At 43.8% G+C, this 72,089-nt stretch overlaps 1 long non-coding RNA gene and 6 other non-coding genes across 7 annotated transcripts; 4 read left to right on the top strand and 3 right to left on the bottom strand.

Annotated features, from left to right (window-relative positions):
- Nucleotides 1-8,172: 8,172 nt before the first annotated feature.
- trnam-cau lies at nucleotides 8,173-8,245 on the bottom strand. The gene has a single exon. It is a non-coding gene; the product is annotated as a tRNA-Met (tRNA).
- A 413-nt stretch (nucleotides 8,246-8,658) lies between these two features.
- On the bottom strand, nucleotides 8,659-8,731 carry trnat-agu. Its single transcript has one exon. It is a non-coding gene; the product is annotated as a tRNA-Thr (tRNA).
- A 919-nt stretch (nucleotides 8,732-9,650) lies between these two features.
- Nucleotides 9,651-9,723, top strand: trnak-cuu. The gene has a single exon. It is a non-coding gene; the product is annotated as a tRNA-Lys (tRNA).
- An 8,393-nt stretch (nucleotides 9,724-18,116) lies between these two features.
- On the top strand, nucleotides 18,117-18,230 carry LOC119118972. Its single transcript, XR_005097038.1, has one exon. It is a non-coding gene; the product is annotated as a U5 spliceosomal RNA (small nuclear RNA).
- Nucleotides 18,231-30,421: 12,191 nt separating this feature from the next.
- On the top strand, nucleotides 30,422-41,861 carry LOC119118964. Its single transcript, XR_005097032.1, has 2 exons — nucleotides 30,422-30,488; nucleotides 41,810-41,861. It is a non-coding gene; the product is annotated as an uncharacterized LOC119118964 (long non-coding RNA).
- An 8,367-nt stretch (nucleotides 41,862-50,228) lies between these two features.
- On the bottom strand, nucleotides 50,229-50,301 carry trnar-ucg. Its single transcript has one exon. It is a non-coding gene; the product is annotated as a tRNA-Arg (tRNA).
- Nucleotides 50,302-51,992: 1,691 nt separating this feature from the next.
- trnat-agu lies at nucleotides 51,993-52,065 on the top strand. Its single transcript has one exon. It is a non-coding gene; the product is annotated as a tRNA-Thr (tRNA).
- Nucleotides 52,066-72,089: the final 20,024 nt, after the last annotated feature.

Below are 72,089 nucleotides of genomic sequence, written 5' to 3'. Positions count from 1 at the left end.
AGTAGGATCCAAGGATCCTTTTAGCTCAAGAACGAACCTGGCCATGGTATGGACAGGATCGGCAGTTGCAGCGCGGTTGCCCCGAACAAGCCTGTGTCAGAGAAACATTTCGGTAGACCTAGCCATTTCCGAATGTAGGAGTTGGCTTAGTCTGTCCAGCCCGTTCGCTGCTGATGTTGCTCATCTTCAGTGGCCACATGGCCCTTTGGTACAATGCACCGCAATTTTTGCTTTCCGGGGTAGCTGGCTCTTGTCGATGATTGCAAGGCCTTCTGCGTGTTGTTTCTTCTTTGTTACATTATAAACAAGGCGGTGTCGGACAGCACTAACCTGGTTGCTGGTGGGGAAACCAGCTATGTAGCCTCCGATTCCAAAGTTTTAATATAATTGTCAAGAAAATTCCATGCAGTAGCCCAGGAATTAGGTAGTGTGGCCGAGCGGTCTAAGCGGTTGTTTATTTAAGCTCCAGTCACTCCTGACTTGTGGGTTCAAATCCCACCACAGCCACTTCTGCAGCAATTCAGGTCTGGTCTTTTTGCCGAAATCCTGTCAGTGCAGCCGTAAAGTATCAAGACCCTTCAAAGGTTTTTGCGAAATATCAATCTTTGCCTTTTATTCTAACCTGGAGTACCCATTTAATAGGTAACTACACTGTGTATTTGGACTGAGAATGGTGAAAGAAGGCACATATATCCCTCACAAACTGTTTGGATTGAGGATGGGTGGTCGACTTCCATGCAGCACAACCAACGCGTGGAAAATATTATGCGCACGACATTTCTTCTCAAAAGCATTACTTGAAAGAAGGTCCAAAGCAGACAAACTCCAAATAGCAGAGGATGGTTTCGATCCATCGACCTCTGGGTTATGGGCCCAGCACGCTCCCGCTGCGCCACTCTGCTGCTCAGTGCTAGAAATTCATCAAGTCCTCTAATCCAGTGGTCCCCAACCACCGGGCCGCGGACCGGTACCGGTCCGTGGGTCACTTGGTACCGGGCCGCCAAGCCGCACAGGAAAAAAATAAAAATATATACTATATATATATATATTTTTATTTTTCATTGACGATCAATTCATTCAGGTTAAGACGCTCGTTCCGGTCACGTGACATGTTTCCCCAGTCGAGCCCGCAAAGCTAGCAAAAATGAGTAAGAATTTATTTTGAAAAATATAAAAAATTTGGCGAATCTCTCCCAATTACATCTGTCGGTGCATCTGAAAAATAAGGACTCTTGACACAGGGCGCTCGTCTCGGTCACGTGACGTGTCACCACAGTCAAGCCTGCGAGGCAAGCAAAAATGAGCAAGAAACAGAGAAGTTTGGAAAGCTTCTTCGGAAAGGGAAAAACGTCCAATGAGGACACTGAAGAAGAAGAGGCTACGACTTCTAAGAAAAGGAAAGCTGCATTTAAAAGAACATTTCTGGAGTCCTACTTAAAATATGGATTTATCGCCACAGGTGACTCTGACGCGCCAAGTGCACTCCGCATATGTGGCGAAAGGCTAGCTAACGAGGCAATGAAGCCTTCAAACCTGCTTCGGCACATGGAGACCAAGCATCCTGCATTTAAAGACAAACCTTAACCACTTCGGGTGTCATTGTCTCCGATTACGCCTAGATGGGAACGGCTCATTTCTGAGAAAAGAGCTCGGTGCTCCCACTAATTCAACGTTTTATTTTTATGTGGTTTATATTTGGTTTTATGCCAGTCGTATCATTTTATTTCATCTGTGTCACTCCAAATCATTAAATCCATCGATCAAATTCCTCGTCCTTTGTCAACAACGCCGCGCGTGCGCCGCTGATGTCAGTCTCGTCATTATTCCACAGATTAGTATCGCTGGCCTGTTAGGGTCATTATTGTTTTTTTTCTAGTTTTAGCATGCATAAAGTACTTCATACATTTGTTTTTTGCGTTGAAGCTTTTTGACTTTGTCAGGGACTTCCATTTAAACAAAATTATTATTATTATTTTTTTTTACTAAATTATAAAGTGCTCTGGTGAAAGAAGCTAGTTTTGCCTTGTTCGGGTCATTTCTTAGCGGTTAAAATTTTCGATTATAAAACAATAAAAAATGCCAACAATGAAATCATAAACACACAATCAACCAACAGCCTCTTCGTCCAACCACTTTAGCTTCATTTAGGGGCTTTTTGCGAGCCATTTGAGTGTGGGGGCGGTGCTTTTGAGTGCGGGGGTGGTGACTTGCAGAGTACACATCGCGATTTCCCAGCATGCAACAATGAGGAGAAGAGCGATTGTAAATAAAGCTTTGGATCACACCTTTGCTGCAAATTCACAGGACGCAACAATAAGGAGAAGATTGACTGCAAATGAAGCTTTGGATCACACCTTTGCTGCAAATTCACAGGACGCAACAATGAAGAGAAGATTGAATGTAAATGAAGCTTTGGATCACATCTTTGCTGCAAATGAGGGAGAGGACACACAGGATCTTAGCGAGGGAAATGAGCAGGCCTCTGAGGACGAAGATGATGTGGAGTACCAATTGGAAGAAACAACTGATGAGTCTGAAGAGGAGGTCACTGGTGCTGAAGTTGCTCCTGCTGAATCATTCCAATCCAAATGTGGCAACATACGTTGGAGCACAGTTCCTCCTGATGTGCATGGAAGGACAGCTGCTGCAAACATCATCAAAATGACCCCAGGCGTCACGAGGTTTGCTGTGACAAGAGTAAGTGACATCAAGACGTGCTTTGATCTGTTTTTGCCATTGTCACTAAAAAAAGTCATAATTGCTATGACAAACCTTGAGGGGAAAAAAGTCCAACACGTGGAAAGACATTGATGAGACGTTCCTGGATGCCTACTTTGGTGTTCTACTCCTTGCTGGAGTTTACAGATCCAGCAATGAGGCAACTGAGAGTCTCTGGGATAAATCAACGGGCAGACATATTTTCCGGGCAACAATGTCTCTTCAGACCTTTCAAATGATCTCAGGAGTCCTCCGATTTGACAATCGAGACACCAGAGCAAAATCTGACAAGCTTGCTCCCATCAGGGATGTTTGGGAGAGATGGGTGCAACTCCTTCCACAGATGTTCAACCCAGGGCCAGAGGTGACAGTGGATGAACGTTTTCTCCCTTTCCGAGGAAAATGCCCATTCCGGCAATACATGCCCACCAAGCCAGGCAAATATGGCATAAAAATCTGGGCAGCCTGTGATGCTAAAACAAGCTATGCGTGGAACCTACAGATTTACACAGGCAAATCTGCAAGCGGCATCCCTGAAAAAAAACAAGGAAAACGTGTAGTTCTCGATTTGACTACTGGACTGCAGGGTCACAACATCACTTGTGACAATTTTTTTACCAGCTATGACCTTGGACAAGAACTTCTCAAGAGGAAACTCACCATGGTGGGCACAGTAAGAAAAAATAAACCTGAGCTGCCCGCTGAAATGTTGCTGGTGAAGGACAGGGCTCCACTTTCCTCCAAATTTGTTTTCACAGATACCACCACTGTTGTTTCATATTGTCCAAAAAAAAGACGGAATGTGATACTGATGTCCACTCTTCACAAAGATGCTGCTCTGTCATCAGGAAGAGACAAAAAGCCCATCATCATCCTGGACTACAACAAAAACAAAGGAGGAGTGGACAATCTGAACAAGCTGACTGCCACATACACTTGCCAGCGAATGACCAGGAGATGGCCAATGGTTGTGTTTTACAACATCCTCAATGTGTCTGCATACAATGCATTTGTGTTGTGGACCCATATTGACCAAGGGTGGAATTCAACCAAAAACACCAAGCGGAGAATTTTTATTGAGGAGCTCGGGAATTCCCTTATCCAGCCGCACATCAAGCAACGGGAACGGGTGCCCCGAGACCGAGTTGCTGCAGACTTGGTCAGACAGCTTCAGGGTTCACCAAGCACGCCATCCACATCCACAGCAACCAGAAGAACATCAGCATCACCTTCCCCCTCAGCAACCAGTCCTGCCTCAAGCACTCCATCCACATCCACAGCCACAGAGCCAGTGAGACCACCTCGCTCAAAAAGAAAGAGGTGTCAGGTCTGCCCTAGCAGTATGGACAGAAAAACATACATAGTGTGCATCACCTGCAAGAAAAACATCTGCAAAGAACACGCTAACAGTGTTTGCAACACATGCATCTAAACACACACAAGCACGCGTGCGCACACACACACATACACCTACACACACACACACACACCCACACACACACACACACACACACACACACACACACACACACACACACACACACACACACACACACACACACACACACACACACACACAGGCATGTTCTTTGCCCATAGTATTTGTAGAACAAGTACTTGATTTCTTTTGGTGATTTTCTCGATTGGTTGTTGTTTATTTGACCTTGCAAATCTTTGTTTTATTGTAATTTTTTATTATTTATGACTGTTCTGGTTTTCATATTGTTTAATATTGTATTAAAGTTCTATTGTGTGAAAAAAAAGACTTGTTTTTGCCCTTTTCTTGAAGTAAATATATACAGGTCCAAAATGACCCGAAACACCATAGATGTTACTATATTTGATAAGATTAAAATGAAAATCTTTTTTTTGTTGAACATTTAAGAAATGTGTTTTAATATCTCTCAGTTACACTCAGGTAAAAGAACATCTGATTATTTTGTTGCCTTCTTCTCTTAAGGTTCATTTGACCACTTTTTAGACATTGAAAATTAGGGGTATGGTGTTAAACCAAAGGCCCAGGGGGCCACAAAAAAACATTAAAACCAATCTTTTCATGGATAAGGGAGCCCAACCAGCTAAACAAGAGTTAAGAAAAACATTGGATGATAAAAGATTGTTTTTAGGGTATTTTATGGCTGATTTAATACACGGTCCAAAATGACCCGCTAACACCACAGATGGCAGCAAAAAGCTAACAGACCAGCGAGGATATATTATATAATATATATATATAACAATATTGTTTAGCCTTAACAAAGTACCAGGAAAGACGTGGGTTTGGTAAACGGCTCTTTATTTAACAAAAAAAAGAGTTCAACTAGCCAACAACTACTGAACTGTAACGATAAAAACATATACAAGTTACTACACGAAATAAAATATATCAAATAACTATAACATAAATAGTTCACCGCCACACGGCCCCAAGCACCGGCATCGACTTCCAGGCGTGTGGCGGCGTGGACTTCCATCCCCGGAGGTGGCACTCCCAGCCACGGAGGTGGAAGAGAGCTCCATAGAATAGGACCGGGCGTGCGTAAAAGCCCTGTCCGAGCCCCATCCACCGTCCCCGGACAGCCACCCGACCGAGCGCCGGCCTCCGACCTTCATCCACGGAGGTGAAAGATAGCTCCATAGAGTAGGACCGGGCGCGCGTAAAACCCATAATAGTTTTTCAAACCTTCTGTGTCACTCCAAATCATTAAATCCTTCAAACTCTTCGTCCTACGTGTCACTTACAAGCAAAGCCACTAAAGATGCCGGTAGTACATGGGGCCCTTCGTCATCTTTGTCATTTAAGTAAACAACCGCCGCGCCGCTGACGTCACTTGCAGTTCAAACTACAGTAATCCCTTGCTACATCACGGTTCGTTTATCGCGGTTTCACTTTTTTTTTTTTTTTTTTAAATTTGTGACAAAAAATCACATATAAGTCGCTCCTCAGTACAAGTCGTCCCCCCACCCAAACTATGAAAGAAACCGCAACCTATAGTCCGAAAAATACGGTAATGACAACACACAATACAACACAACACAACAATACTTACCTTTCCTTTAAAATATTTTTCTCTACCTAACACAGACAGATAATGGGAGAATGTGTCACAATGTGAAGGAGATGTATTGGGTAATGCAGAAACAAAACAAAAACTATTATTTATTGTTAGACACATTATCCACTAGGCTACTTTCCTCTTGACATTCATTAAATTGACAATGAAGGGACTTGAACCCCTTAATCTTAACTTCACTTGAATCTAGGCTGTAGATTTACTGTATATGCTCAAAAATCATTGCACTGCTATCACTTGTCAGAATTTCCTGTATGGCTATCTGGCCTAATGGATAAGATTTCAAATCTAAACAGATCTTCATGTCTAGTGTATCATCAAATTGAAAGAGGACAATATAGGTACCGTAATTTTCGGACTATAAGTCGCACCGGAGTATAAGTCGCACCAGCCATAAAATGCCCAAAAATGTGAAAAAAAACATATATAAGTCGCTCCGGAGTATAAGTCGCATTTTGGGGGACAATTTATTCGACAAAATCCAACACCAAGAACAGACATGAACGAGCAACAACAGGCTAAACGATACGGTATGCTAACGTGACAAACACAAACGAGGAGCTGAGAACGGGCCTGACGTAACATTCAGTTATTTAAAAAAAACTATTACATAAATAACACGTTTATAAAACCATCTGTGGCACTCCAATTCATTAAATCCATCGATCGTCCTTTGTCAACAATGCCGTGTGCCGCGCCGCAGTTCAAATTATTCCATAGGCCCATACAACGATATATAAACTATATTTTAAATAACTATCACATAAACAACAATATTATCAAACCATTTGTGTCACTCCAAATCATTAAATCCATCGATCAAATTTCTCGTCTTTTATCGATCGTCCTTTGTCAACAATGCTGTGTGCCGCGCCGCAGTTCAAATTATTCCACAGGCCCATACAACGATATATAAACTATATTTTAAATAACTATCACTAAACAACCATATTATCAAACCATTTGTGTCACTCCAAATCATTAAATCCATCGATCAAATTTCTCGTCCTTTATGTCAAAGTCAAAGTCTGCTTTATTGTCAACCTCTTCACATGCCGAGACACACAAAGAAATCGAAATGACGTTTCCACTATAACCATGGTGACAAGACATAGTACACGACATACATACAAGCAAACAACACAAAATAAAAACAAGAAGGCACAAACAATGAATAATAAGAGTGATGAATAAATAATAAATAAACAAATAACACAATAAATAAATAAATAAGAGGAGCAAAACGGAGCAAGTGTGCATTCAGCAGACAGTCAGAATATAGTGCAAAAGTACAGGACGCTACGCAGAAGGGGGGAGAGAGTTCAGGATCCTAACAGCCTGGAGTACGAAGCTGTTGGTGAGTCTGGTGGTGCGGGAGCGCAGGCTCCTGTACCTCTTCCCAGAGGGCAGAGGATCGAACAAAGAGTGAGCGGGGTGTCATCCTGGTGACAGAGGACATGTCCAGAGGATATGGCGCTTTAAAGTGTTAATTACTTTATTTGATTTTTTCTCTCTATTTTTCATGTTTTGAATATGTTCAAGATAAAGATATCAAAGCATGTGAAGTGATCAACTATACTAAAAATAACATGTGAAGTGGTCAACTATACTTGTAAGTAAGTGATGTGTTAATGATCAAGTAAAAATTTGTGAAAAAAAACATATATAAGTCGCTCCTGAGTATAAGTCGCCCCCCCACCCAAACTATGAAAAAAAACGCGACTTATAGTCCGGAAATTACGGTAAACTGTTTGTGTGCTGTTTGGATCTTTGTTGTGATGACCCCAAATGTCATTGACAAAAGCCAAAAGAAAGAGGCAAATTTTGTACAATTTTTAATTTGTTTCTCTTGACTCCAGTCGAGCAACCTGTGCTTGCTGATATTCACAATCCCTGCTTACTTTGCTGCCCTACCCCTTAAAAGAAGAAAACGTTATTTTAGTCCGAGCAACCTGCTCCCTACTGAAAGTAGGGTTTCCAACTAAGGTTTCGAACTAGGACTAGGGTTTCCAACTAGGGCTAGAGTTAGGGTTAGGGCTAGTTTGGACTAGGTATATAAAAAGTCTGCCCCACCTGAGGACCGAACTCTTGACCTTCAGATTGTGAGACTGACATGCTAGCACCTGCACTAATGAGGTGCATTTGCAGTTTTACAATTCTTTTTTACTGTAAAATTGATCAAACCACCGGCCATTTCAAACAAACTGAACTTCACAGAAAGAAAAAGTGACTTTAAGTCTGAGCATTCTGAAACTAGGGTTTCCAACTCGGGTTAGGGAAGCCAACTAAGGTTTCAAACTGTGGCCAGGGTTTCCAACTGGGGTTTCCAACGAGGATGAGGGTTTCCAAATAGGGCTAGAGTGAGGACTATATAAAAGTATGCCCCGTGTGAGGGTCGAACTCACGACCTTCAGATTATGAGACTGACACGCTACCACCTGCGCCAACGACACTATGCTTTTGCATTTTGTGCAATTGTTTTTACTGTAAAACTGATTCAACCACCGCCCATTTTGATCAAACTTAACTAGGCTAGCGCTAGGCTTTCCAACTAGGACTAGGGTTTCCAGGAAGGGCGAGAGTTAGGGTTGGACTAGATATAAATCATGCACCGTGTGAGGATCGAACTCTCGACTTTCAAATTACGACACTGACGCGCTACCGCCTGCGCCAACGAGACTTTGTGACACCTGTCTTAAAATTCTATTTTACTGTAAAAAAGATTGAACCACCGGCCATTTCCATCAAACTGAACTTCATTGAAAGAAAAAGTTACTTTTGTCTGAGCATTCTCAAACTTGGGTTTCCAACTGGGGATAGGGTTTCCAACAAGGGCTCGAGTTAGGGTTAGGACTAAATAAAACAGAGCCCCGTGTGAGGGTTGAACTCACGACCTTCAGTTTACTAGACTGACGCACTACCGCCTGCGCTAACGAGGCCATGAATAGTTAACAATAGTTTTACTGTAAAATTGATTCAACCGCCGGCCATTTCAACTTCACAGACAGAAAACTTTATTCTATTCTGAGCAACCTACTATCTTCTGAAATTGACAATGATTTTTCTGTGGACTATGGAAAACAGCGCCCCGTATGAGGGTCGAGCTCACAACCTTCAGATTTTGAGACTGATGCACGACCACTTGCACTAACAAGGTAATATGTCAATTGCATTACAATTCTCTTTTACTGTAAATGGATTAATCCACAGGCCATTTATGTCTGGAACAATTGTGAACTTCACTTGCCACAAAAGGCTGCAGTCATCAGAAGTCGTTGCCATGTTTCACTTGGTACAGTCGTTCACATGGCTATGTGGCCTAATGGATAAGGCGTCTCACTTCGGGTCAGAAGATTGAGGGTTCAAGTCCCTTCATGGTCAATTTAATATTATTCATGAGATCAACGACTTTATTTCAGTCTGAAGCAACTCTTGTATACTGTCAGAAAGGGTTTTGGTTTCTGATTTCTTTTTTGTTGTTGTGCTGACTCCCCCCCAATCTCCGTTTTCAGTGCAACAAAGTGACAAAAAACAAAAGAAAAAATGCTTTCTCTATTACACACTAGGGCCAGCGTTTCCAACTAGGGCTAGGGTTTCCAACTAGGGTTCCAACTCCGGGTAGGGTTTCAAACTAGGAATTCCAACTGGGGCAAGGGTTTCCAATTAGGGTTTCCAACTTGGGCTGGGGTTTCCAACTAGAGACAACATTGGACAGCTGCCACTTGTTGGGAACCTTTAAATGTTTAGTCTTATCAACGAATGTGTTTCAGAGGCTAGATTTAAAATGTGGCTGCTGGTTTTCGTGAACCAAACCCATTAAAAAAAAGTGAAAGAATGAAACAATTCTTAATTGGAGAAGCCTGGTTAGCTCAGTTGGTAGAGCATGAGACTCTTAATCTCAGGGTCGTGGGTTCAAGCCCCACGTTGGGCGTCCCTGCTTGTTGGGAGCCGTTGAATTCTTAGTCTTATCAAGGACACACTTACAAATTGGAGTCTTTCACATAGCGATGTGGCCTCATGGATAAGGCGTCTGACTCCGGATCAGATGATTGAGCGTTTGAGTCCCTTCATAGTCAATTTAATGTTTCATGCTTTAGAAATCAAAAACTTGACTTCAGTCTGAACCAACTCTTGATTGATTGATTGATTGAACTTTATTCATCCCACAGCGGGGAAATTCACTTGTCACAGCAGCGCATATGAGTGCAAGAATAATACGAGTGCAAGAATAAAACAAGTGCCAGAGTTACAAAAAAGGGTAAATAACAGACAAGGATAAACACAAGTGCTGCTAGTCGAGACGAAACACATTCATTTTATCAGGTGGCATGCATGTTGTAAAGTCTGACAGCAGACGGAATGAAGGACCTGCGGAACCGTTCCTTCCTACACCGAGGGTGCAAAAGTCTGCCGCTAAAGGAGCTGCTCAGGGAGGGGGTGAGAGGTGTTGTCTATGATGGATTTAAGCTTAATCAACGTCCTCCTCTCACCCACAACCTCAATGGAGTCCAGGGGACAGCCCAGAACAGAGCTCGCTCATCTGACCATCTTATTCAGTCTCCCCCTGTCCCAGTCAGTACTGCCCCCACCCCAGCTGACCACAGCGTAGATGATGGCCGAGGCCACCACAGAGTCATAGAAGGTCCGTAGGAGAGCCCTGCACACACCGAAGGACCTCAGTCTCCTCAGCAGGTGGAGGCGACTCTGGCCCTTTTTGTACAGGGCGTGGGTATGATCAGTCCAGTCCAGTTTGTTGTTAAGGCGAACACCCAGGAATTTGTAGTTCTCCACTACCTCAATGCCCGATCCCTGGATGTTCACCGGATTGAAGATGGGTGCTGTCCTCCCGAAGCTCACAATCAACTCCTTCGTCTTGCTGGTGTTCAGCTGAAGCTGGTTGAGCTCACACCAGCTGACAAAGTCCTTGATGACCAATCTATATTACAGATCGTTCCCCTACGAGACATTTCCAACAATGGCCGTGTCGTCGGAAAACTTCTGGATGTGGCAGTGAGCGGTGTCGTGGGTAAAGTCTGAAGTGAACAGGGTGAAAAGGAAAGGAGAGAGCACCGTACCCTGGGGGACACCAGTGCTGCAGCGCACCACGTCGGACTCACAGCGATGTAACCTCACATACTGCGGCCGGTCGGTGAGGAAGTCCGTTGTCCATGCAGCCAGGCGCTGGTCCACACCCGCCTTCTCCATCTTCACCCGAAGCAGTGACGGCTGGATTGTGTTAAAAGCGCTGGAGAAATCGAAGAACATGATCCTCCCAGTGCTCCTGTTGTCCTCCAGGTGAAGCAGTGTTCTGTGCAGTAAATAAATCACTGCATCGTCCACCCCAACACCAGGCTGGTAAGCAAACTGCAGGGGGTCCAGCTGCGCTCCCACTAGTGAACGCAGGTTACCCAGGATGATCCTCTCCATAGTCTTCATCAGGTGGGAAGTCAAGGCAATAGGCCTGAAGTGGTTAGGCTCCTTGGGGCGCGGCACCTTCGGTACAGGGACCACGCAGGAGGTCTTCCACAGTCCTGGGACCTTGTTCAGGCTCAGGTTGAACAGGTACCTGACCACACCACTCAGCTGGTCCGCACAGTCCCTGAGCAGTCTCGGCCAGATGCCGTCTGGGCCCGGGGTCTTCCCTACCTCGATCTTTCTGAGGTGACTCCTCACCTGAAGATCTGTAAAGGAGAGGGGGATGTCGGAAGACCGGGGTGATGGAGTGGAGACACAAGAGTGACTTCGGGGGGTTGAGAGGGGGTTGGTGAGCTGGCGTGGGGGCTGGAGTGTCGAAGGTGGCAGAATGAGGTGCGGAGCGAGGTGAAGGGATGGGAGGGAGGCGGAATCAAATCTGTTGAAGAACAGATTGAGTTCATCCACCCGGTCCTTGTCCCCATAAACTGGTTTCTGATCAGCCCCTTTACCATGGCCCGAGATGGGCTGCAGACCCCTCCAATGTTCAAAAGTTCAACAAAAACCAAAAGAAAAAATGCCAAGTTTTCTCTGTTGCAGATGTTTTGGTGTGTTGATCACTAAAACAATGTTAAAAGGAGGAGGCCTGAAAGCACTGCTTTTACAATTCAGGAATATACAAACGTTTTGTGTGCCAAATCTTCATTACAGCCAATAGCAGAATCCTGATTAAAGGTACAAAAAGACAGGCAATGACTACGTGTGTCCGCTGGTTCTTCTCTGCAACACAGGAAGTTCGCATTAGCAGGGACACTACAGTTGTGCCCATCAGCAAAAGGCAGCCCCCAACTACCACATGAGTAGCCAACAGGCCTGTTCTAAAACAGCTCACTGATGAGGACATATTATTTTCAAGGAATGTTCTAGAAGTAATGGTTGTTAAAAAAAAAAAAAGAACACATGATGGTGGTACTGTGGAGATCACTGTTTATATATACACACACAAATATATATATTGAGTCTAGGGAGACAAATATACCGCAAACTGTGGGTAGGTGTCAGGTGATGAGCCACAGAAGAAATCACAGTTACCAAAGAAAGATGACAAGCCTCATTTTGAAGCAGAGCTAAACATCAGGGATGAGAACGGCAAATGAAAAAAAACACTGAAAAGTAGCCGGGGTATGGGGGCCACATGCCCCACTCGGGGGGGGGGGGGGGGTAGGGTTGGGGTTAGGGGTTGCCGCAGGGGGCCAGGGGGCTGCAGGCCCCCCCCAATGGGGGCCGCAGTGGGCCGGGGGCCACTTGCCCCAATTGGGGGATGCAGGGGCCACAGGCCCCTATTGGGGGCCACAGGGCCCACAGGCCCCACTTGGGGGCCGCAGAGGGCCAGGGGCAACGCCCCAGAGGGGGCTCAGGGGGAAAAGCTCCCTGGAAACTCCTGGATTTTGGCAGTAGAGCAACCCCAAAACCATTAATTTCATCACTCGATTTCAACAGTTTTGTTAAAAAAATATTCCTGCTTGGTGGGCTGCCAAGGTGAATATACTAATACAGTCAAGCCTCGGTTTTCGACCACAATCCGTTCCAGAAGGCGGTTCGAGAAGCGAATCGTCAAATTCCGAATCTATTTTTCCCATTACAAATAATGGAACATTTTTAATCCGTTCCAAGACTTTTTTTAAGCATTTTTTCATTTGCGGATTTTTGTCCGATCCCGCAACTGCAGCGCACCGCCGAACGCGCAACAGTAGCGCGTTGCCGACCGCGCAACTGCACCGCGCTGGTTGCATTATTGTGACAGAGCCGTCACTGAAATTTAGAAAATATTTTTAAACTCCTGATGTACTTTCCAATATTCAAGAGGACCTAAGTGCGCAGGGAGCTTAATATATTCCGATCGCGCAACCGCAGCGCGCCGGACGCTCACTGTCGCATTGCTTTAAAAGCGTCTTTGTGTTCCGAGTTGTAAAATGACGCTGCTCTCGAGCCATGCCCATCTGAAGCAGTTCGTGATCCCGTTTGACTTGTCTATTTCCCTGGCACGATCCTCGTCTTTTTTCTCTAAAACCTTCGGCATGCTGGCTAAAACCTTTGCTAATCAGGCAAATGAGTAGGCAAATGATGTGACGAAAGTAGCGCCAAAATGCTGCCGAAAATAATTCAGTTGTTGTCGCAATACTGCTGCCAGCCCCCCCATATAAAAACAATTTTATCAACGGATCTACACGATTCACAAAAATGATATTCCCGACGGAAAAAAACACGGAAATCCGCGGATCCGCGCAAGATTCTCAACCCTGCTGTGGTATTATCATATGTTGAAACTATATTATATAGCAGGGGTCTCAAACTCCAGTCCTCGGGGGCCGCATTCCTACATGTTTTCCAAGTTTCCCTCGTTAAACACACCTGATTCAATTATCAGGCTCCTGCAGAACGTGAGGATGAACTGATCATTTGAATCGTGTGTTTAACGAGGGAAACTTGGAAAACATGTAGTAATGCGGCCACCGAGGACTGGAGTTTGAGACCCCTGTTATATAGTGTGTTATTGGAGGTCTCGCATAATTATTGACAGTTGGGGGCGCTGTGGTGCACCAGGGTATTGTACTGCTATGTGAGACACGAGTGGGGAGGACATAAAAAGTTGCTGAATAAAGAAGTTGCATTAGCCTTCATCTCTACTCCGTATAAACACAACATGGTGTCAGAAGTGCTGTGAAACAGTAACCCACATGGAGAAACGTCCACCGCGGAGGGAAAGGACGAGACGGGTGAGGAAGACAAATGAGTGACGGAGAAGACGAGCGGAGTGGGGAAGGAGCTAGCATGATGGCTAACACAGCCAGCGCTACGTTTAGCATTCAACCACCGGAGCCCTTTGATTTTTCCAAGCCGCACGAGTGGACAAAATGGATAAGGAGTCATGAGCGATTCCGTCAGGCAAGCAACTTAACAGCAAACTCCGAAGAAAATCAGGTGAATACCTTGATATACTGTATGGGAGACGAAGCAGATGACGTTTTGAGAGGCTTGAAGGTCACTGAAGCAGACCAGCGTGACTACATTAAAGTGAGAGATGGTTTCCACTCGTTCTTTATAGTGAAAAAGAACATTGTTTATGAACGAGCACGCTTTAATATGCGAAAACAGGAAACAAATGAGACTGTTGATGCATTTGTCACCACTCTGTATGCATTAGCTGAACACTGTAATTATGGGACATTGCATGATGAGCTAATCAGTGGGGTAAAGCAGATGTTTGCTCTGTAGACAGAGTATGTAAAGGCCGAAAGCAAAAAGAAAAGCCAAGATTCAATAAGTTCAAAAGTAATGGAGCTAAGCCACTCAGCAACATAAACCAAAAAGGCTCCCAGTGCTACAAATGTGGTGGCGCCCTGCCAACGATGCCAAGTGCCACACGTGTGGAAAAAAAGGTCACTACTCTTTCTGGGCTCAGTGACATCAGATAGCCATACATGGACTGCTGATATAACCCTAATAGACAAAAATGTCACCTTCAAACTCGATACTGGTGCGGATGTTACTGCTGTATCACAGACTGAGTTTAAAAACATATTTTCCAACACAAAGCAGCCTGTTCTCAAAAAGCCAGAAAAACCCTTGTTGGGTCCAGGACGGATTCCACTGGACGTGTCAGGGTTCACCAGACTGCAGCTGAGGAAAGGAGCCAAGCAGACCATGGAGAATGTTGTGTTTATGTTGTTCAAATCCTGAGCACGCCATTGCTCGGGTTGCCAGCCATTAAAGCCCTTGGCTTGCTTATCCGAGTCGACAGCATAGACAAGGAGACCCTCAAGGCAAGTTAACCCAAGTTGCGCAGCGGTCTGGGTAAGCTACAACAACCATACACCATAAAGCTCAAGCCAGGTGCCGTGCCATATTCAGTAAAAAACCCCAGGAGGATTCCACTACCTCTGGTGGGTGAAGTCAAGAGAGAGCTGCAGCGCATGGGAGCTCTGGGCGTCATCAGCCGGGTGGAGGAGCCAAATGATTGGTGTGCCGGCATGGCGGTCTTGCCCAAAAAGGACAAAAGAAAGGTGCGGTTGTGTGTGGATTTAACCGGCTTGAATGTGTATCTGTGCCGTGGAAAATACATTCTCCCATCTGTGGAACAAAGCCTGGGAACGCTTACTGGAGAAAAACTGTTCAGCAAGTTGGATGCCAACTTGGGCTTTTGGCAGATTCCATTAACGGAGGAGTCAGCCAAGTACACTACATTCATAACGCCCTTCGGACGGTTCCACTTTAACCGCCTTCCATTTGGCATCGCTTCTGCGCCCAAACATTTCCAGTGCAGGATGGCGGAGATCACAGAGGGGCTCAACAGTGTGGTTTGTCACATCGATGATTTGTTGGTGTGGGGGCGGGACCAGGAAGAGCATGACACTCGACTTAATGGCGTGCTACAAAGACTAGAAAAAGCAGGCATCACACTGACTGTGGACAAGTGTGAAATCTCCAAGAGCGAAGTAGTCTTCCTGAGCCATATCATCACAGCCGCAGGCATCCGCCCTGACCCAAGAAAGACAGAGGCCATCACAGACATGACAGAGACCACAAATGCTAGTGAATTAAGGAGTTTTCTCGGCATGGTCAACCAGCTGGGAAGGTTTATTCCCCAGCTAGCTGAAAAAGATAAACAGCTCCGTGACCTCTTCTCAAAGAAAAACTGCTGGGTCTGGGACGTGGACCAGGCAGCAGCGTTTGAAGACCTAAAGAAAGCTCTGTCCTCTCCTCCGTTGCTGGCTATGTATGACCCGGGCAGAGACACCAAAGTATCTGCTGATGCATCATGGTATGGGTTGGGGGGTGTCATTCTCCAGAAATGGGGGGAAGGATGGAAGCCTGTGGCTTACACATCACGGTCACTCACTCCAACTGAGCAACGATACGCACAGGTGGAGAAGGAGGCTCTGGGCCTCACATGGGCCTCACATGGGCCTGTGAACGGTTTCGGGATTTCCTCATCGGAAAGGAGTTTTGCCTGGAGACCGACCATAAACCCCTTCTCAGCCTGCTCGGACCCCAAGCACTGGATCTTTTGCCACAGAGAATCCAGGGTTTCAGGATGAGGCTGATGCGCTACTCATACTCCATCATGCACGTACCAGGAAAGTCGCTTTGGACAGCGGACACACTTTCACGTGCACCTGTAAAATCACGCATGTCCACTGATGACCAGGAGCTGATGGAGAGCACAAACATATTTGTGACTGTGTCACTGAGAGTCTACCTGTCAGCTCATCATATACAGAAAACCTGAAAGAGCAGTTGAAAGCCGACAGTGTCTGCTCGCGTGTCATGACCATGTGCATGGAAGGATGGCCAGCACATGCAAAACAGGAACCAGCGCTGAAAAACTACTGGCCGGAGCGAGCTACATTAACAGTGAAAGATGGCTTACTGCTAAATTACACGACTGGTAATACCTTCTGCAATGAGGAACGACGTGCTATTCAAATTACACGAAGGACACTTAGGTGTCGTGAAATGTAAAGCACGTGCACGTCAATCTGTGCGGTGGCCGGGACTCAGCCAGCAAGTGAACGAAATAATACTGAACTGCAGGACATGCATACAAGAGCGACACAACCCAAAAGAGTCACTCATGCCATCAGGGTGCCCTGAAACTTGGCAAAGGTTAGGAACAGACCTTTCTACATAAGAGGCAGAATAATCCTCTAAGGTCTGACGAAACAAAGGCAGTCTACCCTATGATCTCTGGAAAAAGGGAGATGTGGTATTATCGTATGTTGAAACTATAATATTATATAGTGTGTTATTGGAGGTCTCGCATAATGTTGACAGTTGGGGGCTCTGTGGTGCGCCAGGGGCATTGTACTGCTATGTGAGACACGAGTGGGGAGAAAATTAAAAGTTGCTGAAAAAAGAAGTTGCATTAGCGTTCATCTCTACTCCGTATAAACACAACAGTGGTGGACTGCGTTCGCGCTCTCCCCTGGTCTGTCTGATTAAAACAAAAATCACGCGCAGTAGTACGCACATGGAGTTTAGGTCTGCGATGCTGTGACACACTGAACGCTTTTGAGCATGTTATTAACTGTACTCTGGAAATGTGCATTTGCTTGCTAAACTGTATTAACCAAATTAGTCAATGCAAAATAATATGTAATTACTACGTTCCTGACTCGTTACATGATATGAACGTATCAAAACCTTTTTGTCGGCTGTAGGTCTGTCTTTTTGAAGAATGCGCCTGATTGTTGTTCCTCATACATCAAAAGTATGGATTTCTAGAAAACAACTTTTACTTCCTAAAGTAAAATGACAGATTTATATTCAAATGTCAAATATCGAACGCCACCATCGCAGTGGAGGTGAATTACACTCCAAACAATGCCAGCAACGTCAAAAGCCTCAATTATTTGCGACACAAGAGAGATATAGAGCATTTCCGAAATTTGAGAAATAATTTGAGAAATTACGATCGTATTTTGTTTCTCGATTTGTGTTGAATAAAATAATGAAATTTCACATTTTCAAATAAAACACAGAGATGGGATCATTTCCCGTTCTCTCATACCAAAAGTACACGTACCAAGACATACAACTGTTTTTACCTTCAATACTCAAAATAGACGCCCAATCGATAGGTGACGCTGTTTGAAAGAACGAGCGCCGTCAGTGTTCGATCCAGTACCTACAATGCTGTGCGCCAACAAGGTTTAAAGTAAGTGAGACATTAATGAACACAAAATACTCGTTTAAACCTTCTATTTAGGTTGAGTCCTTCTAAGTATAGTAAATCTATGAACGTCTATTGTTTGTATTAGAAGGAATGGTTGCTGCAATTTGAGTGTGAGACCGCCTGTGAATTTGGTGAGACCAGCAGTGGGGTGGCCCGTTTTGACTCAGATTTTCAGATCACTCGTTTCTCTTCAGATCGAATAAATCTTTCGCCTTTTACTAAAGATTTCCATGGGGAGGAACAAGAGTCTATTTCAATTTTTTTTTTTTATGCTCTGCAAAAGCGGAGCATTCTTTCTGTGAAAATATCAATATTGCAACGGATAGCCGCCGATATCATACTCCGTGCAGCAGTCATACGTTCACATAATTCATACCGACATATATGTGAACATGTTCACATAAACAGAGAAATTATGCCGAGTGCAGACAGACAATCACATTTAAGCCCTCGTTTATCAATGCAGTTTAATTTCTGGTGGTACCCATTTGAACGGGCACGTTAGTCCATTGTAATTTGGCAAAAAATATTGTTTTTGAATAAAAATCAATAACCACCACCATCAATTGCACAAGCAGTCCTGCTCCTCACTTCAAGGAACACGGACTTGAGCAGATCCACCGCGCTGTGCTTCGTTGCGACGTGGCTTGACGGACGCACCCCCCACCATGCCGTGGAGTTAGCTGGGTTTCGGCTAATGCGTGCAGATCGCAGCGCGGAGCTCACCGGAAAATCAAAGGGAGGTGGTATCTGTTTCTGACTGTACATAATGTAAGTTTAAAGCAGTTGTTCTTGCTTACTTAAACGTCTTTCTTTATTGCTCTGTCAACACGCTACAGGTTACCGTCCGGTCACACTTTTCTAACGGACCGTGTCTCACTTAAAGTGGTCCCCATGGAACACAATGCTCACAAATAAACAATCCTATTGTTACATCTTTCTTTTTCTTTTTTCAAGTTAAGGTTTTCCCTTTGAATGTAGGGCATTAAGTGGAACAACAAGCCTAAAAGAACACATCTATAGAAACACAACCAATACTAGGCTCACAGTTCAAAACACATTACATTTCAGGAGTGTAACCACAACATTTCCAATGTATAAAACACTTTTTTTCTTTTTTTTTCTCATACTGTATAGTCTTTCAGGTAGTGGGGTCTGATAGCTTGCCGACCCGATCTGGTGTGTGACCCTTGTTCCCTTGGTGGGGTATCCGATGATGTGGCCCCCTCCGTGGGTGTTTGTGTGGGTGCCTCTTGTGTTGGAGAACATCCTGTGCGACTGCGTCTGAGGTGGCGACGATTCCTCCTCAGGACCCCGCCTGAGTCCAACTCCACCTCATACGATCTGTGGCTCACTTGCTGAACCACCTTCCCCGGTCTCCAGTCCCTGTGTGTGTCACAGGGCTGTACTCTTACACTGTCGCCATTTGTAAGAGTGTCCATGTCCTTCGCCGTGCGGTTGTAGTATTCTTCTTGTCTCTCTCTGTTGTTTTTCAGTCCCTGGTCGTTATGTGTTACCTCAGGTTCCAGCAGCGTGTCCTTTATGGGAAGCAGAGTCCTGGTCCTCCTGCTCAGCAGTCTCTGTGCTGGGCTTGTGTTGAGACCCTGGCTTGGTGTGTTTCGATGATCTAGCATGGCTAAATAAGGATCCTGTCAAGCTGCTGCAGCCTTCAGCATCAGTCGCTTGGCGGTCTTTACTGCTGATTCTGCCTTCCCATTGCTCTGTGGGTAACCCGACAACGATGTCCTATGTTCAAAGCCCCACTTCTGGCTGAAGCGCTGGAACTCCAGGGATGCAAATTGGGGTCCGTTATCTGAAACAACAGTGTCAGGTATTCCCTGTCGGGCAAAGTGAGCCTTCAGTTTTCTGATAATGGTATTGCTCTTGGTGTCAAGTAATCTACCTCCCAGAAATTTGAATAATAATCCACTGTCATTAGATAGTCTTTGTTGTGGAAAGAGAACAGATCTGCTCCTACCTTGGCCCAGGGTCTGCTGGCCATGTCATGTGGATGTAGTGTCTCTTTCTGTTGTTTTGTGGTCACCGACCTGCAGAGGTCGCATTTGGAGATGAAGGTCTTGATCTCCTCGTTCATCCCCAGCCAATACAGACACTCTCGCGCTCTCCTCAAACATCCCTCCACACCCAGGTGTGAGGAGTGAATTCTGTGTGCCATGTCCACCCTGAGAGCATCTGGCATCACAACTCTGTCTCCCCGGAACACCATGCCATCCTGGAAACTCAGTTCATCTTGGAAGTCGTGGTAGTGCCGTATGCCATTCGGTAAGTCATTTTTCCTCTTGGGCCACCCCTGCAGTATTCTGTTTGCCACACTCTGTAGTTTTGTGTCCTCTTTGGTTGCAGCCCTTATGGCACCCAGCCTCTCTTCTGAAATGGGTAGGTAGCTGACCATGTTCACAGTCTCTATGTCCGTCTCACACTCTCCCTTGGTGTTCTCTGGTAAGTATGCTCTACTCCCTGCCTGGAACATATGTCACCGTAATGTCGTACTGTTGCAATCTGAGTAGCATTCGCTGCAGTCTCTTTGGCGCACTAAGTAGTGGTTTTCTGTGGATATTCTCTAAGCCTTAGAGTCTAAGGGTTTGTGATCACTCTGTATGTGACTTCTCTTCCGTAAGTATACTGATGAAACCTTTCCATTCCAAACACTATGGCCAGACATTCTTTTCCTATTTGAGCATAGCCCTTTTCAGTCAATGTGAGTGCCCTGCTACCAAATGCAATTGGTTTACCTTTCTGTGTCAGGGCGGCTCCCAGCCCGGTGTCTGACGCGTCACACTGGAGTGTCAATTCCTCTTCCTTGTTGTAGTACTGCAGAACTGGTGCTCTGGAAATTTCGTCTTTCAGTCTGTGAAACGCTCTTTCTTGGGTGTCTGTCCATTCCCACCAGGGCTGTGGACTCGGACTCGGACTCGGGGACTCGGACTCGGTCGGACTCGGTCATTTTTTGCCGGACTCGGACTCGGAGCATGCGGCTCTTTGGCTGGTTTCATGCGGCTCTTTTACGTTCATATCAACATTTGTGTTTATTTTTCGTGCGTATTTGCTTCGCTTGAGTTCAATATGGTTTTTGGTCAAACGCGCATGCGCGTGAGGGGAAATCCCGCAAAGGAGGAGGGACAAACAGAGCGATTGGTTTTGCTGGCTTTTTAATGAATGGCGACTGTGACTACGGGGGCCCATTAGGTCCAGAAAAGCTGACAAGACGCTTGCCAAAATGGCAAGGAAAAAATGAACAGCTAAACGAATATATGACGATGAACACAGGACGTTTTTAACAGAGTTAAAGTTGTTTTTTGTTGAACGCTATGGCAAGCCATTCTGCCTGATATGTCGGACGTCATTGGCGCATTTAAAAGCTTCAAATGGTCAGCGCCACTTCAGCTCACTTCATGCCAATATCGATAAGGACTTTGCAAAAGGGACTGAATTTCGCAAGCACAAGTTTGGAGACTTTGAAAAGTCAGGCAGAAAAATAAGTACAGTTTTTCAAAAAAATTACGAAGCACTCAGAGACTGTCACACTTGCATTGTTTCAACTGGCTTGGAACATTGCACGAGCTAAAAAGCCATACAATGAAGTGGAGTTCGTTAAAATATGCCTCAGTGACGTTGTTGAATTTTATTTTCATCCTGCTGCTGAGAATGCGCCTAGGAATACTGTCCACAGCCCTGCTTGCTTGTTATGAAGACAAATTTAGTTGTTGCGTGCGCGCCCGCGCCTGCCTGCCTGCCTGCGTGCGTGCGTGCACGTACAAGACCCACAATGCCCCGCGCGCAGCCAAGATGGAAGAACCCGGAAGTAGCGAGAGAACAATGTTTTGCCTCTAGATTTGGGGGGAAACGGAGCGTAAGTTACGATCAATGCGGCCACGTTGAGTTGCACTTAGGCTAATGTTTACATTATGTACCAATGTCAAGGACGATTATGTCACCCAGCTTATATCATTGATGTGTTTCGATAGTTGTGGGGTCGTCACAAATTATTTGTGTTTAGATAAATGTCTGAGCTATAATGGTGTAATTAATGATTAAAACTTGAAAGTATCTGTTTATTGTATTCGTTTATATGTTTAATAAAGACAAAGCCATCACAAAACTGTTGTAATTATTTAGATTTTGATCTAAATTAGCCTTGAATAAAGACTAAGCAGTCACATGAATTAACAGAAAAAAATGGACAGACGGACTCGGACTCGTGGTCAAGAGGCCGGACTCAGACTCGGACTCGGACTCGGTGCAAAAATCCGACCGAGTCCACAGCCCTGATTCCCACCTATTCTCCTTACGTGTGAGTTGTCTCAGAACCTCACAGTCATCAGAAAGATGATCATAGAATTTAGAGAGATAATTGACCATCCCTACTATTCCCTGTACACCTTTCACATCGGTGGGTTTTGGCATGTCTCTGATTGCCCGTACTTTCTCAGGGTTGATCCTCAGTCCCTCGGCTGTGAGGAGATGATCTATGTAGGGTACCTCTTTTTGTCTAAGCTGGAATTTGTCTGCATTCAGCTTGATGTTGCGCTCTGCACCTGGTTAGGAAGTGTCTGACCTTCTCGTCATGGTCCTTTTCCGCCTCCTCTTGTGTTGCTCCTTCCCCTGTGATTAGTACATCATCCGCTATGATGTAGACTCCAGGGAGGCCCTCCAGGGCCTGCATGAGCTTTCTCTGGAACACTTCCGGCGCTGGGCTTGTTCCCATTGGCATTCTTAGCCATCGGAAGCGGCCAGATGGGGTGGCGAATGTGGTAAGGTAACTCGACTCTTCTTCTAGTTTCACATGCCAGAAGCCTTGCTTTACGTCACAGACTGTGAATACTTTTGCCTTGGACATCTCCGGCAGTATGTCATCAATGGTTGGGAGTGGATAGTGACTTCTTTTTAGTGCTCTATTCAGAGGTTTTGGGTCTATACAGATCCGGAGCCTCCCACTAGGCTTTTTCACTGCTACCATGCCAGTGATCCAGTCAGTGCTGCGTTCCACTGGTGCAATTATCCGTCTTCTCTCTAGGTCTTTGAGTTCGTCTTGCAGAGGTGTCATCATGGCTACAGGCACTCTGCGTTTCGGCAGTTTCACTGGCGGTACTCTGTCATCTATCTCTATCCTATAGTCACCCTCCATGCAGCCCACACCGGTGAACACATCCTTAAACTCATCCATTATTTTGTCCATGGTCATGTGACCTCCATTTGTCACTGCGCTTGGCTCCTTCTTCACTATGCTGTCAATAGCCAGAATGTTCTCATATTGCACTTTTATGAGTTTCATGGCTTCACTGGCTTTTCTGCCTAGTAAAGGGGTTCTGCTGTTCTGATCCACTACTTGGAACTCTAATCTGTACAGTTTATTGTTTCTGGGATTTCTGACTTTTACCCTACACGTACCTAGTGGAGTCAGCTTTGTCTTGTCGTACATCACTAGCACTTTCTTGGTGTGCTCTAGCTGTGTGTCTGGGTTTAAAAGATCAATGGGGATGACATTACAAGTGGCCCCACAGTCAATCTGGAATACAACGACTTTTCCTCCGATTTTCATCCCTGCAAAGAGCTGTTGGCTCTGACTGTGGCTGTCTTTCGAGTGATTCATCTTTTTGCTCACTCCCTGTTCCTCCCTTATACAGTTGACATCCTCATACGAGTCACTGTCACTTGTCTCCTCCGGACTCTCCTCGTTTTCCAACTGGTCTCTAGTCTTGATTTGCACTGAGCTGCGAAATGGTTTTCCTTCCCACACTTCTTACACTTTTTCCCAAAAGCCGGGCACTTTTTTTTGCTACGCTCATGTGTTTTTTCCACAGAACTTGCAGTGAATCCCGTTCTCCCTCTGTGTCAGATCCGTCTGCTTCACTGCGTGTACTTCCTCCACTGTCAGTCCTTGAAGTGTCTTACTATTCTCCCTCGATAGCTCCGTGGATCTGCAGATGTTCAGACATGACTCCAGCGTCAGCTTTTCCTCCCTGAGTAATCTCTCCCTCAGCGCTGAGCTGTTTGTACCGCACACTACACGATCCCTTTTCAAAGAGTCTCTAATGGTTCCAAAATTGCAGGTGCTAGCCAGTACTTTCAAGTCCGTTACATAGCTATCCACATTTTCATCCAATCCTTGATTTCTCGTAAAGAATCGGTACCTCTCCACTGTCTCATTTGTCATCGGATTGCAGTATTCGTCAAACTGACTGTGGTCCTTGCAGAGCGGTTCGCACTCGCCAAAGTTGTCCACACTTCTCTGCCCTTTTCTCCGATGAGGTAGCTGAACAGCTTCACTTTCGTCGTCTCGTCCGCCATTGGCATAGTGAGGTCCATGTGAAGTTCGAACTCCTCTTTCCAACTCCTCCATGACTTTGCCAAGTTGGTGGAATCCACCGCCAACGTTCCTGGTGGTTTTAGCCCTTCCATCCCCGTCAGCTAACCAGCTAGTGCTAACGTTCCGTTGCGTTAACTAAGGTAGGTAAATTAAAGCACGGCTCATTTTGGTGTGTACACCGCTGCCACCATGTTACATTATGTTCTGTTCCCGACTGTACATAATGGAAGTTTAAAGCAGTTGGTCTTTCTTTATTGCTCTGTCAACATGCTACAGGTTACCGTCCGGTCACACTTTTCTAACGGACCGTGTCTCACTTAAAATGGTGTTAGAGTGGTGCTCACTCTAACTTATTTTGCAAGAACCACACGGGAGACGGTTTGCCCTTTTAGACACCTGCAGGTGGAGAGTCCATTTGTCGCTGTGCGTACAGCGATGATCGAATGGAGGTCTGACTCTGGCCTCCTGCATGAGCATTTTTATTAAGAGAAACAGGGTGGGGGTGAGAGTGGACTGGATAGAGAAAGCCCTTGACCTCTAGTCAAAACATAGCAAGGGGTGTTTTACGACATTGTGTAGGATGGGACAGGCTAGGTTATTTATTACAGGTTACATTCCAACATAATCATACGATCAAGATAGTTTGGAAAACCCTGACATATCCCTCCTGTTTTATCATATGATTATGCCACCCCAATCAACAAACACAAGCACGAAAATATAAAGAAGAATAGTAAAAATAAGAAAAACACTAATAAAAAAAGATCGATAAAAAACCAGAGATGACAGCGGACGGGTTGGGGATCGTGTAGGGTGAAACATGACAAAAACAACAAACAATGATAGCAATAACGTCCAGCGAAGATGAGGTTTTTCCTCAATACTCCAGTTCAAACTTAGTGTGTGATTTAAAAACCTGCGGCAGATGTTTAAGTGCAGGAAAAGTCTCACACGGTCCCTCTGCCTTAGGCGACCAGAATGCTATCAATAAAAAAATAAAAATAAAGCCACGATCCGTTCTGAATGAAGTCCGACGGTGTAGCCATGTTGGTAGGAGAGCCCTTACGCCTTGAAAGGGCTCTCCCATCCTGGCACACAGTGGTGATGTCCAAAGCTCCCATCCAGTTTCCTCCTGGAGAGCAGTTGTCGTTAATGCATTTGTGGGTCTTGTTTTCTTGGATGAAACACGTGTAGTCCATTCCAGGTAGCCTTTTGGTTTAGGCCACTTGTGGCATCTGTCGTCCTCCAACAGTCACATTGGGATTAATCCAAAAGAGTTCGATCACAGATTCATTTCTGCAAGTCCAGGGCGGTAGGGGTAGCGTCACTGACTGTGACAGCACAGTGTTGATATCCAACTCCTCCCATGGATGCCATACATTTCGCTTCAGTGACATTCATTGCTCTGGCCTCCAAGTGAACTTGTGTGGAGTAAGGGGAGTGTCAGGTTTAAATCGCTGACTGAACAACTATTAAGAGAAGAGCATCAGCAAACAAACCACAAGTGAGACAGAATATCAAGTCTTTTCTCGCGAGGAGTGCAGTACAGATAGTTTACAACAATCTCACAACACTAAATATCTGTGTACACTCCCGCTCTTTTTATTTGGATTTGCCCTGCCCACAATTATGAGACGAAAGCCCCTAAAGGAAGGGGGGGGGGAGCACGTGGGCTTTGCCTCGTAAGCAAAATAATAAGAACGTGAGAAAAAGGAGTTTGAGTTGAGAAGAGAAAGTCCTTGAGCTCTAGCAAGGGAGGTTTTACGACCTTGTGTAGGATGAGACAAGCTAGGTTATTAATTACTGGATACGCACAAACATAATCTAACGATCAAGATAGCTTGGAAAACCCAGACTTTGATGGTCACTTGTAGGTTCATCTGAAGTGCAAGACAGCAATGAGGCATGTTGTCTAACAAAGCGGTCTTTGTTAAGAAGGAACTGTCTCGGTAGATGTCTTCTTTTTGCTGAGTTATCAGCTGCGTCCTGTCTGACCCAGCTGTAACCTCTCTCCTGGCCCAGCCGTACCTTTTCTCTTCTGTGGTACATCATAAAAACAGCAAGGCAAAACAGCAAGCATATATTGCAGTAATATTGCGGTAAAGCATTGATTAGAGAACGCATGATAACATATATATATACATTTTTCTAACAATTCCCTCCTGATTATCATAAGTTCTCAGAGACCATCTTATCACCTAAAACCGGCCACTTCAAAAAGATTTTCAGCCGTAGGATCACAAGTATGAGCACAAATAAGTTTACACCAAGAAAGGATAAACGTTGCGATATTATCATTCGGAAACACCCAGATCTGGGAAGAAGTCTGTAGACCCAAGTGCAAAAATTCCATCATCATCATCGTTATCATCAACATGCTGGCGTTCAGACATTAGAGGCATACCCCGGCCATCTTGTCTTCCATGGGCGATATTGCTGTAGTGATGAGACGATTAAACAGAGCACGGAGACATGGAATACAACAACAACCACACAAGGTGAGTATAGCAGTAATTGAGGACACAAGGGCTTTATACTTCCCAAAAGCAGTCATCCACTTGTTGTGCTCTTTCATCCTCGTCTTGAGGGATTGCAAGCTTGCAATCGCCTTCGTCAGGCTCCCATCAGGGGCGGTGTCATTCTGGATGAAGGTGCAGCATTGTTCCCTGAACATTGCGCAGACCCTTCCTTTCTCAGATAACAACATAACAAGAGCATTGCGGTTCTGGATTGACATTAGGGAAGGCGTGGCTAGCTGTTTGTGCACTGCCTCAAGTCCCGCTTGTGTCCTTTGCCCAATTTCTGCATGTTGCAATGGTTGTAATGTATCATGTCGACGTTCTTGTTCATCGTACACCGCCAGCAAATGGAAGACTCCCATCCTGCTACAATTTGGTCAATTAATTCTTATTAATCAGGAACTCCTCTGGGGACTCTGATTGCATCAATTTCAGTCAGATCATCGTCGCCTCTCAAATTTAAAGACATTTTGTTTGTTTGTTTTTCCAGCTTTTTCCCAGATCTTGGCATGTTGATACATATACAATTTAGCTTGACTACATTCTCTGAAAGCAATGGCTTTCTTTTTTCAATGGATATTACTGTATAGAATGCTCTGTCACACATTTCACAATCAGTAGATGTGACAGATTTCACACAATCTTTGGTCAATGGCAACGATACAACATAAAGAATCGGTCGCAAATCCATACATATGACATATTCAATTTTTGCTTCTTGCCTTTACAGCTTGTTTTGCCATTAGCAATCAATTGTTTTCGTTTTTCAGTAACTCTTATAGTTACCTGAAACAAAATATCCACATTAATTTTAGATACAATCATCCCATTCTTTAACATCTACAGTGGTTGTTGACAAAGTACACATATAAACATCATATTTTCATTGCAGTCCAGATCCGACACAGCAGATCATCCTGCAAAGGTCAAATTGACGGTTGTTGCAGGAAATGGCCAGCCTGTGACCAATCAACATTGATGCTGCGCCCCCCCCCCTCGCACGAGGGGTGCTATGGCTGCGGGCGAAGCAGGGAAAGTGTGAGTTTCTCAGAGAATGTTTGAATATTTGAAACAGGGTGATGCTTAAGGAAGATGTGACAATATTTGCATGAAGGATAACAGGCGCTGATGAGAAAAAAAGTGTAATCAAAACGTCAAAATAGAGGATGACGTTTGCGCAGCGTTGTTTGTTGGTATTGTTTGTGAGCTGTGTCTCTGCTGTAAGTTTTTGTGTTGTCTGTGTGCTGTCAGTGTTGTGTTAAAATTGGCTAATGTAGGTGCACAAAAGAATTTGCTAGACTGTAGTCTATCTGATTTGCACCGCAAAACAAAAGCAATTTTGTGAAAATAAGAAGAAAAGAAAGGCAAGCAATTTTTTGGTGGGCAGAAACTGGTCCACACTGCATTAATGCCTAGCCCTGATGAAACAAAATTTGAGAGATGGAAAGAACTTGCTTTCTGGAATTGGATGAAGCAAAATTATTAAATAACAACATTTCAAAGCTAAATTTAGAAGAAATAGTCGATTGGTTGTGTCAAGACTACACAAGTTTTTACATTTGAGAATAAGAGAGTGATTGAGTTAGTTAAAGTTAAGAAACAACAACAATTGACTATTATATTAATTTACTGGCGGTTATTTTGTTGGTTTTTATCTTTTTATCTTGATTGGTTTGACACCTTGAGGGAGAAAAGATTAGGATGTGGAACACGGGTTGAGACAACCAGTTACACACGCAAAGCATGTGTGCACTGGGACACTGAGAAGCATTTTGAAAGGTGTGTCAAATTAAATGAAGATGAAATCATATGTAGTAATACAACACTTTACTACATATGGATGCTCTAAATCAGTGGTTCCCAAACTTTTGCAGGCTGGCGCCCCCTTTGGCTCCCCAGTGAATTCCTAGCGCCCCCCCCCCCCCCCCAAGGCACATATGGAAACAAACACCTCTTTCTTGATATTTGGTTTGCTGCAATTTGAAAAGAGAAAGGTTAAACATAAATGTGTATTTCACAAATAAAACCCAATTTAGTATTTAGTAAACCAATTTATTTTTTAGCAGTTTTAACTGCCTGGTTAGTTAGCCTGTCGCCACATATTAGCTTTGCGGGCTCGACTGGGGAAACATGTCACGTGACCGGGACGAGTGTCTTGACCTGAATTAATTGATCGTCGATAAAAAAAAAAATTCTGTGCGGCTTGGCGGCCCGGTACCAAGTGACCCACGGACCGGTACCGGTCCGCGGCCCGGTGGTTGGGGACCACTGCCCTAACCAGCTCAACACAACACAACGCGTTCTGGCGAGTCCCCAATTTCATGTTGACTTAAACTCAAGATGATGTTGACCGCCAGAATGCGGTTTTTATTATAAGATAAAATTCGGAACATTACAAGCTTGAAATTACAAACCTGAGCTTTTGCTTTTGTAGTCTATGCTGTCGGATCTGACTGGGCCAGAGCGGCGTGTTGTGTACAAATCGACTGCCGCCCCCCTACCGCCCCCCTACCGGCCCTTTCTTCCTCACCGCCCCCCCAGATCTTTCCACCGCCCCCAGGGGGGCGGTACCGCCCACTTTGGGAACCACTGCTCTAAATCATACAATTGAGTAAAATAAAACATACATTTTGATTTTCATTCAAATTGCTAAGATTCTTGTGATAAACGATGAGAGAATGATTGAAAAGAAACTACAAGAAACTACAAGAAACTACAACTAAGCTAGTTGTGGAAGCAGTCCAATTGCCACGAAAAATAGCTATATGCACGTGTGCAGGGCACACATGAGACTGATAAGGTGCCAAGAGGTAACAAGCTTGCGGACGGAACCGCATAGCTGTAGTGCAAAAGACGCTTCAAATTTTGTACACACAAGAAGCAGATTAAATTACTGAAACGTTTTTAAAAATGTGCAGCGACAAAGTCCATAGACTGAAATTCGATTATGGACGAAAAGAGGGGCAAGAGTGGAGAATGGTATCTATAAATGACCAGAAGACTGACCTATCCTACAAAAAACCTATACAAGTGGGCAGCAATATTGAGCCATGGTTGTGTGTCGCATGGCTCAAGAGGGGGGATAATGGGGCAGTTCAGTCAGTTTTATACAACATATGAATTGATTCATATTCAAAACATTTATAAAACAAAATTTTTGGAGAGTTTAACATGTGCTAAACACAATCCACAGGGTTATAATGCCTGGTCATAATAGATGCATTCTCAAAATGGTTTGAATTGGCTTCAACAAAAACACTGAATGCCTTAACAGTGGCAAAAAACGTTATGTAAAGAAATAATACCGAGATATGGGATTTCAGAAATTAATTCTCATGACAGGACTGGTATAAAGTGTGAAAATATGCATGGAAAAAAACTGGAAGATCATGGACAAAATGTTAGACCTGGTCAAACTGTTCATAAATATTACAATTACTGTGGGTTTAACCCCGTATAAAATTGTTTGGGCGACAATATAGATGACCATGTTTTGGAACCAAGTGGGAAACTAAGGATGATTAAAATTTGGTAGAAATAAAAAAGAAAAAAAGGAAACAATGTTGTTTAAAAGCACGTGGGCTTTGCCTCGTAAGCAAAATAATAAGAACGTGAGAAAAAGGAGTTTGAGTTGAGAAGAGAAAGTCCTTGAGCTCTAGCAAGGGAGGTTTTACGACCTTGTGTAGGATGAGACAAGCTAGGTTATTAATTACTGGATACGCACAAACATAATCTAACGATCAAGATAGCTTGGAAAACCCAGACTTTGATGGTCACTTGTAGGTTCATCTGAAGTGCAAGACAGCAATGAGGCATGTTGTCTAACAAAGCGGTCTTTGTTAAGAAGGAACTGTCTCGGTAGATGTCTTCTTTTTGCTGAGTTATCAGCTGCGTCCTGTCTGACCCAGCTGTAACCTCTCTCCTGGCCCAGCCGTACCTTTTCTCTTCTGTGGTACATCATAAAAACAGCAAGGCAAAACAGCAAGCATATATTGCAGTAATATTGCGGTAAAGCATTGATTAGAGAACGCATGATAACATATATATATACATTTTTCTAACAGGGAGTTTTCAAACACACACATAACATCCCTCCTGTGTGTGTGCTCTCACAGTGACCTTTACAACCTTTACCAAGTGTTAGTTTTGTATGGGTTTCTGGGGTCTCATGACCAGTCCTCAAAGTTCTCATCGTGTGACCATCGTTTTCCACGGTCAACATTGTCACTTGGTCTGTTCAGACGTGTCCATAGACCATAGCACGCTCCAACCACAACGCAGCAGAGGATCCACCTGGCATCTGGAGCCCCGTTGCTACTAGGAAGACAGGGACACCGAGACATAACCCCGCCTAGCGGAGTCGGGATCGTTGTTCGCAGACTTCGCCACCACCCCGAAATGAGGGGTCTAGCACTCCCTGTAGCTTGCAGTGGCTGAGGTGAATCCAGCTGGGCCGTTCAGCGATTTTCACTGCGGTGGGGGAAGTCAGCTAAACTTGGAATGGTCCCTCCCACCATGGCTGGCCCAGTTTGTTCTTTTTGACGACCTTTATGTCGTCTCAGTCTCCTGGCTTGATGGGGTTGTCGACCTGTGAGGATGGCAGATCAGGCGGCAGTAAATTTGCATTTGACACATCTGTCAGTTTGAGTCAGTTCATGCTATCCGCCAAGGAATGTTCTTCGTCTGCTTTTTGCAACTCTTGCAGTCAATTTTATTGCCCTTTTGAACGGGGCAGATACGAGTGTTTGTGGGAAGAGCTTGAGCACTTCCTAATGATTCTTCCTAACCAAAGACCATTCATGACAGGGGCTTTCCCATTTATTGCCTCCTGTTTTAAAGGAGATTCTCCGCACTTTTCAATCATCTTCCCATTGCTTCAAGCAAAAGTTTGAAAAGCTTGAGAAAATTTTAACTTAATGGTATCGTGGTGAATTCTCTTTGATGGTCAGCTGGTCTTCCTCCTCACACGACCGCACCCACACAGGGTGTGCACATAAATGCTGACACACACCGAGCGCGCACACAAAGCTCAGACGAACGACAACAGCCTGACACAACTTTACAGAGATTACGCACGAACACAGAACACACAGACAAAGGGATTCTATACATCTCTCATGTAGCTTCTTTTGATAGAACCTCCTATTGGTAACTGTATAGCGGACTGTTTAGCATATAATCCCTTACTCAACTCCCTTGATTCTACTTTTCCATGTCGGTGCAGTCGTAAGTGACCCCTATTGCAGTCATTGTCTTGTTAACTGTCGCCTTGTACGACTCCTATGCATGATTGTGTGAAAGTCAAAAATTGAACGTATCCAACTTTCTGACCACCCAACCTCCACTGTGGTGCAACGAACTTACTATTTTATTGAGTAGGTACATTGAGCAACCTAGCTTCCTCTTGACTGAATTCACTTTAGTCCAAATGTCCTATTCTAAAATTTATATAACTCGACCTCTACTTCTTAAGCCTGACGAGCCAAAATATCAGATCTTGCTCTTGTTTCCTACCGTTTTAGCCTATTTGTTCTATCCAAATCTGTTCAGTCTCCGATTATGATGCTTTTCTCTTCTCCTCAGTTCTGTCAAACCCAGTGCACAATGAAGCTCCCTTCCACTTTGACCCAAGCTCCACCAAGTTTGGTAACGCCACAGCAAGGAGTGCGATTTGGCCGTCGGACACTTCTTTTGCAGCACCTCACACTCTCAAGTTGGTGTTCTTTTGTTGTTGCTTCAGAGCCAACCCATCCATCACTCTCGAATGAGTCCATTGTTCAAATGAGTCCATTTTCATCATTGTGAGTTCCTCCGCTTCTCACTTTCTTTTCTCGTTCCCGAGGATGTCGTCTTTCCTCCGGCGTGTACTTGCCCCCTCCAAGCACAACAACAGTCTTTCGTTGTCCTTGCCAAAGGTCAAAGGTGCCTCAAAGCCAGTCACCGTTTTGTAGTCGTCCACGGCTGCAGGCGGAGTCTCGGGATCGAGTTTCAGGGATCCTGGCACTGAGAGTGACAGACTGGGACATCAAACTTGTAACCAAATGTAGCTGCTGCCGTCAATTCGCTAGTAACGTTTGTTTACTAAACTTCAAAGTCTCCTAGTAACAACGATCTCGTTATTATATTGTAAGTCCTGCAACTCATCCTATTTTAGAGCTACGTTTCGTCTATAGTTCCAATTTAATGGGACAGTACATTGTCTTCAGTATCATTATTCAAAATTAACTCAACGAGGTCTGCGTTCCACATCTAGCCCTGATCTATGTCTTGACTTCTCAAACCTGTGTCATGCTTGCTCAAAAATGTGACTTAGAATATGGTGCTGTGAATTTCCAATCTCCCGTATCAAATTGGATCCCGCTTCTTAGCTCTTCTTTCTCATGCTCCTGTTAGCCTGCAATTGTCCAAATCAATAATGTTGTTTTCTTTTAACTGTCTTTCTTTTGAACCTCTAAATCTCTCGTGTTGCTCACCTATCTACACCAGGAAACCATTTAAAGGGTCTTAAAGAAAGGACCAACAGATTACTCCCAATATCTCCTCATTATTTATGAGTTAGCCCCCCTTTCCTCACTCGGGTGCGTGCACACGGGGCTGTTGGATGATCTATGACCCCACAGTCAGCCTCCCCAACTCTACACGGTGCATATCTTGTCAGTTTTTAATGGAAACCAGATGTGTCTCATGCCAATGAGTCTACGTTCATGGACCAAGGCCCAAACGATCCCGCACGAACCTGACCCGAAACATGACCCGGTCACACTTAGGCTTACTAGTGAGATATACATTGCATGATACCAGAATAAAGATTTACCACAGTATGACACCAAATGTATTAGAAAATCCATATGTCGTAAAGCGTTGTATTCCACTATCTGTCCTACTCACTCCCTCCTTCTGAGGCTTGGCAACGCCCATGCCTCACACCTTGACAAACTTTTTGGGAGAATGTGTTCTTTACTACATATGATTCCATCATCATTTAATTTGACTTTCTTTCCAAAACGCTTCTCAATTTCCCAGTTCACACATCTTCTGCATGTGTTACTGGTTCTCCAGTTTTATCCGCTAGTTAATTATCAATCCAAAAGCAACCTTTCTTTTTCTTTTTTTTTTCCTTAGCATTTAACTTACTCAAAATCACTCTTTCTTCAAAGTCGCTCTACTAACTTTCCATAGTAGTCTCCAACAACTTCAACCATTTAACCTGTATTTTCCTTTCATTCAGGCAATCATTCATCAATGCTCATTTGCATCTCACACACAGTCTCCAAAAAGGAGTCTTTCCATCACATTGGTCCCAATTTATCCAAGCCCCCCACACAACATTCATACACCATTTTCAACTCAAGGTTCCTGATAGAACAATCCACCAATCCAAAAAAAACTCAACACAAAAAAACTACTGGCAAATTAATCAGAATTTTTTCGATGTTTTTAAATTTAAAGAACTCAATCTCAGATTTAGCTCACATATAAAGGTTTGTATAATTTTATAACACCACCAATCAATTATTCCTATTAAAAGTAGCATTGCAATGTCTTAAATTCACAATTTTGCTTCTTCCAATTCCCGAAAGCATGTTTTGCTGTCATATGGGCATCTATTCTTTCTTTCTCAGTTTTTTTTTTTTCTCATGAGGGCTCGATACTAACATGCACTAGTGTGGATCAGTTTCTGCTCGCAAACAGATTACTCTCTTTTCCTCTCATTTTCACCTTTCAGAATCGTTTCTGTTCTGCGGTGCAAATTGGATAGACCACAGTCTAGCAAATTTCTGTACACTAAAAGTTTAGCCAATTTCATCATTTTAACACATACGCACACACATGCACAGCTCTCGCGCGCGAAAGGTAGGTCCCAGCACCAATGATTCGTCACAGGCTGGCCATTTCCTGCGGTCGATCACGAGCTGGTCCCTCCCACGCACACGAGGACAGCACATTCTAATCTTTCCTTTATCTTCTAGAAGCAAGTTGCATTTATTTACCACTTGATTTGCAAATTTTAACTTTAGTGCAGTGGTCCCCAACCACCGGGCCGCGGACCGGTACCGGTCCGTGGGTCACTTGGTACCGGGCCGCCAAACCGCACAGAAAAAAAAAAAAATTATCGACGATCAATTAATTCAGGTCAAGACACTCGTCCCGGTCACGTGACATGTTTCCCCAGTCGAGCCCGCAACGCTAATATGTGGCGACAGGCTAACTAACCAGGCAATGAAGCATTCAAAACTCCTTCAACACATGGAGACCAAGCATCCTGCAATAGAGGCTTTGCAGCTGACGTCATCAAGCTACCCACATTAGCTTGGCGGCCATCATGGCGGTCAACTTTTCAGTGCCGGTCAACGACTCACACACGCTTTCTTGTTATATCTGCTGCTATTTGAGCTTAAAAATGCCGGATACCTGCTGTGCTGTTGGATGTAGCAATAGACGAGGCGATAAACCAAATCTTAGCTTCTATAGATTTCCGGCGAACATGAAAAAACGTGATAAATGGATCGCGGATATTCGTCGTGAACGATGGAAACCTACGATTTACACAAGGATATGCAATGAGGACTTCATATCAGGTATGTAAACAAACTATTCACCCCTGATTTGTTTCACAAAATGTGAAATAATACAATATTGAGACCTGGATTACGACTGAGAAGGGAATGCACTTTGAGATGGAAGGCTATGAATTCATATGCAACAACAGACAGAGCAAAGCGGGGGGTGGTGTTGCAATCTATGTTGATTTGAATATGAAATTCAAGATTGTAGAGGCTATGACACAGGTGGTGGACAATCTTCTTGAATGTCTCACGATACAGATTTGTGTTGAAAAGAAAAAAGACATTATTATAAGTTGTGTCTATAGAGCTCCTGGTTCTAGCATTGATACATTCACAGAATGGATAGAAAGTGTGATTATACAAAAAGGCAATAAAAATATTTTTATTTGCGGGGATTATAACATTGATCTATTAAACCCAAATAAGCAACAAAATATTGATGATTTTTTAAATTTAATGCATAGCCTGAGTCTCTTTCCTACAATCACTAGACCCACGAGAGTAACATCACAGAGTGCTACTCTGATAGATAACATATTCACCAATATAATAGAAAACAGGACAACAAGCGGGTTATTAATTACTGATATTACTGACCACCTTCCAGTGTTTACAGTATATGACAATAATTTCAAATCTGAAATTGGGGTGTATAAACAACAAAGAAGAATTAGGACAGATGAGACAATTGCTACTCTAAAACATGAATTAATGCAACAGAACTGGGATGCAATATATGAAGAAAAAGATGTAAATAATGCATACCATAAATTGATGACTATATTCACTTCATTATATAATAAGCATTGTCCAATCAAGGAATATAATAAAAAAACTAAATATAAGGACAGTCCATGGTTGACGAAAGGCTTAAGAAATGCCTGTAAAAAGAAGAATTTACTCTATAGGAACTTCATAAAACAGAGAACAGAAGACGCTGAAGATAAATATGAGATATAAGAATAAATTAACTAATATTATAAGATTAAGTAAGAAAGAATATTATAAGAATAAATTAGAGGATAACAAAAATAATATTAAGGGGATATGGACTCTCCTAAACCACATTATTAGAGAAGGTACCGAACAACATAAATTACCTAAATATTTTGTTATAAATGATACTGAAAATTATAATATGGAAGAAGTGGCAAACAGTTTTAATCAGTTCTTTGTAAATGTTGGGCCTCAAATAGCAAAAAACATACCGATTCCAGCGCCAGATGTAGGCAACAGAGATAAATTAATAGAAAGGAATCCTCACTCAATGTTTTTGAAGGCAGTTGATGAAAATGAAATCATTAACATTGTGCAACAATGTAAAAATAAAACATCTACCGACTGCAATGGGATTGATATGATGTTAGTTAAGCAAATCATTGAGGGGATTTCAAAGCCACTTGTGTACATCTGTAACTTGTCATTTTTAACTGGTACATTCCCAAAGAAGATGAAAATTGCTAAGGTCATTCCTCTTTATAAAACTGGGAGCAAACACAACTTTACTAACTACAGACCTATCTCAATACTGCCACAACTCTCAAAAATATTGGAAAAGCTTTTTAACAGTAGAATGGATGGATTTTTGGAAAAACATAAATTATTTGCAGAGAACCAATATGGTTTTAGAGTAAACAGATCAACAGCACAGGCATTAATGGAATCAATCGAGGAAATCACAGATGCAATAGACAACAAAAAACATGCAGTAGGAGTTTTCATTGACCTCAAAAAAGCTTTTGACACAATTAATCATAATATACTATTCAATAAATTAGAAAAATATGGGATAAGGGGATTAGTATTAGACTGGATAAAGGATTATCTGCGAGAACGGCAACAGTATGTAAAGTTGGGTAATCACTGTTCTGGATATCTGGAAATAGCTTGTGGTGTTCCACAAGGGTCAGTTTTAGGCCCTAAATTATTTATTTTGTATATAAATGACATGTGCAAAGTCTCTAAAGAACTAAAACTCGTCAACTTTGCAGATGACACAAATATTTTTTGTTCAGGTGATGACATCCAACAAGTGGAATCAATGCTGAATGAGGAAATGAAAAAAATAAAAATGTGGTTCGACTGGAACAAATTATCATTAAATGTAAGTAAGACCAAGTTTATGGTATTTGGCAAAGCGAATATAAAGATACGAATAGAAATAGATGGAAATGACATTGAAAGGGTGCAGGAAAACAAATTTCTTGGGGTTATAATGGATGACAGGCTTAGTTGGAAGCCACACATCAAAAACATAAAGTCTAAAATTTCAAGAAGCATGGCAGTCATATACAAAGCAAAAGAATTACTGGATTATCATTCACTTCGTACACTTTATTGTTCTCTAGTCTTGCCCTATTTGCATTACTGTGCTGAGGTTTGGGGGAATACTTATAAAACTTCACTACAGCCACTTATCATTCAGCAGAAAAGAGCAATAAGGACTATTCATAAAGTCAACTACTTGGAACACACAAATCCACTTTTCATACAATCCAAACTATTGAAATTCACTGACATAGTATCTTATCAAACAGCAATCATCATGTATAGGGCAAAAGCAAAACAACTACCAGATAATATCCAAAACTTATTTAGGCATCGGGAGGGAGGTTATAAGTTAAGAGGGAATCACAACTTCAAAATCTTAAACATAAGAACAACCTTAAAAAGTTTCTGTATAACTATAACCGGGGTCAAACTATGGAACAATCTAAGTGAGGAACTCAAGCAAAGTCCAAATATCCACCAGTTTAAAAAAATGTATAAAAATATGTTGTTTAGCGGGTACAAAGGTTAAGAGTGCCAAAGGGCTACACACAAGTAAAAATGAAACAGAACAATAAGTGTGCAAGTTTGTCTACTTGTGTTATATTGTAGAATTACAGTACAGTATGTTGAATCGTTGGTTTAGTGGATGAAGTGAGAAAGGGGTAGGAATCTAAAAAGCTATGCTTCCTCCTACTCCTTTTCGAGCATTCTTTATTTTATTTTTTTTATTTACTTATGTATTATTATTATTAATTAATTAATTTATTTAATGTATTTACTTCTATTTGTTGGTTTATTTTTTTGTTTGTTTGTTTTGTATGGACTTATGTGGCACTTTAGTGTTATTTGTTTTTTGTTTTTTTTGTTTTTTGTTTTTCTTTCTTTTTTTGTTTTGGGATGTTCGAAATAAAGATATCAATCAATCAATCAATCAATCAATATGGGATGATACAAATATGATTGTTGAAAATGCTGGGTGCATTTTTAGAAAGGCAGCAAGAGCAGCAAGGCAGGGAATGGGATGATTTCTTCAGTTCACCCCCCCGTTTTTATTTTGTGTTTATTTTTTCATGATGCTTGAAAACGTTATCAATGTAAATATTGAATTATATTTATTGGTTAAGTTTTCAAGCCAATCAGATGTGGCATCATGCAAAAATAAACAAATAATAAAAATGGTAGCAACTTGAACAGACAGGTACAGTATCTGAATGATTTCACTCTATTCAGTTTTTTAATATGTCAAGTTATGAAATGCCATTACAAAACAAATCGACGAGGTAATTATAAATATCTGGATATGAGCGTTCAGGCAGGTCGGCTGTTGCAAAATGCTCGGGCGATTTTAGCATGCTTCTCGGTAAAAGGTACGGATCCGTTGTGCCAACAAGGTTCAACTTCTCTCTGTGACGATTCTTGGAGTCTTCATCCAAATGCCTAACTTCGTTGGATAGCAAATCAGCCATAATTCGGAAGAAATCGGTGAAAACGTAGCGCAGAAATCAGACAATCCATACAAACACGTAGGAACGAGCTGACTAGTTGACCGCCAAGATGGCGGCATAACACAAAATCACGTGATAAAACCACGTGACTGCAAAGCCTCTATAAAAGACAAACCTTAATCACTTCGGGTGTCATTGTCTCCGATTACGTCTAGATGGGACCGGCTCGTTTCTGAGAAACAAACTCAGTGCTCCCACTAATTCAACGTAATGGTGAGTTTTATTTTTGTCATTTGTACTTGTTTTTATGTCAGTCGTATCATTTTATTTCATCGTATTTATATATTTATTATAAATGTATTATTTATTTATTTATATAAATGTATTATTTATTTATATATATATATAAATAAATGTATTATATAAATGTATTATTTATTTATATAAATGCCGGTCCGCGAAAATATTTCTGACATGTAACCGGTCCGTGGCGCAAAAAAGGTTGGGGACCACTGCTTTAGTGTACACACACAATTTGATCTCTGGTCATTTGTCATTGGGCATACAAACAGCATTGTCATACTTCTTGTATGGACAGGAGCTCTAATAATAAATCAATTCTAATAATCTGACAATGCTTTGCTGTCATATGGGGGAGGCTGCAGGTCCTTTAAATTTGGATACATGATTTGCATAGGAGCGGAAGCGCCTCTTGCCCCTTTGCTTGAGCTGCGGCCTTGCACCAGCGCACTGGGGCCTTATTGTGTTCTGGTCTGACAAACACTTGTGACCTCATCAGTTTTCATCTTTCTATGTTTTCTCTTGAATTTGTTCTCATCTCTTTGTGAAGCTTTCAACCACACTCTAGCACATTTCAATTCTCTCCCTTTTCTTTCCTTTCTCAGTTACTTTTCTTCCCAGCGACACTCTCCTCTAAAACGTCTACCACTTCTTCCACATTTCAACTTTCAACTTTCCTTGTACTCCATACTTTTTCTTCCACTTCGGCATGTATTGCATACAATTAAGAAATCTACTCGCCATGAACTTCTCATCTTCAAGAGCTAGAGATTTACCGTTCTTATTTCCCATCTTAATTTGGTATTTCTTTTTTAGGTTTATACAATTTCTTTTCAAAAATTTTCTTTCTTTCTTTGAGGATCCTCAATGCAGGTTTAAATTGACCTTTCAACAAATTACTAGCCTGTGTTATTGGCGTGGATCAATGCTAGAACTGCCATCTAGTCAATTTATCCTACCAGTCACACTCTCAACCACACATATTCCAGCGCTTTTTATTTTTAGGCCTATCCAGGATGGGTGTAAAACCCTCCCAAACAGCTTGGAAAAATCGGACAAAAAAAAGAATCTACGCCCTTCTTCAATTGGGAAAAAGAAGCTCTGTTTTTTCTCAGCCCGTTCCTTCCATTGGGACTAGAATCCCAGCTGTTTTATGGCTTGGAAAAACCAAAGCCGTATCTCATAGCTCGGACAAACCAAACCCGTATCTCATAGCTCGGACAAACCAAAGCCATATCTCATAGCTCGGACAAACCAAAGCCGTATCTCATGTGCACCTTTAATTTTTTACGCGTAACTTTAGGGCTTTAACTTACTTGTCCCCTGGTTCGTTGCACTGCCGGATCCCGTCAATCCACCTCTGTCAGACGAAGGCAGACCTAAGATGCTGGCCCAGCGAAGAATTCTCTTCTCAGGACTTTCTTTTCCAGGTCCTCCTAATGGACGCTGGCTTGTCGACAATGCAGCACGTCCTCCTCCGTCAGCCATATGGCGGGTATGAGGGTCCCGGGTTTCGGCACCAAAATGTTAGAGTGGTGCTCATCATCATCATCATCGGTTTAAAGTCCATGTTCCAGGCGCCGCTGGGTTGGACTGGATTCTCAGTATGGCTTTCTTCCACCGGGGACAGTCCATGGCCATCTCGTGGTTGAGAGTCCTATACCGAGAAAATTTTTGGAGCAAAACCTTTTACAGCCGGATGCCCTTCCTGACACCAACCCAAGGGGAAATAGATTTTCTGTAGGGGTTAACTCCCTTAGCCCATTCCTCTCCCGAGGAGCCCACTGGGCAGTGGTACTATTTAACCCATAGTTGGGGGCTGGTTCGTGGGCACCAGGGCGTGTCCACACACCGGTGGGCCTGCGTGCCGCACGTCTAGGGGCCAAACCTCCTCCGAGTCCCTTGTAGTTTAGCCTGGGTCCGTGTTGTACCCAGTTACCATGTGTCGCCGCGTGGAGGCACTACATAGGGCTTGCTGTTAGAGAGGCTTTGTACTGGCAGGGAGAGACTTACGCACTCGGCTCTCCCGTTCGCATACTGCTAGCCAGCGGTGAGGGTTGACAGTGAGAAGTGACATGCACTGGGCACTCCACCAACACACTAGACGCATCATAACAACCCGACTTGGTTTTATGAAGTCAGACACATTTATGAAGTCAGACACATTTATGAAGTCAGACACATGCTCACTCTAACTTATTTTGCAAGAACCACACGGGAGACAGTTTGCCCTTTTAGACACCTGCCGGTGGAGAGTCCATTCGTCGCTGTGCGTACAGCGATGATCGAATGAGGTCTGACTCTGGCCTCTTGCAAGAGCCTTTTTATTAAGAGAAACAGGGTGGGGGTGAGAGTGGACTGGATAGAGAAAGCCCTTGACCTCTAGTCAAAACATAGCAAGGGGTGTTTTACGACGTTGTGTAGGATGGGACAGGCTAGGTTATTTATTACAGGTTACATTCCAACATAATCATACGATCAAGATAGTTTGGAAAACCCTGACAGTGTTCATGCACGGCTCATGTTGTGCGCCAGTAAAAAACATCTATGTCTTGAATTTGAAAAAAAAAAAGAAATTCACTAAAGAAGGGTTCGGTTATTGCACATAAGAAACTGGTGGGATTCGGTACCTCCGACAAGGTTTAGATTAGAACCACTGCTCTAGACACTTCCTATAGTTTCCAGTGGGAGTCTGGATTCTGGTTGAAGGTATATTTGACCATTCTTCTTGACAAATCTGCAAATCCTATAAACTTAATTTCACTTTCAAATATCACTGTCTGTTTGCTATATGATATATTTAACTGAAATTGCTGATGCGATCAGCCAATGATTTATAAATGAAGATCTTGAAAATAGTGAGGGGTGCCCAAACTTTTGCATACGACTGTATATGACCAATGTCATGTAACATGGGGTATGGGAGGAACAGATGGTGCAAAAAGTGAGTATGGATTGCTCCCAGGAATAAATTGGCGCGGCTGAAATTCCAAAGTTTAGCAGCAGATGGTGCAAAATCTGAATTGAGAATTATTGAATAAATTGGCAGGGCTGAAATTCCAAAATTTTCCAAGAGATGGTGCCAAACCGTCACATGAGACCAAAGATGGGCAAGACAAGCTGAACTAGCAAAAATATAAATAAACAGAATAACACGGGGTCGGTTTTTGGGTCACGCACGGAAGCACAAATGTGGTTTTTATTTTTTTTATCTTAATTTCTTTGCTTGGCTAAAATATATTCTGTTACAGCTTAAAGCAATATTATCACTCAATTAGACCAAGATGGATGGATAGACCAAGATGCCCACCACTATGAAAATGGTGGTGTGTTAAAAAATGTTTGAAAGATTGATACAAAAGTTGTTTTTATTTTTTGATCTTAATTTCTTTGCTTGGCTAAAATATATTCTGTAACAGCTTAAAGCAATATTAACACTCAATTGGACCAAGATGCCCACCGCTATGAAAATGGTGGTGCGTTAACAAATGTTTAAAAGATTAACTCAAAGGTTTGGATTTTTGATTTTATGGTTGATCGAAGTGTAACTTTGAAGTATTATTTTTATAAAAAGAGAAGTGAAGAATATAGAAAAATAACACCCAAATGGTAGCTACCTTTTCCTTCTTTTCTAATCTATGTTTTGCAATCAAAGTACTCCGATATTGAATGATTTTATTTGCACGGGTATCAGTGAGTGGGATTGTTCAGTTTTTGGAGGATTGAGATTTGTAATTCTATTTCAGGCTTTTTCAATAAATGTGTTTTATATACTCATTTAATTCGTTGTGCGCTAATTTGTATGATATATGCAATCGATTGTTTGTGGTTGGTTTGACAATTCGATTTATTGACAGGAGATTGTTATGGTATTATGGTATCGTACCGTAATAAATAAAAATAACGAAGGTGTATAAATTAGATTAATTGGATTGGTGTAGAGTTAAAAGTAATTTAATTGTCCGTCGGGCGCGGGCCCGTTCCTATTTCTGTCGGGCCGCGTCAAAAGCTAAATCGGACAATTTTGGGGATTAAATTGCCTTCATAATTATTTGAGGGATGAGTGCATCTCGTTAAACATTTAATTCGTTTAAATATTTGCTTCGCTTGAGTAAACTAACTCAAGTCAAGTCAAGTTTATTTGTATAGCCGAATCGGCCACTACAGGTTAGTTAAAGGCCATATCATAGAAATGTGTCTTTAAACATGTCTTAAATGTTTCTACTGAGGTAGCAGTTCTAATATCCATTGGTAGGGCATTCCAAAGCTCTGGAGCCCGAATAGAAAATGCTCTAGACCCTGCAGACATTTTCTTGGCCCTCTGTGTCGCTAAAAGACTAGCGTTTTGCGAACGAAGGTTACGAGACGGAACATAAGGAACAACTAGGTCGACGAGATATGAAGGCGCTAAGCCATGCAGGGATTTATAGGTTAATAGAAGAACCTTGAAGTCACATCTTAAATGGACCGGGAGCCAGTGTAAGTTGGCTGATATTGGGGTAATGTGATCAAATTTTCTTGCCCGTGAGAGCAGCCTTGCAGCAGCATTTTGTACTAACTGTAGACTTTTGATGCGGGACTTAGGAAGACCAGAGAATAATACATTACAGTAGTCCAGGCGCGACGTGACGAACGCATATATAATAGTTTCCGCATTACCGGTCGAGAGGATCGGACGAATCTTTGCAATATTACGAAGGTGAAAAAACACAATTCTGGTTATATTCTTAATGTGCTTTTGAAAGGAGAGCGTTTGGTCAAATATTATTATTATTAGTTACAGTATCGCTCTGAGTGATAGTACGGTTATCTATAGTTATAGTGGTTTCCTTAAATAAGTGTTGATAACGAGTTGGACCAATTATCAACATCTCAGTTTTATCTGGGTTAATACGAAGGAAGTTGAGAGACATCCATTGCTTGATCTCCGCAAGGCACGCCTCCCGCGGATCTGTCATTGATAACGGCATATATAATTGGGTATCATCGAAGGTGTTTAAATTAGATTATTTGGATTAGTGGTAGAGTTAAAATTGGTAACGGGCCGTCGGGCGCGGGCCCGTTCCTATTTTTGTCGGGCCGCGTAAAAAGCTACATTGGACGATTTTGAGGGATTAATTTGCCTTCATATGACGTCATATGATGGCGCCGCGGATGGCAGCCACGGTGAGTCGCTCTCTGTTTCTTTGTCTTATTTTGTGTGTTTTCTGTGTCCTCTGCTGTCCATCCCGGATCACTTTTACCAGAGAATCGCTGTTAAACATCGGACAGTCTTCTTCTGGTATTTTCTCTCCTGTTCTCTCTGATTCAGACTGTTTGTCGGAGATTCTAGCCGGAGCGGCGGTGCTATACAAGCTAGCGCGACGACGGCGGCGCGGAAAACGAGCCGGAGCACTCGTAATGCTGAGGCAGAGAGGGTTCCGTTCTGCCCTACCGTCAATTCATCTGGCGAATGTCCGCTCCCCGGCGAACAAGATGGACGAACTGCTGCTCCTCACTTCAAGGAACACGGACTTTAGCAGATCCGCCGCGCTGTGCTTTGTTGAAACGTGGCTCAGCGAACGAACCCCCCACCACGCCGTGGAGCTAGCGGGGTTTCGTGCAGATCGCAGCGCGGAGCTCTCCGGAAAATCAAAGGGAGGTGGTCTCTGTTTCTACATTAATGAACGTTGGTGTACTGATGTCACGGTGTTGAAAGAGTTTTGCAGCCCTCTCCTAGAAACACTTTTCATAAACTGCCGGCCGTTCTATTCACCACGGGAGTTCTCCTCGATCGTCAAGGCGGCTGTTTACATTCCACCACACGCACGTGCGAGTGAAGCCACGCAGATGCTGGCCGACCAGGTAACAGACATGGAGAAACTTCTACCAAATTCACTAATCATTGTTCTGGGTGGTCTTAACAGGGCGAACCTCGCACACGAACTCCCCAGATACAGACAGCACGTAACATGTCCCACCAGAGGGGCACAGACTCTGGACCACTGAAACACCGTGATCAAGGATGCATACCACTCTGCGGCTCGTGCAGCTTTAGGACTCTCGGACCACTGTCTAGTTCATCTGATCCCGGCCTACAGGCAGAAATTAAAAACTTCTAAGCCTGTGGTGAGGACTGTGAGGAAGTGGACAGTGGAGTCAAGGCAGGACCTCCAAGCCTGCTTTGACTGCACCGATTGGGGAGTTTTCGAAGCTAGGGCTGTGGACTCGGTCGGATTTTTGCACCGAGTCCGAGTCTGAGTCCGGCCTCTTGACCATGAGTCCGAGTCTGAGTCCGAGTCCGGCTGTCCATTTTTTCTGTTAATTCATGTGACTGCTTAGTCTTTATTCAAGGCTAATTTAGATCAAAATCTAAGTTGACAGCTCCGCCCCTCTCTTCGCCCGAGTGTCCAAAACATGCAGCCGCAAATCCGATGACACGACTACAAAGTCGATCATCGAACTGCGGCCTAGGGTGTCCTGGTGCCAAGTGCACACATGGACACCCTTATGTTTGAACATGGTGTTCATTATAGAAAATCCGTGTCGAGCACAGAAGTCCAACAATAGAACACCGCTCGGGTTCAGATCGGGGGGGCCGTTCCTCCCAATCACGCCCTTCCAGGTCTCACTGTCATTGCCCACGTGAGCATTGAAGTCACCCAGTAGAACGATGGAGTCCCCAGAAGGAGCGCTCTCCAGCACTTCCTCCAGGGACCCCAAGAAGGGTGGGTACTCTGAGCTGCCATTTGGTGCATAGACACAAACAACAGTCAGGACCCGTCCCCCCACCCGAAGGCGGAGGGAGGCTACCCTCTCGTTCACCGGGGTGAACCCCAATGTGCAGGCGCCCAGCCGGGGGGCAACAAGTATACCCACACCTGCTCGACGCCTCTCACCGTGGGCAACTCCAGAGTGGAAGAGAGTCCAGCCCCTCTCGAGAGGGCTTGAACCGGAACCCAAACTGTGCGTGGAGGCAAGTCCGACTATATCTAGTCGGAACTTTGCTGCCTCGCACACCAGCTCGGGCTCCTTTCCAGCCAGAGAGGTGACATTCCATGTCCCAAGAGCCAGCTTCTGCAGCCGGGGATCAGACCGCCAAGGTCCCTGCCTTTGGCCGCCGCCCAGCTTGCACTGCACCCGACCCCTTTGGCCCCTCCCACAGGTGGTGAGCCCATGGGAAGGGGGACCCACATTTCCTTTTCGGGCTGTGCCCGGCCGGGCCCCATGGGCGAAGGCCCGGCCACCAGACGCTCGCCTTCGAGCCCCGCCTCCAGGCCTGGCTCCAGAGGGGGGCCCCGGTGACCCGCGTCCGGGCGAGGGAAATCTGTGTCCATATATCTTTTTCATCATAAGGGGCTTTTTGAGCCGTGCTTTGTCTGGCCCCTCACCTAGGACCCGTTTGCCATGGGTGACCCTACCAGGGGCATGAAGCCCCAGACAACATGGCTCCTAGGATCATAGGGGCACGCAAACCCCTCCACCACGATAAGGTGACGACTCACGGAGGGGTCTTTTATCCTTCATGCAAATATTGTCACATCTTCCTTAAGCATCACCCTGCGTCAAATATTCAAACATTCTCTGAGAAACTCACACTTTCTCTGCTTCGCCCGCAGCCATAGCAACCCTCGTGCGAGGGGGGGGGCGCAGCATCAATGTTGATTGGTCACAGGCTGGCCATTTCCTGCAACAATCATGATGCCGGCCCACCGCCCACACGAGCATAGCACAGGCCCACGCGCACAGCCCCGCCCCGCGACTACGCGCGAGCGCAGGCATGCTTATCAGTCTCACCCTCTCAAAGGGCAGGCCAACTTTGCTGTTGCCCCCTCCATCATGTTCACATTCGACATCTTTCACTGTCTTCTACACAACATTTGCTGTCTCTTATTCTCATCCTATCAAGCCACCGTTCTAGTCATTTTCTGCCCCACGCTGCTCATCTTAGTTTCTCCAACCAACTTAAACACATCATCGTCCACTTCTCAATTTCCCTATTATTCCTCAACAGCCTCCTGAACATTCTCCATTACTGATTTCTTCCATAGGACACACATCTCACTCACGCACACATATACACCACATTCATGAGGATCCTCTGCGCGCACACACACACCAGCACAAAAGGATGACGCACAACATATAAGCATACATAGACCGCACTAAGAACACCTTTTTGCTCGTCTTACTTGTCAGATTTATTCTCTATTTTACTTTTAGAAGCTATTTGTAATTCTTTTCCATTTATTTTGCAAATTTTAACTTTAGTGTGCACACAATTTGATCTCAGGTCATTTGTCATTGGGCATACAAACAGCATTGTCATACTTCTTGTATGGACAGGAGCTCTAATAATCCCAAAAAAAATTCTAATAATCCGACAATGACATGTTCTGCTGTATGGACATCTATTAATTCTTTCTCTGTATGAGCATGAGCGGTCAAAGGGGAGGAAGCTTGTCATGCTGAAAATTTGACTTTTCCTCTGCCCCTTCCTCCACCCTTTGATTGGTATTGTTTTACACGACGACACACTCTTGCCAAGTGTCCCCGTTTCCCACAGTTCCAACAGTCCAAATTTGATGTGGAGTTTGAATTTAATGGCGGCCTGCGGCCTTGTTGGTCTCTAACTCTTCCTCTGCCCCTTTGGGAACTTTGGAAGAAGACCGTTGTATCTTCATCTAGATCATTACCATCATCATCTAGATCAGTGGTTCCCAAACTTTTGCAGGCTGGCGCCCCCTTTGGCTCACCAGTGAATTCCTAGCGCCCCCCCCCCCCCCAAGGACCGGCATTTTTATAAATAAATAATACATTTATATAAATAAATAAATAATACATTTATAATATCATTACCATTACGTTGAATTAGTGGGAGCACTGAGTTTGTTTCTCAGAAACGAGCCGGTCCCATCTAGACGTAATCGGAGACAATGACACCCGAAGTGATTTAAGGTTTGTCTTTTATTGCAGGATGCTTGGTCTCCATGTGTTGAAGCAGTTTTGAATGCTTCACTGCCTGGTTAGTTAGCCTGTCGCCACATATTAGCTTTGCGGGCTCGACTGGGGAAACATGTCACGTGACCGGGACGAGTGTCTTGACCTGAATTAATTGATCGTCGATAAAAAAAAAAAATTCTGTGCGGCTTGGCGGCCCGGTACCAAGTGACCCACGGACCGGTACCGGTCCGCGGCCCGGTGGTTGGGGACCACTGCCCTAACCAGCTCAACACAACACGGCGCGTTCTGGCGAGTCCCCAATTTCATGTTGACTTGAACTCAAGATGATGTTGACCGCCAGAATGCGGTTTTTATTATAAGATAAAATTCTGAACATTACAAGCTTGAAATTACAAACCTGAGCTTTTGCTTTTGTAGTCTATGCTGTCGGATCTGACTGGGCCAGAGCGGCGTGTTGTGTACAAATCGACTGCCGCCCCCCTACCGCCCCCCTACCGCCCCTTTCTTCCTCACCGCCCCCCCAGATCTTTCCACCGCCCCCAGGGGGGCGGTACCGCCCACTTTGGGAACCACTGATCTAGATGAAATACATCAGAACATTTGCTTTTCTCAATCGTCGCAACACAAGCAGTGTCTGCTTCCACCAAGTGTTTCCTCACCCAGTTGCCTAAGTCGGGGGGAAAACCAGTGAGGAGCCCATTTTTAAGATGTTGCTGATAAGCACTCTCAGCTGCATCATCGAATGGGATGCCACTGTGCACCCAGAATTCTTTTTCAAATCTTAATTGAATGGCAGCCTCATCACTTTTTATCTTTCTATTTTTTGTCTTATGAATTTGTTCTCTTCTCCATTGTGAAGCTTTCAACCACAGTCTAGCACAATTCAACTCTCTCTCTTTTCTTTTCTTTTTCAGTCCCTTGGTTTTCCTATCTACACTCTCCTCCAAAACATCAACCACTATCTTCCACACTTCAACTTTCAACTTCCCTTCTACTCCATACTTTTTCTTCCACCTCGGCATGTATTGCATACAATTAAGAAATCTACTCGCCATGTACTTCTCATCTCCATCAAGAGTTAGGGATTTACCGTTTTTATTTCCCATCTTAATTTTAGAAGTTTTAGGTTTTACAATTTTTTTTCAAAAATATATTTTTTATTTTTTTTTATTTATTTATTTTTATTCTTTGAGGACCCTCAATGCAGGTTTAAATTGACCTTTCAACAAATTACTAGCCTGTGTTATTGCCGTGGATCAATGCTAGAACTGCTACGGTGCCTTGCGAAAGTATTCGGCCCCCTTGAACCTTTCAACATTTCGCCACATTTCAGGCTTTCGTCGGGAGCAGGTGGCTCAGACTAAAATAACCTTTTCTTCTTTTAAGGGGTAGGGCAGCAAAGTAAGCAGGGATTGTGAATATCAGCAAGCACAGGTTGCTCGACTGGAGTCAAGAGAAACAAATTAAAAATTGTACATGAGATGAAAAATTTGCCTCTTTCTTTTGGCTTTTGTCACTGACATTTGGGGTCACCACAACAAAGATCAAAACAGCACACAAACAGTTTACCTATATTTTCCTCTTTCAATTTGATGATTCACTAGACATGAAGATCTGTTTAGATTTGAAATCTTATCCATTAGGCCAGATAGCCATACAGGAAATTCTGACAAGTGATAGCAGTGCAATGATTTTTGAGCATATACAGTAAATCTACAGCCACCCCTGCCCTAGTGTGTAATAGAGAAAACATTTTTTCTTTTGGTTTTTGTCACTTTGTTGCACTGAAAACGGAGATTGGGGGGGAGTCAGCACAACAAAAAAAGAAATCAGAAACCAAAACCCTTTCTGATAATATACAAGAGTTGGTTCAGACTGAAATAAAGTCATTGATCTCATATGAATTATATTAAATTGACCATGAAGGGACTTGAACCCTCAATCTTCTGATCCGAAGTCAGACACCTTATCCATTAGGCCACATAGCCATGTGAAAGACTGTACCAAGTGAAACACAGCAACGACTTCTGATGACTGCAGCCTTTAGTGGCAAGTGAAGTTCACAATTGTTACAGACATAAATGGCCTGTGGATTAATCAATTTACAGTAAAAGAGAATTGTAATGCAATTGACATATTACCTTGTTAGTGCAAGTGGTCGTGCATCAGTCTCAAAATCTGAAGGTTGTGAGCTCGACCCTCACACGGGGCGCTGTTTTCCATATTCCACAGTAAAATCATTGTCAATTTCAGAAGATAGTAGGTTGCTCAGAATTAGGGCTGTGGACTCGGTCGGATTTTTGCACCGAGTCCGAGTCCGGCCTCTTGACCATGAGTCCGGGTCCGAGTCCGGCTGTCCATTTTTTCTGTTAATTCATGTGACTGCTTAGTCTTTATTCAAGGCTAATTTAGATCAAAATCTAAATAATTACAACAGTTTTGTGATGGCTTTGTCTTTATTAAACATATAAACGAATACAATAAACAGATACTTTCAAGTTTTAATCATTAATTACACCATTATAGCTCAGACATTTATCTAAACACAAATAATTAGTGACGACCCCTTATTTGGAAAGCGAAAAACCCATGTCGTACGGCGTCAGCACTATGTTGTTTTCAATAAAAACATGAAGAACTCACGTTTGCGTCAGTCAATTTTAATTTTTATAAAGGATTATTCTCATTTGATGTCTTTAAATTCATCCGCGTTCTGCCATTTAAGCGGGGTGCATTCAAAGACCAGTCGTACAGACGGAAACGTTTTGTGATCAAATCTTTCATAACGAGAATGATTTGAGTGAATTGATTTGAATGAATAATTGAGAAGAAATTTCAGTTCTGAAGGCTCCTTTTGTCCCAAGCAAAGTGACAGATGGTGGGGAGGGGGGATAAAAATTGTAAAATCAATTCACTCAAACAACATAGTGTTGACGCCGTACGACGCCGTACGACATCGGTTTTTCGCTATAATTCGGTATAATTCGAGGTAGTCCACCCTCACCCAAAGTTAAGGTTTCATGGGAATATTATTGTCATAATTGTCTGGACCATATATGATAATTGTTTAATGGTAGTTATTGATAGATCTTGAAGATGTCAAGTTATAGGTGCATAAGACTATGTTGTTCATGCATATAGCACGTTCATTGTAAGAGGGGAAGAGATGTTGTGTATTTTGGACTAACTCAAATTCCGTAGTAGAAAACCCCCGGACGTGGGATGGGCATTCTGTGTTGTTCTGGTACGCCCTGTGAACGCACTGTGAGTAAGGAATAAAGCAGTTATCATTCACGTCGTTGTCCGACCTATTCTTGCTATCTAAGAACCTAGAAAATAGTAAGGATATAACATATATCACGGGTCATTACGACGACTTTGGTGGAGTTTTTACTGCTTCTTCCAACTCCTACCACGCTGACTGTAACCTGACACTCTCTGGCTGCGTCTAGCCTCTTTTTTTTTTATTGTCGGACTCGGTGGACTCGGTCAAAATCAGCACCGAGTCCGAGTCCGGCAAAAATGACCGAGTCCGACCGAGTCCCCGAGTCCGAACCGAGTCCACAGCCCTGCTCAGAATAGAATAAAGTTTTCTGTCTGTAAAGTTGAGTTTAATTGAAATGGCCGGTGGTTGAATCAATTTTACAGTAAAATACCTTTGTAAAACCAACCATTCACGGCCTCGTTAGCGCAGGCGGTAGCGCATCAGTCTAGTAAACTGAAGGTCGTGAGTTCAACCCTCACACGGGGCTCTCCTTTATTTAGTCCTAACCCTAACTCGAGCCCTTGTTGGAAACCCTCGCCCCAGTTGGAAACCTTAGTTGAAAACCCAAGTTTGAGAATGCTCAGACAAAAGTAACTTTTTCTTTCGATGAAGTTCAGTTTGATGGAAATGGCCGGTGGTTGAATCTTTTTTACAGTAAAATAGAATTTTAAGACAGGTGACACAAAGTCTCGTTGGCGCAGGCGGTAGCGCGTCAGTGTCGTAATCTGAAAGTCCAGAGTTCGATCCTCACACGGCGCGTGATTTATATATAGTCTAACTCTAGCCCTTCCTGGAAACCCTAGTCCTAGTTGGAAATCCTAGCCCTAGCCTAGTTAAGTTTGATCAAAATGGGCGGTGGTTGAGTCAATTTTACAGTAAAAAACAATTGCACGAAATGCAAATACCGTAACTTTCGGACTATAAGTTTTTTTCATAGTTTGGGTGGGGGGGCGACTTATAATAAGGAGCGACTTATATGTGTTTTTTTTTCAAAAATTTTCCCCCCCAAAAAAAAGTGAAACCGCGATAAACGGACCGCGATGTAGCAAGGGATTACTGTAATTTGAATTCCAAGTGACGGCCGCAACGCGACGCGGCGTGGCGCGGCGGTTGTTTAGATAAAGGACAAAGATTGATCACGGGATGACGAAGATGACGAAGGGCCCCACGTACACTTTGTTTCTAAGTGACACGGCGGACGAAGAGTTTGAAGGATTTAAGGATTTGGAGTGACACAGAAGGTTTGAAAAACTATTATGGCTTTTACCCACGCCCGGTCCTACTCTCCGGAGCTCTTTTTCACCTCCGTGGATTGAAGTCGGGGGCCGGCGCTCGGCCGGGTGGCTGTCCAGGGACGGTGGATGGGGCTCGGACATGGCTTTTACGCACACCCGGTCCTACTCTACCGAGCTCTCTTTCACCTCCGTGGATGGAAGTCGAGGGCCGGCGCTCGGCCGGGTGGCTGTCTGGGGACGGTGGATGGGGCTCGGTCATGGCTTTTACGCACACCCGGTTCTATGGAGCTCTCTTACGCTTCCGTGGCTGGAAGTCCACTCCGCCACACGCCTGGAAGTTTGTTTTGTTAAATAAAGAGCCGTTTACCAAACCCACGTCTTTCCTTGAACTTTGTTAACACTACAATATTGTTATATAGTAGATCTGTGGAATAACGACGATGCTGACAATGCTCAGGGCTCACGCGGGGCGTTGTTGACGAAGGACGAGGAATTTGATCGATGGATTTAATGATTTAGAGTGCACAGATGGCTTGATAATACTATTGCTTATATAATAGTTATTTGATATCTAATTTATATATCATTATATGGGCCTGTGGAATATTTTGAAGTGCAAGCGCCGTCAGCTGCGCGCACCCATTGTTGACAAAGGACGATCGATGGATTTAATGATTTGGAGTGACACAGATGGTTTGATAACATTATTGCTTATATAATAGTTATTTGATATATAATTTATATATCGTTATATGGGGCTGTGGAATATTTTGAAGTGCAAGCGCCGTCAGCGGCGCGCACACATTGTTGACAAAGGACGATCGATGGATTTAATGAATTGGAGTGACACAGATGGTTTTATTAATGTGTTATTTATGTAATCGTTTTTTTAATAACTCTGAATTTTACGTCAGGGCCGTTCTCAGCTCTTCGTTTGTGTTTATGTCACGTTAGCATACCTATCGTTTAGCCTGTTGTTGCTCGTTCATGACTGTTCTTGGTGTTGGATTTTTTTGAATAAATTGCCCCCCAAAATGCGACTTATACTCCGGAGCGACTTATATATGTTTTTTTTCACATTTTTGGGCATTTTATGGCTGATGCGACTTGTACTCCGGAGCGATTTATAGTCCGAAAATTACGGTACATAGCGTCGTTGGTGCAGGTGGTAGCGTGTCAGTCTCATAATCTGAAGGTCGTGAGTTTGACCCTCACACGGGGCATACTTTTATATAGTCCTAACTCTAGCCCTAGTTGGAAACCCTCATCCTCATTGGAAACCCCAGTTGAAACCCTGGCCACAGTTTGAAACCTTAGTTGGCTTCCCTAACCCGAGTTGGAAACCCCAGTTTCAGAATGCTCAGACTTAAAGTAACTTTTTCTTTCTGTGAAGTTCAGTTTGATTGAAATGGCCGGTGGTTGGATCAATTTTACAGTAAAAAAGAATTGTAAAACTGCAAACGCACAGCCTCATTAGTGCAGGTGCTAGCATGTCAGTCTCACAATCTGAAGGTCAAGAGTTCGGTACTCAGGTGGGGCAGACTTTTTATATACCTAGTCCAAACTAGCCCTAACCCTAACTCTAGCCCTAGTTGGAAACCCTAGTCCTAGTTGGAAACCTTAGTTGGAAACCCTATTTTCAGTAGGGAGCAGGTTGCTCAGACTAAAATAAATTTTTCTTCTTTTAAGGGGTAGGGCAGCAAAGTAAGCAGGGATTGTGAATATCAGCAAGCACAGGTTGCTCGACTGGAGTCAAGAGAAACAATTTAAAAATTGTACGTAAAATGAAAAATTTGCCTCTTTCTTTTGGCTTTTGTCACTGACATTTGGGGTCACCACAACAAAGATCAAAACAGCACACAAACAGTTTACCTATATTTTTCTCTTTCAATTTGATGATACACTAGACATGAAGATCTGTTTAGATTTGAAATCTTATCCTGAAGGACATTTACACCTCCCATCTCACCCGCAAGGCGACCACGATTGTGAGTGATGTGAGTCACCCCGCTCACTCTTTGTTCGATCTTCTGCCCTCTGGGAAGAGGTACAGGAGCCTGCGCTCCCGCACCACCAGACTCACCAACAGCTTCATTCTCCAGGCTGTTAGGATCCTGAACTCTCTCCCCCCTTCTGCGTAGCGTCCTGTACTTTTGCGCTATATTCTGACTGTCTGCTGTATGCACACTTGCTCCATTTTTGCTCCTCTTATTTATTGTGTTATTTGTTTATTTATTATTTATTCATCACTCTTATTTATTCATTGTTTGTGCCTTCTTGTTTTTATTTTTTTGTGTTGTTTACTTGTATGTATATTGTGTACTATGTCTTGTCACCGTGGGATAGTGGGAACGTTATTTCGATTTCTTTGTGTGTCTTGGCACGTGAAGAAATTGACAATAAAGCAGACTTTGACTTTTGACTTATGCCAGATAGCCATACAAGAAATCCTGACAAGTGATAGCAGTGCAATGATTTTTGAGCATATAGAGTAAATCTACAGCCTAGATTCAAGTGAAGTTAACTGACTTTGGATCAGAAGATTAATGGGTTCAAGTCCCTTCATTGTCAATTTAATGAATGTCAAGAGGAAAGTAGCCTAGTGGATAATGTGTCTAACATTAAATAATAGTTTTTGTTTTGTTCCTGCATTACCCAATACATCTCCTTCACATTGTGACACATTCTCCCATTATCTGTCTGTGTTAGGTAGAGAAAAAGATTTTAAAGGAAAGGTAAGTATTGTTGTGTTGTGTTGTGTTGTATTGTGTGTTGTCATTACCGTATTTTTCGGACTATAGGTCGCGTTTTTTTTCATAGTTTGGGTGGGGGGGCAACTTATACTGAGGAGCGACTTATATGTGATTTTTTGTCATAAATTTAAAAAATTAAATATGAACCGTGACGTAGCAAGGGATTACTGTAGTTTGAACTGCAAGTGACGTCAGCGGCGCGGCGGTTGTTTACTTAAAGGACAAAGGATTCGATCACGAGATGACAAAGATGACGAAGGGCCCCATGTACTACCGGCATCTTTAGTGGCTTTGCTTGTAAGTGACACGGAGGACAAAGAGTTTGAAGGATTTAATGATTTGGAGTGACACAGAAGGTTTGAAAAACTATTATGGGTTTTACGCACGCCAGGTCCTACTCTATGGAGATATCTTTCACCTCCGTGGATGAAGGTCGGGGGCCGGCGCTCGGCCGGGTGTTTGGCCGGGGACGGTGGATGGGGCTCGGACAGGGCTTTTACGCACGCCCGGTCCTATTCTATGGAGCTCTCTTCCACCTCCGTGGCTGTGAGTGCCACCTCCGGGGATGGAAGTCCACGCCGCCACACGCCTGGAAGTCGATGCCGGTGATTGGGGCCGTGTGGCGGTGAACTATTTATGTTATAGTTATTTGATATATTTTATTTCGTGTAGCAACTTGTATATGTTTTTATCGTTACAGTTCAGTAGTTGTTGGCTCGTTGAACTCTTTTTTTTGTGAAATAAAGAGCCGTTTACCAAACCCACGTCTTTCCTGGTACTTTGTTAAGACTAAACAATATTGTTATATACTAATCTGTGGAATAATGACGAGGCTGACATCAGCGGCGCACGCGCGGCGTTGTTGACAAAGGACGAGGAATTTGATCGATGGATTTAATGATTTGGAGTGACACAGATGGTTTTATAATATTGTTGTTTATATGATAGTTATTTGATATATACTTTATATATCGTTATATGGGTCTATGGAATATTTAGAATATTTAGACGTCAGCGGCGCGGCACATACGTGGCATCGTTTCCATAAAGGACGATCGATGGATTTAATGAGCCCTAGCTGAGCTCAAGATAACTACTTCGAACCAGATCTGACAATTCATGATGTTATGGATTAAAGCTGTCTTCACGTTAAGAAGAATTGAACGGATTTAAAGAATGACTACGATAGGGAAATAAAGAAAAATTAAAGTTCTAATTACTGCAAATAAAACCATGCTCAACATAGTTAATACGAAATAATTGATAACCGAATTAAGGATTAAGAAGCAATTTAATGAATAGGCAAGAAAAAGAATGACAAGTCTCAATAGTTAATAGAGAAATCCAAGATGGCGGCGCCCCAGTTGGCCGCGGCCGCCACGGGTCTCAACATCCGACGTGTATTTTCACAAAATATGTCGCCTAGGACACTACAAACAACACAAAGTTTAGTTTATCCATCCAGTAGATTAGTGTATGATCGCCAGCGCCTGCTGGAGGTACGGTCATCAAGTGTTTTCGGACTCGTAGCCACAACTACCCTAGTCTGTTTGCGTAGCCTCGGAGTGCTTAGGGCGCTAGCCCCAGAAGCTCACGACGCAGCGGGCTCGCCGGGCAGCTCACGCCGGAGGAGGAGTAAGCGTAGGCGGTGTGACCGGCGGCGAAAGCGCGGCTGTCGAGGTGGGCTAACGGCTAAGCTTAAAGTTAACCCCTACAAACCGCCGCTTCCATCCATCTTCCTCTCCAACGTCCGCTCACTGGATAATAAAATGGACCATCTAAAACTGGAACTCTCTTCAAAGAGGGAAGTTAGAAACTGCTGCGCTCTCATCCTGACGGAGACATGGCTGAACTCATCAATGCCGGACAACGCCGTTAGCCTGGAGGGGCTCGCTACATTCCGCGCCGACAGAAACAGCGAGCTAAGCGGTAAATCCCGAGGAGGTGGGCTGTGTGTCTACATCAACAACAACTGGTGCAAAAATGCTAGATCTGTCGCCAGCTTCTGCTCTTCGGACATCGAGCTTTTGACTGTTAACTGCAGACCCTTCTACCTGCCCAGAGAGTTTACTGTTGTTAGCATCACGGCTGTGTATGTGCCTCCCAGCGCTAATACTAAAGAGGCCATGAGTGTTCGCTATCGGACAATCAGTGAGCTGCAATCCACGCACACAGAGGGGGTTTTCATCATTGCTGGGGACTTCAACCAGGCTAGCATGAAGACTATTCTCCCTCATTTTTACCAACACGTGGATTTTCCAACTCGGGGAGAGAACACTCTGGACTTGGTTTACACCAATATAAAGGATGCATTCAGAGCAGCCCCCCGCCCCCACCTCGGCTCTTCAGACCACCTATCTGTTATGCTAATCCCTGCATACAGGCCCCTGCTGATCAGAGCAAAACCCACAGTGAAGCAGGTGAGGGTGTGGTCTGAGGGGGCCATGGAGGCACTCCAGGACTGCTTTGAGTGCTCTGACTGGGACATGTTCAAGTCAGCAGCAACATATGACAATCAGATCGACATTGATGAGTACGCCATGACTGTGTCAGCCTACATCAACAAATGCTCCGAGGACGTCAGCACCACTAAGAACATCATCACCCGAGCCAACCAACGACCCTGGATGACTGAGGATGTACGTCATACGCTACGAGCACGGAACTCAGCCTTCAAGTCTGGCGACAAGGAGGCACTGAGGACTGCGAGAGCCAACTTGAACCGTGCCATCAGGCTAGCGAAGCGAAGCCACAGTCGAAAAATTCAGGATTTTTTCCACGACGCCAATAACACCAGGAGTATGTGGCAAGGCATACGGGCGATCACGGACTACAACTTACCCTCCCCCCCCGGTGGGTGAGGTTGATGCTGACTTCCTAAATGGTCTAAATAACTTCTTTGGGCGTTTTGAGGCACTAAACAGCACTCCTGCAGTTAAAACTGTTCCCCACCAGGAAGAGGAGGCCCTCTGCCTTGACTCAGCCGACGTGTGGAAGACTCTGAGAAGAGTCAACCCACGTAAGGCCCCAGGCCCCGACAACATACCTGGGCGGGTGTTCAAAGAATGTGCAGGCCAGCTGGCTGGTGTCATCACAGACATTTTTAACATCTCGCTGGACCAAGCCAAAGTGCCAGTGTGCTTCAAGGCTGCCTCCATCATTCCGGTGCCGAAGAAACCTCAAATCACCTCATGGAATGACTACAGACCTGTGGCACTGACTCCCATCATGATGAAGTGCTTCGAAAGGCTGCTCAAAGATCACATCGTCTCCAGACTCCCCCCAACATTCGATCCGTTCCAGTTTGCCTACCGGCAGAACCGCTCTACTGAGGATGCCATCTCCTCCGTTCTTCACCTGAGCCTGGCTCACCTGGAGGAGAGGAACACCCACGTGCGGTTGCTGTTCCTGGACTTCAGCTCAGCGTTTAACACCATCATTCCACAACATCTGGTGGAAAAACTGGAACACCTGGGCTTCAGCACCCCCCTTCGGAACTGGCTGCTAGACTTCCTCACCAACAGACCTCAGTCAGTCCGGGTCGGACAGAACACCTCAGATGTCATCACCCTCAGCACAGGCTCCCCTCAGGGCTGCGTCCTGAGCCCCCTGCTGTTCACCCTGATGACACACGACTGCGCCCCCAGGTTCACCACCAATCACATCGTGAAGTTTGCAGACGACACAACGGTGGTGGGCCTCATCAGGGACAACAACGACCTGGACTACAGAGAGGAGGTGGAGCAGTTGGTGGGCTGGTGCAGAGAAAATAGCCTGATCCTGAATGTGGAGAAGACGAAGGAGATCATCGTCGACTTCAGGAAGAACCAGCCTCACCACGCTCCACTGATCATCAACAGCTCAGCTGTGGAGGTGGTCAGCAGCACTAAATTCCTGGGAGTCCACATCACAGACGACCTCACCTGGACTGTGAACACCACAACACTGGTCAAGAGGGCACAGAAGCGCTTGTACTTCCTGCGGAGGATGAGGAGAGCCCACCTGCCCCCACCCATCATGAGGACGTTCTACCGAAGCACCATAGAGAGCATTCTGACAAGCTGTCTCTCGGTGTGGTGTGGAGGTTGCAGCGCCTCCGATTGGAAGAACCTGAGGAGAGTGGTGAGGACAGCAGAGAGGATCATCGGGGCTCCTCTTCCCTCCATTCAGGACTTGTCATCCCAGCGCTGCGTGTCCCGAGCCCGTAATATTATCAGTGACCCATCACACCCCCACCATGGACTGTTCTCCCTGCTGCCCTCTGGGAAGAGGTTTCGCAGCATCCGCTGCAGGTCCACCAGGTTCTGCAATAGTTTTTTCCCTGCTGTCGTCAGACTGTTGAACATTCAAACGTAGCATTCCTCTGCACACTTGTAAATACTGCTTTTGTCTCCTGCACTGTTTACATACTTTATCACTGCTGCACTTTGTACTTTATAATTATCTTATTTCATATTTTTATATAGAATGTCACTTTTTAACCAGCCGAAATACCACTACATTGTTGAAAGCCGTATGCAACGAAATTTCGTTTTGTACACACCTAGTGTTGACAAAATGACAATAAAGTTCTGTCTAAGTCTAAGTCTCTAAGACATGAACGAGCAACAACAGGCTAAACGATACGGTATGCTAACGTGACATAAACACAAACGAGAAGCTGAGAACGGGCCTGATGTAACAATAACAGTTATTCAAATAACTATAACATAAATAACACCTTTATCAAACCATCTGCGTCACTCCAAATTATTAAAGCCATCGATCGAGTTGGTTCTCCTTCATGTATACAAGTCCGACATCAGCGGCGCGTTACAGTTAAAAATTTTCTACAGGCCCATATAACAATATATAAACTATGTATGAAATGACAATAATATAAACAACAATTTTATCGAACCATCCGTGTCACTCCAAATCAATAAATCCATCAGAATCTTCGTCTTCCGTGTCATTTGAGAAAAAAGAAAAAGAAAAGAAAAGTTGACGCCGGAAAGACTACGTGTGCCACAGACGTCAGACTAGATATATTAAATAAATGTAATATAAACAACAATTTTAACAAACCATCCGTGTCACTCCAAATCATTAAATCCACCGGAATATTCATCCCGTGTCAAAAACCCCCAAAAATAAACAGATGGCGATTCCGGACCTACGTGCGGCGCTGATGTCAGCCTCGTTGTCAGTTGGCGGCTCCAATTATTCCACAGATCTACGTATATAACTATATTGTAGCGTTACCGAAGTACCAAGCAAGACGTGGGTTTGGTAACAGGCTGGCTCTTTATTTCACAAATCAAGAGCTCAACACGTGAGCCAACACACGCAAGCGCCCAGGATCGCTCGTTCCGCCCCCCCACCCCCGGCTGCCTTCACGGCCTCCCTACAAAATCGGAAACTACTGAAGTCTAACAACATACACGTTGCTACTCTAAATAAACTACATATCAAATAACTATAACATAAATAATACGTTTATCGAATAATCTGTGTCACTCCAAATCACTAAATCTCCCGACTTTGGAAGTCAGTGAATGGAACTCATTGTCAGTGAGGCTCCAATTATTCCACAGCCATAGTGCGCCCTTATGCGGTTTGAAATGAAAATTACATGTGAAGTGATCAACTATACTAGTAAGTAAGTAAAGTGTTAATGATCAAGTAAAAATTTGTGAAATGATTCACATATAAGTCGCTCCTGAGTATAAGTCGCCCCCCCACCCAAAGTATGAAAAAAGAACGCGATTTATATTCCGAAAAATACGGTATATAAATGTATTATTTATTTATATGAAGGCCGGTCCACGAAAATATTTCTGACACGTAACCGGTCCGTGGTGCAAAACAGGTTGGGGACCACTGATTTAGTAGAAGGTGGCTACAGATAAAACTTTGAGTTTATTTTGAAAAACTTACAGGTCACTCACTTAAGTTCAAACGCACGCACAACCAATGCAGCTATATAATAACTCTGCTGCAAACATAGGTTAACGCACTTGGGTTGATAACTGAACCCTGGTCTTTCACACGACAAGCAGAGATACTATCCACGATACTAACGAGGAACATGCCCTGTGTTAGGGCAAGATGGACTGCTTGGCGGGAGAAAGGAAAGGGAGGGGGCAGAAAGGGGAACGCTCACGGAACACATGCGCGTATAACTATTATGTGGATTTTAATCATCTGTAAACGTTATTAAAACAGTACTGAAATGGGGCAATCTGCTGGTCTGGTTCGTATATGCCTGCCTTCAAGTTTAGAGGGCACTACCTTTAGGGGGCGCATTAGAGGTTAGGGTTAAAGGTGAAGGGGTTACCGTTAGCGAGTTAGCAGGTTAGGGGTTAATTGTTAGGGTTTGGTTATTGTTAGGGTTTTAGAGTTAGCGTTAGGGCTTGAAGTTAGGGAATTAGGAGCCTTAGGCCAACCAGATTCCATTTATTCCATTAATCACTGACATTCAGTCTTCAGATCCATGTCACATGGGCTACCAATCGGAATGTAACGGGGTCAACTGGTCTACTATCTACCATCAGCCTACACAGCAGCCCACCTACCATCTGGCTACTGCAGCCTACAGTAGCTACCACCAGACTGCAGAGGCCCAGCTACCACCAGGCTACTGCAGCCTGCAGCCTATAGCTACCACCGGGCTACTGCAGCCTGCAGTAGCTACTACTAGACTGCAGAAGACCAGCTACCACCAAGGAGTGTCCTCAAATCTCTCCAACATGTCTCCAACGCCATCAAAACCGGTAAACCAGCTCAGTGGCCTAGTGGTAGAGTGTCCGCCCTGAGACTGGAAGGTTGTGGGTTCAAACCCCGGCCGGGTCATACCAAAGACTATAAAAATGGGACCCATTGCCTCCCTGCTTGGCACTCAGCATTAAGGGTTGGAATTGGGGGGTTAGATCACCAACTGATTCCCGAGCGCGGCACCGCTGCTGCTCACTGCTCCCCTCTCCCCCAGGGGATGGATTAAAATCACACGGGGATGGGTTAAATGCAGAGGACAAATTTCACCACACCCAGGTGTGTGTGTGACGATCATTGGGACTTTAATCTTTAATCTTTTAAACTGCACGGAGTGTAAGCGACTGAATCAGAGGATATTCCAGCTTGAAACGCAACTTGGAATACAGATTGAAACACTACATCAGATATGTGAAAATGACAAATTCACGGACTCGGTAGCAGCTGTGGAGCAGCTCATTGACGCTTATCATGTAGCCAAAGTAGCACCAAATGCTAACGGACAGACACAGATTGTTATAGACGGGGCTATCAACGTGGAGGCTCCCGCTACAGATGTGACCGACACACTTCCCTGGATATGTCCTAACACTACTGAACTAGTGGTGGAAACTCCCAGGATGCTCTCTGATGTTGTCCGTAACCCTGGATTAGCTGCAGAAGCTCCGACGACAACCGCTTACTGGCATCGCAATGGAGCCAGGCCAAAAACATCAACACCAGCTGTCAGCCCGAGAGGCAAACCGGGCAAGAGATTAGATATGAAAGCATCAACACTCACTCCTACACCTGATCTCCCACTACATAACAGGTATGAACTATTGGCAAGGGATGAAATGTTGGATAATAACTGTAATGAAGCCGCAGATACTAATCACACTGCTAGCGCTAAGGCTAATCACAACCCCAGGAACAGTCCCCAAGCCATGGACAGGCCGAGGGCCAGAAGAAACTTTGCTAACTCCAGAACTGAACCACACACTCTCTTGATTGGAGACTCAGTAACTAAATTTGTTAAAATGCCAAAGACTGAAAACATTAGCATGGATAACACGACTGTATCTGAAATTGCAGAACTGATTCCAGTTATCTTAAATACATGCCCAAGAAATATGAGAATCATTATCCACACCGGGTCTTTTGACATTCTACAAAAGAAAACTGGGTCTGAGATTCTGAAAAAAGACTTGACCCTGTTGCTAAACATACTGGATGACCATCAGTCACAGTGTGTGTACATCTCTGGCCCCATTCCAACCTTAAACAAAGGAACGGAATCTTTCAGTAGACTTCTTGGCCTAAATACATGGCTGACATCGGAGTGCTTCAAACATGGAATACAGTTTATTGATAATTTCAATATCTTTTGGAATTGTAAAGACCGATTCCAGCCGGATGGGATACATCCAAACATCTACGGATCCAGGCTACTCAGTGCCAACATTTGTTACGCCGTTGGGACACCATATCAAAGACATGGTGTCCTATCAAAGATAAGAGAAGACAGCTGGCGACGCACAAAGGATAGCCCACCGAAGACGTCAGCACGCAATCACCCCCCCCTCCCTCCTCCCAGGATCCATCTCCCCCCCTCCCCCCTCACAGGATTCCTTTCCCCCCCTCCCACGTGGACCATCAAGGACAGCACACACTCCCCCTCCTGCACACCCCCCTCCATCACATCCCACCTCACCAGACCCACTGTTCCAGATCACCCAAGGCAATCGAAGGATGTCTCTGTGCCTATCGAGGACCCAACGATCCCCCTGCCCACCTCCCCCTCAATCACAAATCCCCCCCACACCACAATCACAAATTAAGGAACTGGTTAAAGCTGCCAGTCAAACTGATGGACTACTAAACAGCAGCAACAACAGACGCTCAGGTATAAGACAAAGATGAGACAGACCCCATGCCACCTCTTTAAACATACCGGTAATATTAAACAGCCGGTGGTATGGTCAAACACATCGTAGTAACTATAGACCATCTGGTACTCGTCTCAGTAACCTTACATGTCTTAATGTCCAGCCAAAACCAGTCCCTGTTATTGAAACACAACAACTGAAATTAGCTCTTTTGAATGTTAGATCTTTGGTTAACAAATCTTTTTTGGTAAATGATCTGATCATTGAAAGGAATCTGCACTGTATATGTTTGGTTGAGACCTGGCTAAACAATAACAATGGTGTAGCAACACTGATGGAAGCTTGTCCTCCAAACTACAAGTTCCATCAGTCTGTCAGACATGAAAAAAGGGGCGGGGGAATAGCAGTTATTTTCTCTACACAGTTTGTGGGTAATAACATCGACCTTGGTGAATTCTCATCATTTGAATATCTTGCTCTTGAACTTAAAACAAAATTACCAGTACTCATTATCACATTATATCGGCCACCAAAATACTCATCATTATTTCTACAGGAATTCTCAGAGCTGATTTCACTTGGAATCACTAACTATGACAGATTAATTCTGAATGGAGACCTAAATATTCATATTAATAAAAAGAACGACTCCAAAGCTATAGAACTAGTAAACCTACTAAACAGTTTTAATCTTACCCAACACATTAATGAAGCCACTCACCAGCATGGTAACACTTTGGACGTAGTAATAACAACAGGAATAGACATTGATAATATCTCTGTATGTGAATTGCCTATCTCTGACCATCACTGTGTATCTTATAATGTAAAGCTAACCTTAACACAGACTAAAAGGGAAATTTTAGTTCAAAAGCGATTCCTAGATGAGCAGGCTGAAGCAGAGTTTTCTGATATTATGAGGTCATTTGTGCCATACAACTATGACTCCTCTCTAAATGACATAGTTGAACATTTCAATGGTATCTTGTTGTCTGCTCTGAATACTGTTGCACCGCTAAAGGTCAAAAGGAAAAGTACTGACAGAATCTCCCCATGGTTAAACAATAGCAATGTTAGGCAAACCAAGAGAGTCTGTCGGGCAGCTGAAAGAAAATGGAGGAAAACTAGACTCACAGTTCATCGTGATATATACAGAGACGCCATGACTGCTTATAATAAAATAATATGTCTGGCAAGAAAGGATTACTTTTCTAAGATTATTTCAGAGAACACTGGAAACTCTAGAATATTATTCTCCACTATTGATCAACTACTCAACATTGCCCCCACACCCCCACAGTTCTCTGCATCAAAATGTGAAGAACTCGCATTATTCTTCACTAGTAAAGTAACTTCAATTAGAGCCAGTATTGTTGCCGATATAAACATAGATGATCTCAGTAAATCCTATAAAAATTGTGTAACCATGGGAACATTCACCTGTATTACATTGAATGAGCTTTGCAAGACTGTCACTGAGTGTAACTCCTCCACTTCAAGTATTGACCCTGTACCGACAGCATTCTTTAAGCGGGTATTCAACAGTGTTTCAAGTCATGTCCTAAACATTATAAACACATCCCTTCAAACAGGCATCTTCCCAGATGCCTTTAAAACAGCTGTGGTAAAACCTTTACTAAAGAAGCCCAACCTAGATGGAAATGTACTGACCAGCTATAGGCCGATATCCAACCTTCCTTTCATTAGTAAGATACTTGAAAAGATAGTTTCAGTGCAAATAAACCCGTTTCTGAAAGAAAACAATATCCTGGAGGAATTTCAGTCAGGCTTTAGAACATACCACAGCTCTGAAACTGCTCTTACTAAAATAATCAGCGACCTCAGATTAAACTCTGATGAAAACAAGGTGTCGATTCTTATCCTCTTAGACCTAAGTGCAGCGTTTGATGCCATTGAGCATGATATCCTAATCAATCGTCTTGAAAGGTTAGTCGGTCTTTCGGACTGTGTGTTAAACTGGTTCAGAACATATATCAAAGGGAGAAAGTTCTATGTCAGTTTAGGAGAGCATGCGTCCAACACACATGACAGCCGCTATGGGGTTGCACAAGGCAGCTGCCTTGGTCCACTATTATTCTCACTTTACATGCTGCCGCTTGGCGACATCATCAGAAAGCACAATGTATATTTCCATAGTTATGCGGATGACACAATTGTACATATCTGCAGAACCCAATGATGCTACACCTATAAACTCCATCACCAACTGTCTTCTGGCTATAAATAAATGGATGAGCAACAATTTCTTAAAGTTAAACGAGGATAAAACTGAAATCTTGCTAATCGGCCCTAAAACTAAAAGAGAAATGCTGTTTAATAATTTGGGGAAATTAACTCCCTGGATTAAATCCGAGGTTACAAGTCTTGGTGTTATCTTAGATTCAGATCTAAGCTTCAGGTCCCACATTAACAAGGTGACCAAAACATCATTTTTCCACCTTAGAAATATAGCCAAAGTAAGAGCGTTCATAAATCAAAATGATGCTGAGAAACTGATTCATGCCTTTATTTCAAGCCGGCTTGACTACTGTAATGCACTCTTTACTGGTCTCCCGAAAAAAACCACTGATAGACTTCAGCTCATCCAAAACGCTGCAGCTCGCCTATTAACCAGGACCAAGAAGAGAGAGCACATTAGACCAGTTCTAGCTGCTCTGCACTGGCTTCCTGTAACATTTAGAATTGATTTTAAGATCCTTCTCCTTCTATACAAAGCCCTCAACGGGCAGGGACCAAGCTACATTGCAAACTCTCTTGTTAGCTATATACCTCCAAGAACCCTGCGATCATCTGCTGCTGGTTTATTGGAGGCTCCCAGCAACAGCAGAAAGAAGATCGGTGATGCAGCCTTTGTTAATTACGCCCCCAAACTATGGAACACACTGCCAATAGGTATCAGGGAGGCCAGGTCGCTAGATATTTTCAAAACAAAACTTAAAACTCATTTCTTTACCCGAGCATTTAACTAATTACGTTTTGTAAATTTCATTTTAAGCCTAATTTTATCTTTATCTTTATTTTATTTTTTTACCTTTTCTTAAAGATATATTCTTTATTTTATTAAAGCGTGCTCCTATTTTAAACTCACTTTATTAATTGTGTATGCATACATTAATGTTTTGTTTTTATGTATTCATGTTTTTCTTTCATTGTTGTAAAGCGCTTTGAGCTGCATTTCTTGTATGAAAGGTGCTATACAAATAAAATTTATTATTATTATTATTGTTACTATTAGATAGATTAGATTAGATAATCCTTTATTATTCCCTCAATGGGGAAACTCCTGTGTTAGCAGCAGTACACTTAACATATACACACACACACACACACACACACACATACACACACACACACACACACGCATGCGGGGGAGGGGGTAAAAGATTAAAAAAGTAAAAGATATATATAATTAAAAAATATGGACAATACATACAATACATAATATACAGTGGAGATAAAAAAATATGAGATAGAAAAATAGTGCAAAGGAAGAAAAACTGCAAAAAAGCAGGTAAGAAGAGTGTGAGGTAGACAGATATTGCACATATGATTGCACATATGGTTATTGCACGTTATTATTGCATGTTATTATAGTCCGTTAGCTACAGTGATCGGCCTGGTTGTACAGTCTGATGGCAGCAGGGAGGAAGGACCTGCGATGCCTCTCGGTGGTGCATCGTGGGTGACGAAGCCGGTCACTGATGGAGCTCTCCAGGGCTCTGACAGTCTCATGAAGGGGGTGGGAGACATTGTCCATGATGGAGGACAGCTTAGCCACCATCCTCCTCTCCCCCACCACCTCCACCCGGTCCAGACTGCAGCCCAGGACAGAGCCGGCTTTCTTCACCACCTTGTCCAGTCTCTTCTTCTCCGCTGCAGTGATGCCGCTGCTCCAGCAGACCACCCCATAAAAAATGGCGGACGCCACCACAGAGTCGTAGAAGGTCCTCAGGAGGCCGTCCCTCACTCCGAAGGACCTCAGTCTGCGCAGCAGGTGGAGTCTGCTTTGGCCCTTCTTGTATAGGGCCTGAGTGTTAACAGTCCAGTCCAGTTTATTGTTCAGGTGAACACCCAGGTACTTGTAAGAGTCCACAATCTCTATGTCCGTTCCCTGGATGTTCACCGGCGAGGGGGGGACTTTGCGCCGGCGGAAGTCCGCCACCAGCTCCTTTGTTTTTCCAGAGTTAATCTGGAGCCGGTTCCGCTGGCACCAGTCCACGAATCTGTGATTCAGTTCTCGGTACTCCGTCTCGTCTCCGTTGTTAATGAGACCGACGATGGCGGAGTCGTCCGAGAACTTCTGGAGGTGGCAGTTTGATGTGTGGTGGGTGAAGTCAGCTGTGTAGATGGTGAAGAGGAGGGGGGCCAGGACGGTAAAAAGCCTTAAAACAATACGAAGAAGAAAATGACGTAACTTCCCGTTCGCGAACGAGTCGTGTATTGCATTTGCCGTTCACCAACGAACGAATCTGTGAGTGAACGGATCACTCACTGAGTGAATCACTCACTGAGTGATTCGCATTTCCAGTTCATCGTGAGAACGGATCAGTGAGGGAACGAATCCTGACTTTCCCGTTCGCAAACGAGTCATTGGGTTAACTGCCTTTCCGTGCATCAACGGATCAGTCAGTGAACGTGTTGCGTCTCCTAGCGTGAACTATGTAAGCCAGAATGTAGATTTACGATTTACTTATAGTAGGTTTTAAATGACGTGTATGCAAACGAAATGCCTAAATGCTATTATCTAATATATCGACTGTAGTTTCACATTAGATTGGTTTGAGATGTACTTTTATTATCATTATTATTATTATTATTATTATAAACATTTATGTTATAACTTGTCTGGTGTTTTATTCCTTGTTTTTATATTCGCCATTCAAAACATAAAAATCTGACATTTGGTTAACTGCTTTATATGACAATATGTATGTGTTTTACGTTGCTATATGAGTTGGTGTCCCCCAAAATAACAAACGTCGGCATAACGGTTTTTTCCAACCTTTTCTTCAAACACAAACACATTCGGTATAATAACACCATCAACTACAAGCCAACAAATACAAAATTGAAACATCAATGTCGGCATAACGTGTGTCGGCTTGCAATAGCATAGCAGCAATGCTGTCTGTCACTCACTCACTCGTGAAGACCAATCAGCAGCGCCAGCGAGCGTTAGATGGAGGAGGGACTTCACGCGTCAGTGACGTAACTTCCCGTTCACGAACGAGTCGTGAATTGCATTTGCCGTTCACCAACGAACGAATCTGTGAGTGAACAAATCACTCACTGAGTGAACAAATCACTCACTGAGTGAATCACTCACTGAGTGAATCACTCACTGAGTGAATCACTCACTGAGTGAATCACTCACTGAGTGAATCACTGAGTGATTCGCATTTCCAGTTCACCACGAGAACGGATCAGTGAGGGAACGAATCCTGGCTTTCCCGTTCGCGAACGAGTCAATGGGTGAACTGCCTTCCCGTGCATCAACGGATCAGTCAGTGAACGTGTTGCGTCTCATGGCGTGAACATTTCAGTGGGTGAAATGTAGAAGTGTAGATTTACGTTTTGCCATGGAAAGACTGAAACACCACGTCTTTTGTGCTCGTTTTCCCCAAGCTAATGGCTAGTGTGCAAGCGCATGAAGAGACTGCCGGCCGGCCAGCAGACCCCATCTTCAACTTTATTCCATGAAGGGATGCGCCGGTCTGCAACAGCTGGGAGACTATGTTTTTAAATAACATGTTTATGCATATATACGCCAAAATATTGTTCTCCAATCTATCTACTGCAATTTCACATTAAATTGCTGGTTTGAATTTGTATTTTAAAACTTGTCTGGCGTTCGAGTGTTTTATTCCTTGGTTTTATTTTTGCGCATGAAAACGTAAAATGTAAGTCCCAACATTGTAAAAATGAAAACAAAACATACAGGGCGTGTTTTCACGCTGTGTTGGTGTCCCCCAAAATAATAAATGAAGGTTTGTGCGTCTTCCACATCAAATACAGGACAGCAAAATAAGTCAAATCGCCGCGGTTGCGCACAAAAAGGGAGAGCGTTATGGTGGTCCGTTGTCGGAGAATGGGAGGGCTTTACCTTATAGGGTAATGTTTGGGGGTGGGGGAAGGGTTAAAGCACCCCGTCACCTGGATCAAACTAAATCCTTTTCCGGGCAGGGGGAGAGAGTGGGTGCTTGAATTACAGCACGATGTTTACAAACACAAGCCTACCCCCCTCTCCCTCCTGTTAATTGTATAACCCCATGACCCCCTCATCACTTTGTTGTTGTTGTAAGTTTTTTCTTTTGCTGAAGTTATCAGAAGACAAGATGAGTGAGTCAAGAAAAAGAAGTGCCGTGTGGACCCAATTTAATAACATTTCTGATAAAGCTGCAGCATGCAATATTTGCAAAGCAAAGATTTCAACAAAAGGTGGATCAACAGCCAATCTTCTGCACCACTTAAGAAGTCAGCATCCAACTGTCCAGCTGCAAGAGGTGAGAGAAGACCTTCGCCTGACTGAAGCTACTACCAGCACTGCTAAAGTAAGCACTGTTCAAGCCAGACAAACCAGACTTACTCATTTTATTTCAAGGCCAATTGACCCACTTGGGCAAAAGGCCTTGGATGAAATACTTGCTAAAATGATTGCAAGGGATTTTCAACCCTACTCCATAGTGGAAGACCCTGGATTTCGGCAATTTACAAAGGCACTGAATTCAAACTGTATTCTACCTAGCAGAAAAACCTTGTCAAATACAGTCATCCCTGATTTGCACAAGAGAACCGTCGAAAAAATGAAGGACAGGGTGTGTGTTTGACCGCTGACTGCTGGACATCGAGGACCACAACATCATTTATGTCAGTGACATGCCATTTCATTGACAATTATGAGATGGTCTCTGTCCTGCTGGAATGTTTTGAAATGAGTGAGAGACACACAGCCAACCACCTATCGAAGCAGCTCGTAAGAGTTGCAAGGGAACGGGACATTTCAGACAAGATATGTGCCTGTGTATCTGATAATGGTGCAAATGTAGTAAAAGCAATTCAGATCACAGGTTATCCTCACCTTTTCTGCTTTGCCCACACCCTCAATTTAATTGTCGATAGTGGCATGATTGCAATAAAAGAAACGATGGAAAAAGTAAAGGCAATTGTTGAATATATGCACAAAAGCACAGTTGCCGCTCAAAAACTGCGAGCCACCCAAAAACAGTTAGGCTTGCCAGAAGCTCGCTTGAAGCAAGACTGCCCCACAAGGTGGAATTCAACATTGTACATGATCCAAAGTACTCTTGTGAACAAAGATGCAATAATTACAACTTTAGCACTTACAAATCCAAAATTGTCACTCCTAACACCAGAGGAATGGGAGGGAATAAAGCAGGCCTGTAACATTTTGAAGCCCTTCGAAGAAGTCACCAGGGAATTATGTGGCCAGAGGTACATATGTGCATGATCGTATTTTCGAAATGTAATTTTGCCCTTAATTTTAAAGGCTTTGCTTTCAGTGTCCCTTTAAAATAAAAAATAATCAGAAAGAAACAAACATTTGCCTTTTGTAGTTTTCAAGCAAATGTACTAATCATTACTGCTGATCCAAGATGGCGGCGCCCCAGTTGGCCGCGGCCGCTACGCGTCTCAGCAATCTACGGGGATATTCACAAAATATGTCGCCTAGGACACTACAAACAACACAAAGTTTAGTTTATCCATCCAGTAGAGTAGTGTACGATCGCCAGCGCCTGCTGGAGGTACGGTCATCGAGTGTTTTCGGACTCGTAGCCACAACGACCCTAGTCTGTTTGCGTAGCCTCGGAGTGCTTAGGGCGCTAGCCCCAGGAGCTCACGACGCAGCGGGCTCGCCGGGCA

The sequence above is a fragment of the Syngnathus acus genome, unplaced genomic scaffold (genome assembly GCF_901709675.1).
Source record: "Syngnathus acus unplaced genomic scaffold, fSynAcu1.2, whole genome shotgun sequence".
Classification (NCBI taxonomy): domain Eukaryota; kingdom Metazoa; phylum Chordata; class Actinopteri; order Syngnathiformes; family Syngnathidae; genus Syngnathus; species Syngnathus acus.
Note: the sequence above shows the minus strand (reverse complement) of the source record. Positions and strands in the feature narration are given on the sequence as shown.